The sequence below is a fragment of the Charadrius vociferus genome, unplaced genomic scaffold (assembly GCF_000708025.1).
Source record: "Charadrius vociferus isolate BGI_N301 unplaced genomic scaffold, ASM70802v2 scaffold436, whole genome shotgun sequence".
In the NCBI taxonomy this organism is placed as follows: domain Eukaryota; kingdom Metazoa; phylum Chordata; class Aves; order Charadriiformes; family Charadriidae; genus Charadrius; species Charadrius vociferus.
Window position 1 is genome coordinate 5,878,360 of NW_009649187.1, and position 65,447 is coordinate 5,943,806.

The 65,447-nt window shown below is 45.9% G+C and overlaps 2 protein-coding genes across 3 annotated transcripts in view; one reads left to right on the top strand and one right to left on the bottom strand.

Moving 5' to 3' along the window:
• HELLS (helicase, lymphoid-specific) overlaps window positions 1-15,380 on the top strand; it is a 21,206-nt gene extending 5,826 nt beyond the window's left edge. Inside the window, exons 9-19 of the mRNA XM_009888835.1 lie at window positions 4-114; window positions 2,625-2,786; window positions 3,278-3,420; window positions 5,056-5,194; window positions 6,648-6,731; window positions 6,817-6,936; window positions 8,718-8,834; window positions 9,713-9,872; window positions 13,014-13,110; window positions 13,327-13,403; window positions 15,013-15,380. Coding sequence (XP_009887137.1) covers window positions 4-114; window positions 2,625-2,786; window positions 3,278-3,420; window positions 5,056-5,194; window positions 6,648-6,731; window positions 6,817-6,936; window positions 8,718-8,834; window positions 9,713-9,872; window positions 13,014-13,110; window positions 13,327-13,403; window positions 15,013-15,083 — 1,281 coding nt within the window. The 3' untranslated portion in view covers window positions 15,084-15,380. The remainder of the gene's footprint in view (window positions 1-3; window positions 115-2,624; window positions 2,787-3,277; window positions 3,421-5,055; window positions 5,195-6,647; window positions 6,732-6,816; window positions 6,937-8,717; window positions 8,835-9,712; window positions 9,873-13,013; window positions 13,111-13,326; window positions 13,404-15,012) is intronic.
• A 5,491-nt stretch (window positions 15,381-20,871) lies between these two features.
• PDLIM1 (PDZ and LIM domain 1) lies at window positions 20,872-54,223 on the bottom strand. 2 transcript variants are annotated; one of them, XM_009888754.1, is made up of 6 exons: window positions 54,065-54,223; window positions 43,975-44,059; window positions 32,997-33,187; window positions 26,297-26,451; window positions 23,132-23,249; window positions 20,872-21,419 (listed from the first exon to the last, which is right to left on the bottom strand). In XM_009888754.1, the coding sequence occupies exons 1-6, from the start codon at window positions 54,130-54,132 to the stop codon at window positions 21,233-21,235; spliced, it is 804 nt and encodes a 267-aa protein (XP_009887056.1). In that variant the 5' UTR covers window positions 54,133-54,223; the 3' UTR covers window positions 20,872-21,232. The 2 variants fall into 2 exon arrangements, with proteins under 2 accessions (XP_009887056.1, XP_009887055.1); XM_009888753.1 differs by lacking the exons at window positions 32,997-33,187; window positions 43,975-44,059; window positions 54,065-54,223 and adding an exon at window positions 30,311-30,703.
• Window positions 54,224-65,447: the final 11,224 nt, after the last annotated feature.

Genomic DNA, 65,447 nt, shown 5'->3' on the forward strand with positions numbered 1-65,447 from the left:
CAGGAACGTCGTAAACTGGTTCGTAAAATTCATGGGCGACAAGGATCTCTGCAAATCCATCCTGTGGTCATTACTTCCTTTGAAATAGCAATGCGAGACAGAAACGCCCTGCAGGTATATAAGTTCTTAAAGCCCTAGGACAGATTGAATGCTTCATCACTAATAGCAATGCATTTCAATATAGTAAAAAGATCCCACATGCTGCCTGTGCAAGTGCCGTACTGTAGCATTTATATTTGCATTCACTTTTTCCTGGGTAACAGTGGCTCTGGAATTTTATGGTTAAGTTCTTCAAACAGAATGCTATCCAAAAAGTGAAGTAAGCAGGTAGTTAGAGTATAGTTGCTCTTTGCATTACCTCTCTAGGTGATGATGAGGGAGGCTTGTAGTAAAAGCTGTACTTAGTCTATCAATATCATGGTTAACATCAGAGTGGTGGTTTCAGCGAGGCGACTTTTCTTGTAGGAGTTTTATTGTAACCACCTAAGCTTTCTGAATGCAGTCATCATGAAGCACATGTGTGGCATTTAACAGTTTCTACTCCACTCTTCTAGTCTGGCAAAGTGAGAAACAACAGCAAATAAAATCTTTGTAATGGGCAGTATCAGACAGTCTTGTAAGTGCTGCTTATCTGATTTGGCATGTGTTTTGATGGAGTAAAGTTACAATTTACTGAAATATCCTTTCTTTTTGTAGCACTGTTTCTGGAAATACCTGATAGTGGATGAAGGTCATAGGATTAAAAATATGAACTGCCGCCTTATCAGAGAACTGAAACGATTTAATGCAGACAATAAACTCCTGTTGACTGGTACTCCCCTGCAAAACAACTTGGCAGAGCTTTGGTCATTGCTTAACTTCCTGTTGCCAGATGTGTTTGATGATTTAAAAAGGTAGATGTGATCTGATGGTGAAAACTATTCCTCTTTGTTCTGTTTAGACATTATTGTGACTCTTTAATAATTAAACTTGTATCAGCATGTGAAGAGCTATTTTATGGTATGGTTGTAATTTGGTATGATTATTTGTTGGTCAAGGCTTTGAAATGTATCTTGCCTTCATGCTTAGTTGTTTTAGAAAGTAATTGTCAGCTCTATGGATAGTGGAAGCTCAACTCTGAGCCAAGACACGAGTATTTTGGGGGAGAGATGTTTGTCTAATCATAAGTGCCTGGTGCTGCTTAAGATTCTCAGAGGTGCTGGAGAAAGCTGTGTGAGGCTGGCAGACATAGGACCCACGAGAGACGGATCAGTTTCTGAAGCAGTAGGGGGTGAGGTGGAAGAGCACTGCCAAAACAGTCTTTAGACTAATTGTGGAAAAAGTTGTAGACTAGATTGAATGTAATAGATCAGTGTCTATTCCAACTTATACAAGTATTTTTACCCATCACTTAAAACCTCAAGCATCTGAATTGACAGGGGTATTTCATAAATACTTCCTGTTCACCCTCTGTTCGTGATGGATTAGTGCTTCGTTTTTCTTAAATAGCAGGATAAGAGAAGAACAGTATACTTAAATAATGAAGAATAATAGCTATAAAGTAAACTTTTCTTTTTTATTTTTTTCCTTTGTTTTCATAGCTTTGAATCCTGGTTTGATATTACCAGTATTACAGAAACTGCTGAAGATATTATTGCTAAAGAAAGGGAACAAAACATCTTGCATATGCTGCATCAGGTTTTCACTTTGTGTTGCTTTTTTCATGGTTTATTTCTAACGCTGACCATTGTTCTGAAGTGTGTCAAAATCTTGTTTGTGGAGCTGAATTGTGGGCTCAAGGCTTTTATTGTGGCACTTCTTAGACTTACAGTGCTTTTTGGTTTTTTTTCAATGTTTACAGCACTTACAAATGCTGAAAGGAACAATATACTTCTCTGATAACAACTCGTTTTTACTCTTGAAACTGAATTGAGTTTAGTCAAACTTAATTGCAGTTGCTTACTTACCGCTTGCCAAAAGATTTAATTGGTATATTTATTTTGTTGAAAGGTAACTTTGAGGAAATTTATGCAACTTTTAGGTTTTGAACAGAATAGTTTTTGACAAACTACTTGTATAATGCACCTGTCTTCAAAACCAAGTTAACACTCAAAACTTTTTTAAGGGGAGGTGTAGAAGCAAATGCTTAAAGAACTGTTATTTTCCCATCATAAGCTGATGGTGAAAGATACAATTTATATCTTCTAGATATAATTCTCAATGGCAATTTATTATTTATTTCTGTTAAAGGTTTGGGGCTTTCCTAGAAAAACTTGATTTAAGAAATATAACAATAATAATGAGCTGTTTCATAATAAAATTACTTTCAGTTAATGAAAATTATTTAAAAGTTCTGAAAGTTGTTACTACTGCACCTTTATTAAACACTTCAAGTTTTTTTAATGTGTTGTAAACACATGTATTACCAACATGTGCGTAAAAGTTTTGGAGTAGGCATCAATATTAAAAAAATGAAATATGGAACTCTGCAAATTAACTCCTTTGCTTTAAATTGTCAAAATAGCATATCAATAGACCTGTTTGTGTGTTGGTTTTGTTGTTTGTTTTGTGTGTTTGTTTTTTTTTTTTAAACTGGCCTTATTAAGAGCTTTGAGTAATTGTAACACCTCTGCTCAACGTTTCAGATTCTGACACCTTTCTTACTGAGAAGGCTGAAATCTGATGTTGCTCTTGAGGTTCCTCCTAAACGAGAAGTTGTGGTATATGCACCACTGGCAAAGAAGCAAGAAACTTTCTATACTGCCATTGTAAATCGCACCATTAGGAAACTGTTTGGAAATAATGAGGTATATACTAATATGGATGTCAGAAATGTGCTTGCTGTTAATAGTTTGTAGGCAAAAACACATTAGTATTGCTTCATTGCCATTGTAACTAAACACACTTTTTGCTTAAATTTTTAGTCTGATCCTTTTGTTATCTATTTCAATGGCAGTTACTGTGACTAGCCTCAGTGGACACAAAACTAATACGAGTGTAAATATATTCTTGATAACTTGAAGCTTGTGAGAAAAAGCTTGTGTTTCTGCTGTAAAATCAGTAAGGTACTAATGCAGCCTTTAAAAATCAAGCAGAAGCTTTCAAAATCCGCAATTATAGACCTTTAAAATTTGGGCTGCATTTTCTACTTAGCAAAATTTACAGCTGCTGGGTCTAAGTTAGTATTTATGAAGCATATCACTGAGGTCTCTTTTCAGTATTGAGAATTCTTGGGTCAGCACAGGGCTTAGAATCTGAAGCTATTTGCTGTTGATTGTAACATTATAATTTCCCACAGGAAGAAGTAGTTGAGTTGAGTCCTACAGGCCGACCAAAACGCCGTAGCCGAAAACTGGTTGATTATTGCGAAGAACATGATGGTTCACCTGATGACTTGGAAAAATTGATCAGCAAAATGCAAGAGGAAGTAGAAAAAGAGAGGTACCTGCCCTAAAAGATTTATTTTTTTTTTTAGTAGACTGAATATCTCCCTTTTAGTTTGCTTCCAGAGCTTTGCTTATTCAAATAGATCAAGAATAATGGCATTTTGTAAATCACTACCCATGTAGCTCTATAACTTGTTTCTTTGCTGTTACCTAATATTTGCTGTGCCATGATAGTGATGGTTAGGTTGTGTCATCACTCACTGACTCATTAGAGTTATAGTTAACTATAAGACATTTATTCCTAGACCTGTGGTCTTTGCAGGATCTAGCAATAAAATCGCTGCTTCAGTCCATGTTTTCATTAGTGTCACGGTCTTGGGTAAGTCCTGTGACAGTGCTGTTGATAATTCATAAAGACCTAAAATGTCATAGTGTGAAATGTAATTCCTTTGCGCAGCTAAAACATTTTGGTAGTGAAGAACCTCAAGGTCTAAGAAAGTGCTGGGCACCAGCCAAGGAAGAACTGTTTCATCTTAGTTGTTTGGTAGTTGAAATGTCATCGTAATGGCTTAGGTCCTTGCTACAGCTAGCAGGGAGGACAAAGAGCAGAAGACCTTGGCTTATTGCTAGGTTTTGCAGGCTTTGCAAGGTTCAGGTAAACCTTTTGTAAATGTAATCGGACATTGGAGACAAGTTTATCTTCCGGTGGCTCAAAGACAGGACAAGGGATAATGCTGGTGTGCTAACTACATTTAACTCCTAGGTTTTTGCAGAATTACTCAGGAATACTGGAAGCAAAGTTTGAGCTCAAGCCTGGAGAAAAGGGAGTAGTTTCCTTGCTAAATTTTGTAAAATATGTAGGCTTAAGCTGTTGCCTGGAACCCAGGTTCAGCAATAACAGCACGGTTATTGCTGTTTTGGTGACAAATGGCCAGCACGGTTATTGCTGTTTTGGTGACAGGTATTGGTTGCTTTCTGGTGATGAAAATCAGAGTTGAAGTTCAGGACTGAGGGAGCTGTGGAATTATGTTTGTTCCTGTTTTTGGCAAGGTCTGTTGGTGGCTCTAAATTGGTTGAAAATCCCTTGGGCATAATGAAAACTAGATTAATCTTCAGGGTTGAAATGTATTTATTTTGCTAGATTTTTATTGTGGTCCAGTGTACTTTGCAAGAACAGACACTTAAATATATGTTTATATTAGTTTTATGGCATGTATGGATCCCTTACATTGGAGACAGTACTTAGATGTGGAAGAGCTAAATAGCCGTATTTATTGTGAATCCTGCAATGTGTATGTGTGGCTGAAATGGAATAGGCAGAGAGCTGATTTTGGACTAGTTTATGTGTTGTTATGCAGGAGATCTGACCATTTGTTCTAGAGAGGGCTTGTGTCTGTTCCCTTTTCTGCTGGGTGACTTGCACAAGTTGTTTTCTCTGCTTCTGACTACTACTGACTGCCCTTTTGTATTTTAAACCAATAATGGCAAACCCTTGTGCCTTTGGTTCCAAGTGTGGCCCTAAAAGAAGTTTTGTGTCGTAATAGCTTTGTTAACTCTGAGGGATTTTGAGGACATTTGACATAGCGTGTGAATCCATTGCTTGATTTTGGTTTTATTTTTTTTCTCTTCAGTATCTGTAGCATAATAAGGTGGCACTTTCTGTACTAATAAGATGACATATCTTTTCAAGGCCAGTGGTAGAAGTGAGCATTCCCATGGATTCAGAGGTGAACCTTAAACTGCAGAATATCATGATGTTACTGAGGAAGTGTTGTAATCACCCCTATCTTATTGAATATCCATTGGACCCTGCTACACAACAATTCAAGGTATTATGAGAAAAGTTATTCCAGGCATTTAAAAAGCAATAGACTGAGCTGACGGCAGTAAAGAATGACCGTTTCAATGTATTTGGCATATCCCTCCCCATTGAATTCCAGCAGTGTGACTGAATCATTATTTAAAGCTTCCTGCAGCAGCAATTGCAGAGACCAGTTCAGCCTCTGTGCCCATTTAGCCTTTGCATAGCAATGCCATAGTGTTCTTCTTTATGGCAGTGCTCATCTGCTGGGGGAAAAGTTTGAATCCATTAGGATTCAAACAGTAGCTGGGTTCCATTGACTCAAGGTGTTTTAGGATCTGCCTCAAGTTCTCCTCACAAAAGTTAATTTTCAAAACAAAAAATTCTAACCTTTGTGAACAGTTCATGACATAAATTATACATGCCGCAGGAGGTGCGGTGGTAACTTCTAAGCTTGAGGTATTGAAGGGCTGAACCAAGTACAACAAAGTTGTCTGCTCAGAAGATACAGCATCCTTTCTCCTGTCCAAAAGGGGAAAAATCCAAATTATATCACAAAGGCCAGCTGGTAGTTTAATCTACACAAAGCAGTTGGCAACACAGGAAAGTATGAAGTAATTTGAGTTGAAAGAATCTTGAACAACTGGAAGTTACTTGCACATTCTAAATGTACTTTTGTGAGCATGTATAGTCATGTTTCCTGTTCAGTGAATGATAACAGATTCAGCTGTGCTCAGGAGCAAGGTGTCAAGGTTTATCAATGTAAAGTCTGTGCATAAAAAGCAGATAGCCCAGTCTGGGTGATGAGGGGAAAATAGTTAATGTGTAGAAAATGCAGAGTGTCTTACAGTTGACCACTGGCAAGAGCTAGTGCCTGCTCAGGAAAGTGGATTAAGGCTTATCGAGGTGGCTGCTGATATGGCTCAGGCCTGAGAAGTTGCTAAATCCTTGCTCTTAGCCCATAGCAAGAATTCAATCTAACAAACCTCTGAGCAAAAGAGGAGCGTAAGGTAGCGGTGTGAAAACTTGTCCTATGAACTTTTGGCACTTGGCTGATGTATAGTAACTTGTTCAGCAGTGCCTCTTTATATCCAGTAGGTGGAAGCCTTATGCATTAATTGCAAGCTGGGAAAGAAACAACAGTGCTTTTCCATGTGGAAAATCATTAGGGTTTCTCCTTCCAGAAATGGGATGAAAACTAATTGGGTTGGTTTGGTTTTTGGGTTTTTTGTTTGTTTTTCAAAAACTATTTGGGCATATGAAATGGTGGGGTTTGCTTTAGTTTCATCATGATTTAACTGATTCATTGCGGTTTGCTAAAATTAGTGCTGCTTCCAATCTTAAGGCTTTTAGTTAAAAAGATAGTACAAGCTCGTTTTCTGTGAGAGGCTTTCAGACAGCTTTTGTTGGTGATTCTGAGTCAGGGAAACCTTTGGTATCCTTCCATTGTAATATATGATTCCCCTCTCCCCTGTTCCAAGGTTGATGAGGATCTAGTAAAGAATTCAGGCAAGTTTCTACTCTTGGACCGAATGCTTCCAGAACTGAAAAAGAGAGGACATAAGGTAAAGCTAATGATTGAGGGTGGGGTGGGCGTAGTTGTCCTTCAAGACCCAAAAATGGTACTAAGGAATCTTCCTGGTTTCGTAGGTCTTGTTATTCTCACAAATGACTATGATGCTTGACATTTTGATGGATTACTGCTATCTGAGAGACTTCAAATTTAGTCGATTGGATGGCTCTATGTCCTACTCAGAGAGAGAAGAAAATGTAAGTAGACATACATGCCCTTTGAACCTGTTAGTGACTTCTGCTTCTTCCTGTGACACTGGAACATGACTTTGCACAGCATTTAGCCTGTTATAGGCAAAAGACATCTGTGTTGAAAACTGACATCCTTGCTGTTGCTTTAATGTCTGCAGCTCAGAAATACTGAAACAGTGAAATGCATTACGAACCAATATCTTGGGGTATGCCTAGAATGATGGGTGCTCAAATACTCTGTTGCCCAGATGTGAAGTATGTAATATATCTAGATTGTGGCAGGTGCTAACCCCAGTGTTACCCCTGCACATAATTGTTTCCTAGCATCCAGGATGTGATGTTAGCATCTATGAGAGCATACTGCAAATCTAATGCCAAATAAAGTAGACTTCCAGGAAATGAGGTTTTGTACCTAGTGGGACACCTGTAAACTCAGCCTGAAATTGCACATGGGTTTGTTCCAGCACAATCCTTTGTTTTTGCATACTTGTAATCGTTTCAGGTAACCACAGAATGCTGTACTACTGAGACATGTATTTATCATGAAGAGCAGCCATGCAGGGTGATTCTGGAAAACCACCTCTCTGAGGGCTTGCAGGGATGTAAAAGAGCAATGCCTATATGGAGGAAGTATGCAGGATGTATCTAGGGGATGTGCTGGAATTGCCATCTGGCCTCCAAAGTATGCACTAGTGTTTATGAAGATAAAGAACAGTGGCAGATGACAGACCGTCTACCTCAAGTTATGCTTCCCTTTGCCCCGTTTTTTTTTTTCTGTGCCACAATGTGGCTGAGGAAAACCAAACCCCTAAACCCTCAGAGTGCTACTGTTAGAGCCGATTCTTAAAGGTGAAAGGTTAACTAGCAAGATGTCAGCAAGCTATAGTGACTTTTAATAAGCTGGTAAAATTCTGTGCTGCTGGCTTGTGGGGATTTTTAGGAGTTGATTGTGTGCCTACCATAGTGTGGTATGGGTGCAGGATGAGAGAAATCTTCCAGGTCACCAGTCTAAGTTCAGCAAGGCTCTTCCCAGCTCCGTGGTTTGCTGCTGGTGCTGCAGATGCTGATGTCTAGGAGAACCGAGGGGATACGGGGCTTTTAGAGAGCTCTTAGAGAGTAGCTGCTTCCACCAGGTAGTGGGGTGACGGTTTCTTTTTCTCTGCTGTGATCAAAGTCTTGACAGTTATTAAACACTTATATTTTTCTACCACCATGTGGGTGGTCAGACTAAAACTAGGTTTTGACTGGTATTGCAGACCTGGTAAGAGCTGTGCTGACACTTGGAAACATCTTGCAGTGAAAGTAGGCTGGATGCTCAGTAGGAGGGCAGAAAGTTACTCTTAGTTTTGAAGTAAGAGGAGGAGGTATACAGGGTGGCTGGAAGTTACAGTCAAGTTGGCATCAGTATTTTTAGATTGTTGCTTGTCACAGAAGTGTGTGTGTTTTTACACTCTGCCAACTTGGACTGTGTTCACCGTGCTCATCGCTGGATGGTAGGTTACGTGGAGGTGGATGCGATTTGGACCACACCTCACTATAGTCATCTTCACTCTGTGTGTTAGACAATTCATTGACTGGAATAATCAGACAAGAAAGTGGAATTGCTTCACTTCTTGGTCTTGTCCTGTACCAAATGCATGCAATTCTTCATGAAGTCTTAGTTTGGCCTCTGACAGTGTATGCTGTATTTTGTCGGTGTTCATTGTTTTAAACACAGGTCTCTTAAAATGTTAGCTATGTTGTGTTTGATCCATCTGCTGGTTTTTAATAGACAAATTCTCTTCCAGATGCATCAATTCAATACTGACCCTGAAGTCTTCGTGTTCTTAGTGAGTACAAGAGCTGGAGGCTTGGGCATTAACTTAACTGCGGCGGACACAGTTATCATATACGATAGTGACTGGGTATGTTGACAGACTGTTAACCTAGTGATGTGGCATAAAATGCTTTCTCTATTGCTGCTTTTGATAATCGTTTGCTAACCCATTATGGTATAGACCATTTCTGTAACTTTAAGGAGGTGTTACATGAAGACAATAGTAAGTAGTGTATGCAAACATGTTATATATGAAATATGCAGCCTTGTTTGAAAAGTCCTAGCTTATCAAATATAATGCTAGAGTTGGTTTCCAAAACTAGCCTGTTTGCCCCTGAGTTATACCAAAAGCAGGGAGGGGGTTTTGTTACTGTTGAAGATACATTTCCTTCTATTTATTAAAGCTTGAATGTTGCTGGACCTTCTACAAGTTCCCTGTTTCCAACAGTTGCCATGTTAGTATCAGCCCTTTGAATTTCCTCCTGTGACTTGCCACGTGTGTTTTAGCTAGCTAGGATTCTGCTGCTCCTGTGAGTCTGGAGGCTGGGAAGAAGAGAGGTATGGAAGGAAATGACTGAAGACCTCTGCATCTTTATTTTAATAGACAGCTCTGCTGTTTGCATGACTGTTTAGCTTCAGGAAAGCTAAAGCAACTTCAGAAACAGCTGAAAACTTTTTAAAATCCCTTTTCTTATCCTCCAACAAAAAAACCCTTGCACTAACACCCTCAGCTAAATTTGTGATACAAAACATGTCTGTCTGTTGAAAACTGTAGCACATAATGCAGAAGCAGTCTGAGTTGCTTGGGTTACTCTGGCTGTGCAGCTACAGCAGCAGAGCTTGTCATGGATGAGTTTAAGAGTAAAGAGATGTGGAGTTCTATCATACCATAGCTGCCCTGCTTATTGCTTCTTCTCTGACTCTCATAGCTCACTGTGTAGCTAACTTGTTTCTTTATCTGCTCAGAACCCCCAGTCGGACTTGCAGGCCCAAGACAGGTGTCACAGAATTGGCCAGACAAAGCCTGTGGTTGTTTATCGTCTTGTGACAGCAAATACTATTGATCAGAAGATTGTGGAGAGAGCTGCTGCCAAGAGGAAGCTGGAGAAGCTGATTATCCACAAAAGTTAGTATCTTTCTCTTATGATTTCCTCCAAGAATGTGTTGCTGCTTTAAATCTCAAGAGAGCTCTTACTGCTCTGTTCTGTGAATGCTTAGTATGTTTTCTGTAATGCAAAAAGCTTCATCCTCCCAACAAGTGGCTATATAGTATTACTTTTCAAAATGCATTCTTAGATAACGCTGTAGATAACTTTTGCAGTAAATTAAAGGAGAGCTCTTCTAGTATTTCTGGAATCGCCATGTTATGACCCCTTGACTAGTAGGTAAGGGGGAAAAAAAGAGGGGACCTACCTGGAAGAAATATAGGTAAAACCAGGCAATAAAAGAATAGAGCTTGTTGGCAGCTTGTCAGCAAAATGATAGTTTCTTTGACCCAAATGTTTTTGGACTTTTAGCATCAAAAACACTGGGGGTAGATGACAAGTCTAAGTTGATTATCTTTTTAAAATCAAATTAAATTAACCAGACTATAAACAGAAAAACAGATAAAAAAATTCTTACTGCTTGCAGTTTAATTTATAACAATTCTTCATTTGGAGCAATATGCAGTGTCTCATGATGAGAAGTTTAGCGATAGATTTTTTTTTTTTTTCTCTCCCCCAGTTGCACTGGCAAACTTGCTTGAGTAGGGAGTGTTCCTATTAAAATTGGTAAAATGAGTAGAGGCTATAGAAAGCTGGTTTCTGGGGGTTTCATACTAAACTTGATTGAGATTGCAAATCCTGGAGCTGTAAAATCACTGTAAAAAAAATTTCAGCATCCTGTTTGCACCTGTCCTTCTGAATTTAAGAACACTATGTTATAACCACAGTAGAATAGTCCTGTTCGAACAATTAACCAGTGCTGAATAGAACAATAGTCCTTGGGTTTGTGTGCAGAACAATGATGATTCTTGTTGTGTTCTTGATTGTATAGCTGGTCATACGCAAAATTCTTTAGAAATTGATTGAGTTGAAGTGTCTCTCTTGGGGGAAAGTTTCTCTTGTTTGGGTCCTATAGGAATCCTGCTTTGCTTCCATAGCTTGTTCTGTTTGTGATATTTGGACAGTAACTCCCTATAGCATTTTCCAGACACTAAGCTCACTCGAAAAATACAATTCTTGTAACTTAGTATGGGCTTCTGACGATAATTATCTGGATATTAAACTTTAAAGGAGGTTAAGAACTTAGTATATTAAGGGGGGGGGAAATTCATGAGGGCATAAAGGGGCAGAAAGGCCTTTACCTGTAACTGTAACCTGTAAATTGTCAAGCCTAAGATGTGGTTTGCCTTTGGTTTTGGATGATGTTAAGTAATCTTTGTTAGATGCTTCCTTTATCCTAGCTTTAGCCTTTATCTTTGTAATCTGTTTGCCATTGCTGTCTCAGTGTGACTGCCAGAAGTGCTGTCTGACTCTTTGTAGGCATGTTAATGACCAATTTATGTAAGAAAAACTTGTTTGTCAATGACTTGATTATGGTCCATCCTGAAGCTAAAAAACCAAAGTGGCAATATGAGCGCACAAAACAGAATGGGCTCTAATAACAGATGACTGCCATATACTAAACTAGCAATGGGAACTGGGACTAATTGTACTGGAAGGAAGCTAAGTGTCAAGTTGGGTCATGCCTTCAGTTTTGCAATAAGCTGAAGATTTATCTTGGTAACTATTGGTGAATCATATCTAAATCTTGCAGCTTAGGTAGGGGTGTCCCTTCCAGGAACCTTTAAATCCACTGTGTAAACATAAAGGTGATGTAATGGATCCTGTAATTTTGAATAGCTGAAAAAAATGTTGTAACTTGGGATAAGCGAATGCAGAAGGGCTACCACAAAGCTTGGGTCAGGCCTCTCAGTGATGTCTAACCATGTAGGATGTGTACAGTAGAAGTACTAGACCTTATGAACTGGAATTAGTTGCAAAACAGAATGCTTATTTGGCCTCAGCACTAGGTTACTCTTTCTGTCTTGTGCTTCTGTTTTATTGAAGAAGGTTGCCTAGGAAACTGTATGAGAACCAGTGTGATGTTAGTTAAATTAGTAGTTGTCAGACTGAGAGGAAGTGATGGACATAAATTTCTATTTAAAGGGTTAAGTGCTTGATATGGTTGCCTTTATTTTTCTGTGTTGCTATTATTGCAACACAAGGCCTGTACAGCTGTAATTCAATGCCATATAGTTTGTGAAACTCTGAAAACTAAAAGGGAGAGACTGCATCACTAATAATGCATGACAGGACCTGGATCCAGTGTGTCACAGCAGGAGATGTTAGTGGGAGAGAGAATCCTATAGCTCAAACCCCTCTAGAACTTGCACCTGACTTGCACGTTACAGACAAACAGCCAGTCCTTGGAGGGAGATGAGAAAAGGTGTGAGGAGGACTCCTGAAACCAAGGTATAGGGAAGAACAGCAGTGTGATGAAAAGGATTGATGAAAACTCATTAATAAAATGGGTATATGTGTTGATAAAAACTGAGGAAACCTGGCACAGAACAGTAAGCCTTGCCTGTCTCCTTGAAATGTGCAAGACTGAGCTTGACTTCATCCGTGCTCAGCTTCAGTTAAGTAATAGTCTTGTATAACTTTTAGGATATTTGTGCCAACATCCATTTGTTTGTAGATAGGCGTTAGCATAGTCAACTCAAGAAACCAACCTCTGTCAGGTGTATTATTTTTGTCGTGTCTGTCTAGTCCATTAAACTGAGGGGTGTTCTCTCTGCAAACCACATATCTTTCACACATTTCCTATCTTGTGGTTAATACTGCTTACTTTGTTTCAACCAGCTTACAATACAAAGGGAACAAACTTCAGCATCCACCATCTAACTTTATTTACAATGTTTTTACTGTAAGTAGCACTAATGGCTTTTCTGCTTTGTGTGTGCGTGTGTGCATGTTGAATTGGTGTTTCAATCAGTTCTTCTGCATACTACAGCTAGAAGGTGAAAGGCCTGCATGTAAACTCTTCATGTACCTCTGACTTTATTCACCAGTTAGGCTATTAGCATAAGGTGTGTTTACCTGAGGGCTAAAACAATGAAACATAGCATTAATTTTGATGTGCAAGAGTAATTTGTTCTATATGTGCATCCAACATTGATTTAACAATTTACAGACTTTATTCCTGTCTCTGTGTACTTTCTTACAATTTCTCCTTTCTACAGATCAGTTTAAAGGTGGCAAATCTGGTCTAGCACAGTCAAAGAGCTGCCTGGACCCTCAGGAATTAATAGAATTATTAAAATCCAGAGACTATGAGAGGTATGCAGATTTCATATTTTTCTTGGACCATAAGCTTGTAACTTGCAGCTTGCAAGCAGCTGTCAATAGTGCTCGTCTCTTATGAAGTGGTATGTGAATCTTCATAGTGGAAAGAATGTCCTGGGGATTCTGCTATGTGGGAAAGCTGACTTCTATGTAATACTAACTGTAACATGCTTTTAGCTGTATTAAGAGAGGTTATTTCTTCCTCAACAGGGAGGTTAAAGGATCTAAAGAAAAAGTAATCAGTGATAAAGATCTAGAGTTACTCTTGGATAGAAGTGATCTTATTGGTAAGTCAGAGTTTTCATCTGTGGTTGGTTTATTTTTTCTGTTCAACAGTAAATTCATATTTTGTGACAGTCTTCATATGTAGAAAGCTGCCATAGCTTCACGTCCCTACAGTTGTGTTAGACACCTGAAGAAGGACCCTTTGGCCCCTCTGCTGACATTTCCAATAGGTTTTGCTGAAGAATAAATAACAGAACTTAAACAGAAGTATTCCAGACAACCACATTCACGCATAGTGTGCCCTGAGCATACTGTGAATGAAAAGCATAGATTAGGTGATGTTCTGCAAAGCAATTTTCCCTGTAAGTTGCCGTAATTGATAAAAATAGAAATTATTCTCAGAAAAGATTGATTTCCACAAACTTGTTTAAAAACCTGCTTTGATACCATCATAATTCAAAATACAGTCTAACATTTTTTTTTTGGGAAAAAAAAAATAGAGCTCTTCAGAGTTACTATAGCTTGTCAGTGGATCAAATATTAAAAAACAAACAAACACACACACACACCACACCCCCCCCCAAACCCCAAATTTTTGAGGTTGTCTGCAAACTCTAGAGCTTGATCAGGCCAACATATTTAAAAAAAACAAACAGCTTTTCTCAGAAAGGAAAAAATTCTTGTCCAATTCGTCTAAACAGTGGATTTAGTATACTTTGTTTCCTTCAGCATTTTTAGGAGAGATGAGCCTCAAAGCGTAGATACAGAAAAAAATCAGTCATGACAGAATTTAGAAGTAAAAATAATAGCTAGCCTTAAATAAGTGTGATATGTATACGTTGAGTAAAATAACTTTAGCAACAGTTCTCCTACAGCATACTTAAAACTTTTTCTTTAGATAATCTAGGAAATTGTTTTCTAAAATTGCTCGTTTCAGCTGACTGCTAATATAGAAAATTATTCTTGATGTACTGATAATATGGTCTGTCTTTATCTTTACAAGTTCAGGCTATGAAACAATCTGATTTCTCCTTCCAAGTTGGAGAAGGTGCCATTTATTTTGTGTTATTAGTGTGCATCATATTTATAATGGTTGCTTATTCTTTTTTTTTTCTTGGCTACACTAAGCAAAATTAATACATAAAGCTGTCAAAAAATATTTATACAAGGATATTGGTCTAGCATTATGTACTGAATATTTACTACAGCTAATTGCAGTTAAAGCTTTAAAAACTGAAATGCCAGCTCCCACCTCTCTAAGCCATCATTATTAAATTTGATGTGAAGACAATATTTTTTTCATTAGCTTTATATTCACTGTAAGTGCAATTTAGTGATTGCAAGTGCTAGGAGAACAAGATGTAGGTCTTTGAACTTTAGAAAAGAATATTGCTTTGAAGAAACACAGAAAGTTAGGGCTCTTCTAGTAACTTCACTAAATAGGTTTACTGCATTCTGTTCTCTTCTCAGGAAAATGAGACTAGTTCAGGCAGATTTTAAAACTGCTTATCTCCAGTCAGGTTTAGCCAGAGGTGTCGGAATTTTTTTTCTTGATGCACAGAACTGAAAAATATCTTCAAGCACAAACTGTTAGTAGCAAACTGTCTGCCATAGGAAGGTTGCAGGCACTTCATCTATTATTCTTGATCTTTTTTTTTCTTTTAATCCTAGATCAAATGAAGACCTCTGAAAAAATGAAAAAGGAAAAAATGGGTGTCTTCAAGGTCCTAGAAGAATCATGAGATTCCAATGCAGAATGTGTGTTTTAATGTGCAAATGTGGCCTGTAGTTTTGCAGGACAAACATATGACTGACATCAGATCTTTTAGAGATGTCACTTACACATACTGATCCTTTATGCTGACTTTCTGTAAGGCCTTGTACAAACCCCTTGTATTCTTTCAGTGACTTTTAACATGTTCTACAGTATAATGCAGGTGATAGTTTCATGTTACTGCTTTGGTAGGGTCTCATACAGAATTAAGAAAATGAGCATGTTTCACATTTGCAGGTAGATCTTGTGATCCATGGTAAAAAATGGAAAATTTGTGGGGCAAAAAAATCTTCCTGTGGAAGTCCTAAAACATTTATTTTTTTTATATGGTGGCAATTATGGTTTTATTTGGAAGGGAGAGAACATGAGCCTTTGTAACAGCCAATTGTGTAGCTTCTGTTTTTAACTTCTGCGAATTATTTTGATTAAATAAATTTCTGGTTTGTCCTAAAGGTGTAGGGTTTTTAGCATAGCTTCTTAAATAAGCAGAGCTTATGTGTGTCCATTAATTCACTCCCTACTGATTTAGCAGCTTAGCCAATCTCACGTATTTAAAAAATAAAACAAAAAACAACCCAAAATCAAAACAAAACCCCTCAAAGCAAGCAAACAAATCCCACAACAACAAAAAAAAAAAGCAGCTTGAATGAGCCTAAAAAACCTAAATTAATCTGTCTTTCAGTTTACCCAGCTAAAGCGCCTGTTTGAAGCACACAGAGGGAGGTAAGGATGCTGGAAGGTGAAAGTGTGGAATGTCTGGGAGTGTGTGGATGACCAAGGAGTATCTGCGAAGGGAGGGTTTGAGACTGCAGTGGGGCAGAAAAGACAGGTGAAGGATGTTGTATATGTAGCCTCTAGGAGCCAGCTGTAAGCAATGATTTTCAACTTGGGCATCAGGTAGCTTTTAAATTTTCAACTCTGGTTTGTGAAAATGTCATCTGGGTGTAATTGGAAGTTGCAGTCATGGAATTGCAGCTGGAGCTGTCACAGTTGCAGTTGAGCTAGTTACGCCAAGGCATAGGTAACATGGAATAAAATAAAATCTGACCTAATCCATCAGACTTCAGAAGCTAGTTTCCGGGTCAGTTTATGATCATTATTACTCTCCATAGAAAGTAATCTGTTCTTCTGATTTAGAGAAAGTTATTTGGTATGGGTGAGATATGTTTATCCTTACCTCTACAAGGGAACAAAGCTGTTAAGTTAATGAGTAGGCTTGCTTTGACCTTTGCCTGTCGGAAGCCCTGTCTTGTTTCTAATTGCTGAAGACAAAAGTTTCTAAGTTTTCTGCTCAGTTAATTATTAGCCTGAATAATGCAAAGTCCAACATGCACTGTCTCCACGTGTTACTTACATTTGCTGAGTACTATGTTAGTCTCCTTTATGCATTGTTTTATGCTAGCAAAGATCTACTACAAAATTTAAGAGTAATGATGTATCTAAGTGGAATAATTGCAAAAGTTTTAATAATAATTGAGTAACTGCTTCCACACAGGCTTACCACACTTTTGAAGACTAATATACCCTGCCTGACCTGTGCAGCTATGTTAATGTCACTGGAGGCCAATATGGTGAAAAGTAAAAATGAACAAGAGTTTGGTGAAAAGTAAAAATGAACAAGAGTTTCTATCCCATGGCCAGCACAGCTAGGATTTAAAAATAATTGCTACCTTCCTAAAAATGTATAAACTAGCATTAATGCTAATGGTAGCATTAGTGAAATAGAGTCACTGTTTAGCAATGTGTGGAGCTTGATGTTATTTAGAGAGGCTTTGCAGAGCTGTGGCTGCTTTTCTAGCCAGCCTTCAAAAAGTAAAAGCAATGCACTTTTTTTTTTTTTTTGTTGCTGCCATGGAGGAACCTGTGTCTCTATCCCTTTTTTTTTTTGGCTCCCGAAGTACTGTGGATGTCATTGATTAAAGCAAGCACAGTACCTTCTTGGCACGGGCTTGTATTTCATATTCCTGCGGTCAAGAGTGATGTTCCCACTTGTTGCTAGCCACTGAAGCTATGAAGGGGCAGTCAGCATTTGTGCACTTAGTGCCTACGGACAAAGTCTGGGGCGTGCTGTAAGGGGTGCTGGTGTTTTGGGAAGCAGCCTGCGCAAGCAAATGCGGTAATCACAAGCTGAGAATGCTTGGAGGTGGGGGTGGCTGGTGCTAACAGTTTTAAATTGTTCTGGGTGAAATAATGTCCTCTTGATTGTCTGTTAGAGGGGAATAAAAATTCAGTGGATAGAGGACAAATTCTTAAAGCACAGATTTGTCCTGGTGACTTGATAGCAGTGGTCCTGTCCCATGCTGCACGCAGATGTACTCAGCTGCTCTTCCTCCTGTTGGGGATGTCTGCAGATGTTCCAGTTGTTGAGACCAAAACCATGGACAGAATGATGGGGTCTCAGTTTGCTTGTGTGTTGCTACTGTGTGTCTGTTGGCATGTTTGATTTTTCTTTCTTTTTTTTTCTTCTAAATCTGGCAAGCAGCTCATATTCTTAGCCAGGGAGGGCTGGGGAGAGGCTGCTGATGGTTTTTACAGGTGATGACAAGAAAATGTGTGGTAAACTTATCTCACACATTAGACTTTGTTTAATGGCATTTCACCAGCACTCGAATGCACTCAGCACATACCCTCATTCAGGTATTTTTACTTGCCTCCTTTGCAAAGATGATGTTTGAGCTGTCAAGACCCCACCTTGACAACAATCTGAGCTCACAGGGTTGCCATTAGCAAATGAGATCTAAATGTGCAAGCTGGAGCAACTGGCCATGCTGCTCTGTGCTGTTCTGTGAGGGGAGAGGCTGCTGCTGGTGGTTTGTGGTGTGAAGACAATGAGAGGTCTGTCTTGATGCTGCTAGGTTTTGGGGTTTGGTTGTTTTTTGGGTTTGTTTTTTTTTTTTTCTTTAACCCTTTTCTATCTGCTTTATCTCCTGGGGGCCAGCTATGTTGAGTCACTGCCAGCAGTGGAGTCATTAACTATGTAAGCTGTTTGAAAAAATAGTGATTCGTGTGCTACTCTGGCCCACGCAAGCCCTGTTCTCCAGCCAGCCGTGGCTGATGCTGCGCTTGTGGCTTTCCATGCTGTGGCTGAGCTTGCCACCCTGGGCCGCGTGGAGGAGGCTGCTGCAAGCCAACTGGGACCCGCAGTGCAAAACTGCTGTCTGCTGCACAAGGAGGAGTGGGAGATGAGGCGGTGGCAGGGAGAGGCCACAACCAGAAACCCAAGTAATTGTGCTAAAAGTGACAGATTGTGCTCTGTGCTGCACACCTGTGAGACGCCCTAGCTCACCCACAAACTGCCTGACACTTCAAATAGGAACATTTTATGTATTAGCTTATGTGATTGTTAACGTGGGGAGGAGGCGGCTCAGTGTGGTTGTAGGTGTGACCCAATTTAACCAATTTTGTTACTATTGACAAACTCCAGATCCCAACTGCTAAATGCTGTAGTCTGACTTCCCAAATTCCTCTGGAGAACACTGCACTTGCCAAATATTTTGTCCTGCATCATAAAAAATGAATACATTCCTCTTTTTCAGAGCGCTACAGCAGAGAGGGATTGAAGTCCTCCCCAAGTAATGAATGTGAATTGCCTTGGCTAGCCTGTTCCCATGGTAATAAATTGGATCAACACTGGTATCTGCATTAAAACCCCACGCCTCCAGAGCTGCCCCACAAACCTTTTGTAGTTCCCGACTCCTGCACAATCAGTGTTTTCCCAGCAGTGCCGCCAGCCCTCGATGCAGGAGCTCAGCTGGGTGATAAAACTCGATAAGGCATGGGGCCCCCGCACAAAGCAAGGCTGGGGCAGGGGAAATGCCAGGCACGGTTCAGGCTCTTCCGTCCTGACCCCCTGATGCAAGAGCAACCTCATGAGGTTATCTGGAATGAGCCACGTTTTGCTGACGGATGTTTGTATGGCATGGAAACATTTGGTGACTTAGCCCATGCTGGAGGGGTCAGTGTTGGGGGTTACCACATCAGATGGCACTGGCACCCAGTGTTTTCCTCCTATGGGGCAAGCAGCCAGCCAGGAGCAAGTGGGCATCGTCCCATGCCACGGTGGGGCCTGAGCACCAATCTGAGATGCAGCCAGAGCTACCTCTTCCTACAGGTTTACTCCCTCAGCCCTCATGTCTGAGCTCTCTTCCCGTGCACTAGCTTTTTGTCCAGCCCAGCCTGCCTGCACACGCAGCACAAACACCCTTTCCCTGGGGAAATGCCCCATGGATGGGAGAGAATTAACCCCCATTAGCAGCAGTGAGTGGAGATTTTGCCCCAGCAGGCCAAAAAACCCCCCTTTCACCTATAATAAAGCTGCCTGTGTTAGTATGTGGAGTTGTGCAGGTGTGTGTCCAGGCATGTGCCAGCAGCATGGGAAAGCCAGGCTTTTCCCAGGGATGAGCTGGACGAGGAGTTTGTTGGTTGAGCTATGCCATCCTCGCTTGCTTGCCACTGCCCTTAGAAGGAGCCTGAGGGCATGAGCTAAATTTAGCTGGGTGTGTGAATTAGTCCCCTCCCCAGCTGTACACAAAGCTGGACAGTGGGAGGCTTATAATCTTGGTGACAGGTCAGCTTCACTGCAGATGAGGATTGATTTTTTTGGGTTGTGTTTTGGTTTGGTGGGTTTTTTGGGGGTTTGTTTGTGGTTTTTTTTCTTTGCAAGGCAGCTGTGCTGTGATACCCCATGAAGGAGAGGAAACACGGGGTGCAGCAGTAAAGCATTGCTGAAGATGCCCAGGACTTTCCAGGACAGGCACATCACTCTGGCCGTAGCTGTTGCAGGTGCACCCAGAGAGATCCTCTATGCAGCTGCAAACCCTTCCATTTCAATTTGTTTCAAAGCAAAGGTGACGCTACATCTTAGAAACCATTTATTTTTATACCAAAAGAACAGCCAGCATCTTATTCAGAGGTGTAAGCAGAGTAATAACTTCACCACAGACCACTTCTTTGCTCTATGTGGGTGGAGGTGCTGCTGCTGGGGCACCACCAGCCCTTCATCCAGTGCACATGGGGCACGTGTCCCCCTCCCCACATCAACCCCAAAGGAGTCTTCCAGCAGCCACGTGTCTGGTGGCACTGGGAGCCGTGCCGTGCCTCTGGAAGCCACACGGGGCCTTGCACAGGGAACTGTCCCAAACATCTGCAGCCAGAAACAACTGTGGCCCGGTCTGCCCTGTGTTGGATGAGGGGGGGGGTGTGGTGGTGAGACCCATCCTCCCCAGCCTGCACCCAGCCCCAATCCTGCAGTGCTAGGGGGAGAGGACCTGGCATGGAATGGACAGGGACAGATGGGACAGGGACAAATGGAACAGAGACACAGACTGCAGCCACTCAAACCTTCCTCTCTTTGCTCCAGGAGTGTCTGGTTTCCAGCAAGCATCAAGTGGACATTTTTTCATAGCGCTCAGTTTGTGACGATGGGGACTGGAGTGGCACCGGGGCGATGTGGTAACAGGAAGCACTGAAGTGCCTGGTCCCATCATCACGAAGCAGTGCTGGACACAGAGGCAGCTCTTGGCCACCTTGCGCTGGGGACAGGCCACCAGTACCAGCTATGGTCTGTGGCTTGGCTGTGCCCCCCAGCCCTTGCTAAGAGCAGCTGGGCAGCACGTGAGACCAGTGTGACTCAACTTTGTAATTCCTTCCCGCTGTTCTCCAGGGTAAACACAGCCACGCACTGGGCACCTCTTCTGCTGCCCTGGGAACCCCGGTCCAGTGCAGAGGGATACCAGGAGAAAGCAGACACATCTGCCTTGTGGATTCACCCCGTTTATTGAATGCAAACAGAAGGCAAATAACTGGGACACAGAAGAGTTGTAATCTGACTCTGGCCTCTGATTTTCCTGTGCGATTGACAGCACAAAGGAGGGGGAAAAAAATAAAATTCTGTGTATTAAAAAAACCCAAAACAGTGAAAGAGGATACGAAAAGAATGTTGAACAATTAGTGACACCTCATGTGAACATTTGGAGGATTAATAACGGCAAGGAAAACCAAAGCCATGCCTAGCATTCCTTATTGCAAACAAGATTCGGCAGGGGGGCAGGGACGATGCTTTCCAAGGAAAAGCAGCAGAGCAGAAACCATCCACACTGGCTTTGTGAGCAGCATGGTTTACTTCGGGAAGACAGTGACCACCTCGTAGCCTTCCGGGGGGATCACCCGCTCCCGCGCATGCTTCTCGCAGTAGATTTGGTCTTCCACGAAGAAGTGTCCTTTCTGCTTGAGGTTGGTGCCACAGTCGCTGCACACGTAGCACTCGGGATGACGCTGCTTGTCCCGGATCTTCACAAACACCCCTCTGGGGAAGGAACCAGCACGCCTCAGCGCCAGGCACCCACCTCTGCCTCCCTCCTCCCTGGCCACCTCTCACCCAGCCCAGACCCACACCGGTGCTGAAGGAGGACAATTTGCTCCTGCTCCTGACAAGTCAAAGTGTACGCTCTGCCTCTGGTCAGGCAGATGTTAACAGCACTTTTCGAGCCCAACGTGTGCTGGCATGGGAGCCTTCTGAAAAGTGTTTCCTAGCACTGGCCTGTCTGACTTTCACAGGGACAGTCCTGTCACCTGTGGTGGCAAGATGACTGTGATGGCATCTTTAGCTGATGGCTGGAGACAGCCCAACAGCTTTCAAATGCCCAGGGTCAAATAGCAGGCATCAGCTTGACTGTCTGGGGAGCAAAATCCAGATCCAAACCGACCGGATCGCAGAACACATCCAGAAAAGACTGCCTGCCACCAGCCAAGGGGGTGCAGGCTGCACAGCCAGCCCCTGCCCTTTCGCTAGCGACTGACATGCCAGGTACGTGTGGCAGAAGCACAGAGACCAGATCCTGCTTCTGATCTCAGCCGCTGCTGCTCGGGCGCTGCAGTGAACAGACCCAGCCAAACGTGGGCCAGCTCTTACTGGAAAGTTTCACAGCTTAACCCAGCAGGTGATGAGGAAAACTACACAGCAACTCGTTAACTACCACCAGCAGCAACACAACAATTTGCCAGGAGTATCATTTTGTTCCAGCAGCCATCTACATTTTCCGTAATTTATTAGTTTTTAGTGCTATTCATAGCCTTATGCTTTCTCTCCAGATATACCCAGCTGGTAGAGTAATTGTAGGGTTTGTCTCTGATTCATATTTTACAGGGTATGGCTTGCCTCTGTAATGACTCTGCCAGTCCTTGGCGCTCCAGGCATGCCAGGACCATACAATCAGAGCATAGTGGGTCTCAGCAACAACCTGGTAGCTTGTGGTGGGCAGCATCAGTGAAATTTGAATTATTCTATTGTGATGCAGGTGAGCTTCCAGCACTCGACTGCTGGAGTCAGGTGTTAAGCTAAGGGGGTTGTAAGGAAATTAACACTAAGGAGAAAATGAGGGTAAAAGAATTTGTGGTCGAGAAACTGAATGGTGAATGAAAGATACAGGTTGGGTCCCTGTGCTGTCACATTTATGGTCAATAGCTCTGTACGGAACCCATGCCCCCGCTGTGCTGGAAGTCAGACATACACACAGACAACAAAAAATTATGTCTGAATAGACACAGCAGAGGTGTGTGGTCCTACAGCAGATCGGGGAGCAGAATGCCGCCCTCCCTGTCGACATTGCCTCTGACCACCAGGGCAAGTCCCCACTCCATGGCTGGGAGTGCCAAGATGTGAAAAGCATTAAATACACGGGCCCTGAATGGACAGGTCGTTTGGTTTCTGGGTTTTGTAAACAGATTTCAGGTAGGAAACAAAACCCTCCAGCAACAACTGTCTCGAGATTTGTCTCACAGCAACTTGCTTTCGTTTCCATTAATATAGACCTGTAGAGGGAACCCCAACTCCTGCCTCACTGTGGGGAACTGCAAAGTTAGCACTATCAAAGCTGGTGAGAATAAACGTGCCTCGAGCTGGCGCCTGGGTGCACTGGATGTGGGTAGGTGAAGTGTTGCGGGTGCAGTTCCTCGGCACCTCAAACAGGCACGGGATGCTCAGCCGTGGCCTGCAGCCCCAGGGACAGGCATACTTACACAATGCCAGATCCACACTTCTCGCACATGGGCAGCTTCTGGGCATTCCCAATCGATGCAGCCACCTTTGTGGTGGGGGCTTTGACGCTCCTAAATCCAGATGGCTTGGTAGGGTCTCCTGGGGGTGGAAGGAGAGTGCTTCAGAGCATGTGAGATGCGTGGCTCTAGGCTCTTCCTCCCAAGCAGACGGTCTGCTAGGGAGGGGTGATGTTCTTCAACCCCAGCTCTGAGGCAGGGGGTTCATGCATGGAACGTGGGCAGGGATTTAGTGGTGTGTGGGGAGGAGGGAGAGAAGGGACACAGCTGAACCTGGCCCTGGAAATTCGAGGGCCTGAGATTGTGGGCAATCAGATGAGAGTTTCTTCTCATCTTAAAAGCCCATCAGACTTCAGCTGATGTGTCTCGCATGCACAGATGCACAAAGCAAAGCGAAGCCTCAGCCCCAGCCCCAGCCTTGGCAGCACTGGAGTCTGCCTGCCGTGTCCTGATCACACACGCCAGGTCAAGCTGATTGCCAGATCTGAGCTCTGAAAGAGGAGGTGGGTCTCCTGGCAGACTAGGGATGACTGTCAAAGTACTTTTCCAGTCTGCTGTCTGGCATATGGTGGGGCTGTCTCCCCCAAGACTCCTGGAAGTTAACACTCTTTGTTCTTGCAGGGCTCTGGGACACTGGGGATAACCTTGTGCTCTGCTGCTGCGTAGCATGCCTCAGGTATCTCCCTAGTGCAACCTCTCTGGGGCAGGGATGTCCTGCAGGTCCTTTGCAGGAGACATCTGCTGGCCTGGATGCCTACAACAGCAGTGGATCCTAGATGCAGGACATGAGGCAAGCCTTTAAATATCTGCAGTGAAAAAGGAGCCTTTTACAAAATGACACCATTGATGTGACTAGTCTTATCTACATGTCTTTTGCAAGAGGTCCAACACCAGGCAACAAGGGAAGGAGGGCTGCAGAGACTCCCATAGTGTTTCACCAGACACAGAGGGGGTCAATAGGCACGTCAGACTGGGAGGGATGCTGATAAAACTCTTTTGACTAGTGTCAAGCCAAGAGCAGACTGCAATGGTTTTTCCTGATATAAGGGGATGAAAAACCCTCCAAAGGCACACCCTGGTGACCAGCAAGGTCGGGGACATGTCACAGCCCAGGGCAGCATCACTGGGAAGAGCTGAAGGAAAAAGGGGGGAACTGCTCTTTGCACCTCCCTGTCACCACTGCTCACCCCTGGGGCAGGTGACGCTGCGCTGCTTTGCCTCTGGGGCAGCCTTCAGCTCAGAGGCTTGCACCCCAGCTGCATGCAGGGATGCTGGTCCAGAGGTGCAAGTTCCCTACTGGGGGCTGCAGCCCATGCACCCTCCAAACACAGCAGGAAGCACCTGGCCTGCACCACTTACTGCAAGTGACCCTTGTCGGGACGGAAGCAGCAGCAACCGCATTTTCAGGCGCTCCCCTATCACCTCTGCTCACTCCCTCTGCCTCCAACAGCACTTTGCTCGTATCAACCACACTGACAGCATGTTTTTACATCTCTAAAGGGATCAGCTTAATCAAGTACCCACAGGAAACATAAACTTATTCTGCCCTGTGAAACACTCTCCACCTACGAGTGCAGGGTCAGGTCTAAACACAGACCACGCTTCCACGCACCGGTGCCCACACACAGCCCCCGTGTCCGGGGCCAGGCTCTCAGCTGGTGTAAGGCAGCAGAGCCGATAGTCAGTGATGCCACGAGGGACTCGTCCCAGCTGGGGAGATGGCTCGCTGCTGCAACCCACAAGCCATCGCCTGAAGACAGGCTGGGAGAAGCAGCCAACAAACGTGCTCTTTATCGCCTCGGACATGATCTGACTCAGCAGCGGGGGTGTTTGAGCCTGGCCGAGCAGCGTGGCAGGCAGGGGGACTGTCTCCTCGGGGACAGACATTCCTTTGGGGCTGCGTAACCCTGCTCCGCATGGGTGATTATCAGCTCACGGTGGAGCAATGCCAAAGCCTATCCTGGCCTGTGATCGGGCAGGCAAACCTCGTGCCAGAGAATCCCAATAATGCTGCAAATCTTCAAAGAAAGATAAAATAGAGAGGCTTTTGCTTCTTATCTTCTTCAGCACTACTAAGCACAGGGGAGGACCTTGGATGCGTGAGAAGTCCCAGCTACTCCGGTCCCTTCCATGCAGGAGCTGAACCCTGAAGGGCAAGTTGCAAACACTCAATATTTAAAAGATGCATTCAGGTAGGTATTTTAACAGCATACTAAAGTCTCCAAGATCTTAGTTTCTTTCTTCCTATTATTTCCTTGTTTCCTTCATTTTGCTCTTTCCTGACAGATCCCTCAGACCTACCAGCACTTGGCTGATCTGTTTCCCTTTGTGGCAAATACCTCAGCACCAGGCTTTTGTTGGATGAAATTGAACGTACCACTGCCAAGCTAATAACTCAATAGACAAAATCTCAGCTGGCCTAAGGAAAAGTCATTCTTGGAATTCTTTTCCTATTTATTTGTTTATTTTATTTTATTCCAGAGAAGAGAGTATGATTTGGCCCCCACCTAAGTGAATTAGCTTTTTTATCTTAAAGTCTATATCCCTGAATTGCACAAGTCCAGATGTCAGATCAAGAATGCCAAGCAGAGCGGAGTTTCAAAGATTAAAAGCTATGAACTGCTTGCTCTAACCCAGCTTCCAGATTTTTACATTCAGCTGCAGAAGTGGATCCTTTTTCTTGTGTAGAGGGATGGAGATCAGAAGCTTTAGGACTCACTGAAGAGCCCTGTCCTGTGGTATCATTCAAAGTCTTGAATCTAAGATAGTCTTTAATGAGTCAATATTATCTTAAAGGGAGAAAACTTTCAAAAGTAAAGAAGAGTTTTTGCAACTTTTAAAATTCCTTCTTGATAACTAAATGTTGTAGGGATTTATTTCTTGAGCACTCAATGAGTAAGCAATGATATGGGCCCATAGACACTGAAACTAATCAAGGAGAGGAAATTTAGGAGTTAAGTCAGTGAAAGGGTCTGTGTCTGTGGAAACCATCTACACACTCCACCTTGAAGAATCACCAGCTAAGGATGGAAAATAAAGTTTTAGATGTTACTCTTAAACATCACATACAGCCCAAGGAATAGAAAAAGGGAAGAGCACACTCAGATTACGTGTGCAGTGAGTGCTCACCTTTCTCTTCTGACTCCAAAATCTCTTGCAACACGAGAAAGGAAGCAGATTGTCTGGGTGGCTCATTTGACTCTTGATTCTCCTGGAGCATCTTGTAAACCTCAGATTCTCTGTCTATGACGATGCCACCTGGGGGCTGGTTATGCTGATCTAGACTGAGGAAGGAACAGAGAACACACTTGTTAAATGGCTGAAAACTAAAGCCAGTCCCTCTAGCAAAATTTTCACAATGTATCACATGACTGAAGAATGAACGTGCAAAACAAACGTACAACAGGACGCCATAAAACATGGAGGTGCTGGATGTGCTCGCACAAGACAGCTGCAGCCCGGGTGGGATCGGCACACTGGGCTATCTGCGTATGCCACTGTCAACGGGTTCTCACCGATTGCCTCTGGCCAGTCCCCAAGTGTTATCCCTGCTTCAAAATTACTATATACTCCAGAAACTAAAACTTTCTTCCCAGGAAATCACTGCTCTGTTAATAGGAAAATAAAGAACTCGTGTGCTGGGATGGGAATCCCACATGATAGCTGTGCCATCTATGCATGTTCCTTGCATGCATAAACTACCCTAGATTGCTACCTTACACCTCTGTGAATCTCAAATCAAGTAAATCTATTCCATTAAAAATAAATCTTTGCCAGTACACTATGAATTGGTCCTAAAGGCCACCTTCACAAAGTAACAGCTGTAGGATCTAACTAAAAGATCCTCTGATTGGCAATAATTTAATTTGGTTTTCAAGTGAGTGCTATCATTTCCATTTTATAGGTGGAGAGTCTGAGCCACAGCCCATTTACAGCATTTAACTAAGGTTAACGAGCAGGTCAAGGGCAGAAGAGACTTCTGCCTAAGACTAAGCCCTCCTTTCAGCTGCCCCTTGAGGCGCTGCCACCACCACTCATGTCGTGAGCAACTTGCACCCTCAGCCTAGAGCCCAAGGTGCTGCAGGGGCAGCCTTTCACAGTGCAGGGTGGCTGAAAAGGTGGTCTTTGTGCCACTGGAAGGATCTTTAGGGGAAAAAAAAAAAAAAAAGGAGACTGGAGGCAGTACCTAGGATGCTCTCCACATCCAGTTTATCCAGGATAAACTACAGGCTTAAAACTGCAGGAGGATATTCAGAATATCCCCCGGGAAAAGCTTTCCAACCAACAGACAATGAAATACGAGAGGAGATTGCCATGGACAGGTGAACAACCTCCATACTAATGGATTTTAAAAGAGTCTGCTCAAATACCCACTGGGAGTGATTTAAATCAATGGTTTAAACTGACCAAATACTGGGCTAGGGGATGGACTAAATGACACAGGAGGCTCCTGCCTGCCTTATATTCTGTGGCTGGAATAAAACATCTCTGGAAAAATAAGACAAGTGACAAGTCTCCTCTGACAGATCAATTACATAATGCAGTCTTATAAATGTAAATGGTCTACTAGGTTTCACCATTCCTACACCCTGTGATTGCCTGAAAAGTACATAAACATCCTGAGGTTCAGACTAAATTGCAGAGGGAAATCTTCTTCTTGAGGAGGAAACTGCATACTTTCCATGCCAATGGGCAACTGAGTCATCTGGGAGTTACTCTACATAATAAACTCTTCAAGCATCAGAGGTAAAGTCATTGAACATGTTATTAAAATGCTACTTCCATAAAAAGAATTTCATCAAATGTTTCCATCTTTAGTAATTTTCAATGGAGCAGGAAGCACATTAGGCTTGCAAGCAGTTGAACCCTCGAAGTCTGAATCTCATTTACTGAAGCCTCTCACCCAAAATAAAATAATGATGTGCCTTCTATTGCACAGAAAATGTCCCATGTTATCCCAAATGAATCCATGCTCCACGTTACATTCATCTTATGCAAACTCATATACTGCCACCACTCTATCCACCCATAAAAACATTAGGCAAGAAGCCTGTCATTGCAGTTTGCATACTAAGAATGCTTCACTAACATGCATTCAAAAAGCAAAGGCTAAATCATCTTAAAGAGCCCTAGAGTCAAACAAAGCCACCACATTTCAACCATGCATCGTGACAGTGTGCAAAACATACAGATCAGCTCTCCCAGGTATGCACCCTATAGATATATTTGCATATACAAGACTTCCGAAAGACTATTAAAAAACCCCAAATCCTAGAAATTGTACCACCACAGTGAAATACCTCAACTTGTCAGGGCAGAAAGGTATGCTGATCAAAGAAAAAAAAAAAACAACAAAAAAACACCAAAAAGTGCATGCATCTTTTGAATGGGCAAAGCCACAGGCCCAGGAATTGTGCCTGCGGGATAATGAGCTTCTGTATGTTGGCTGATTTATGGCACCTCCTGTTACACAGGTACTTTATCTGCAGCAATCACCAGCAACTGGTGTCCTTTTCCACGCACGGAGTTCCCTGACGCAGAAACTTTGTAGGGGACAACTCCAACAACCTTTACTGGATTTTGGACTCTCACAACCGTTACTAGATTTCACTGCTTCTACCATGGGCAACTTGCAACACTGACTGAGTAACACTGGATCACTGAGCTTTGAAAATTGGCAAGAAGATGGTAATAAAAACCATAAAGACACAGCCTTGCACAGTGCCTACTGAAAAGCACAGCTTGTTCTTTACCAGTGTAATTGTTGCTCTTTTATGCTAGCGCGTTTTGTAAAGTTTACAAGGATCTCCATGCTGGGTTAGAGGAAGGCCCAGTACTTGGAGCGGTCGCTTTTGCATGGAACAACTGCTGATGCCTGCGGCTCCTTTGTGAGCATTATCAGCTGTCCAGCCCAGCACAGCCAGACAGCAGAGTGTGACCTTCTGGCGTGCACAGTATGGACTACAAGCCAGGGCAGGGACTTACACCGAGTAACAAGGCAGGAGTAAATCCACAGCCTCCCATTATCTCTTGGCTGCAGGCACACGGCAAAGCTTGGCTGTGTGGATCCATGGGTGAGGATGCCAGCTTTTCTGCTTCGAAGCATGTGGTGCTCAGCCCAGGAGGGGGCCCCGTGAGCAGCCAAGGAGCTATGAGATCTGCCTGTGCCCTTTCACTCTGTCCCATGGAGGCCACGGTCCTGACCACCTCCCTGAACCACACATCACTCAACTGCTTGGTCACATAGTGGGGTAACTGCTGAAGGTTCGCATCTTCTGAACAAATTCAGCCTTGATTGGAGCCCTCCTGTGAGATGGCTAAACGTGCTTTCTGCTTCACCCATCTCGATACTGAAGTTGTCCCTGTAAAACCCTGTGGGCTGTCATTTAGAGGCATGGGCCAGCTGGTTCCCAACTGCCACAAAGCAAACATCAAAGGCACCCGGGCCTTGTGAAGTCCTGGAGACCTCAGAGCATGTCAAGCATCCTCTGCTCCTACAGGCAAAGAGGCAGCCCCAAGAGCAGCAACCTGTGCAGAGAAGTGGGCAGTGGTGGGAACACAGACTGGGTCCTCCATGTGCCTTGTGCCTGCCCAGGCTGCTCCAAACTCATGAGTGTTATCAGCCAAAGTGGAGACCCATGGGGACCTGCTTCAGCCTGAAATGAAACACGCCCAGTGCACACCCATGGCCCAGCCTGCAACCAGCAAAAGAAAAGCACAAGGACGCGTGCGGCAGCACCTTCCAGTCGCAAACCACAACAGTTGTTTCTGGTGCAGGAGAAACAGCAGGTTTCAGGACAAAGCACCCTCCTGCCCCCAGCAAATCCATCTGCTGCAGGTGGCTCCTCCAGGAAAGCCACCATCTGCTGCCAAGGCCCTGCTGCGCAGGTGCGCAGGGGACAATGGACACACTGACAAGCTGAAATCATGACGTGGTGCTTCCCACAGCGTTGGACACAGACACAATGCAGAGAAAGCTCCTGTGAAGAGTCATGCACTGATGTCAGAAAGGTGAAATGTAAATGCTGTTTCATTGTGACCGGCCAACGCCGTGAGCCACAGACCGGGACGAGGCACTCGTGGACACCGAGATGCAGATGAACAGATGCACCGAGCCATCTGCACAGGCAGCTGGCAGGTTACCTGGGGAAATCGGGGCTAACGGAAGAGATCTGTCCCTGCAGGGAATCCATGATGTTGCTCTGCGAATAGAGCTGCAGGGGAGAATTGAACTGCACGTGCAGCACTTTGAGTCCCGGCACCTCCACTTCCACGGGGCTGTTGGGGCAGACCTGGGCTGCGTGCTTCAGCTGCTCAGGCCCCACTCGGACCTGGCTGGGGACGGAGGAGGTGCTGTGCCTCCGCTGTGGCAGGTTGGAGGTCTGTGCCTGAAGAGGGTTATAAACGGAGGCGATGGGAGCCTGCATCGGACTTGTCGGCGATGGGCGGCTATGGGCCCACGTGTTCACACGGGCAGTTTGAGTTGTGTTTGTTTGGGGGTTCATTTGGGTTTTACATTGTGGAATTGAGGGAAAAATGCAGAGGAAGAAGAAAGGAAAGAAGGAAGAAATTAATGAAGGACTAAACCAGATATACTCCAAGTGATACATGCAGTTGCAGAATACTGTCTGTTCCTTGTGCCGGAGGGACACACCACTGAATACATGACTTAACATTAAAGGCTTCTGGCTAATGCTGTGGCTTTGGTCTCACGCTCCAGGTATGTCCACACAAAAACTAAAATGCAGTCACTCTACTGATGAGCAAATGCAGGGGTTGTAAAAGCAATGAAGACATGGCAGCAGGGGTTTCCCTATGAACTAGCTACCTGAGCACACAGTCATGGTCCCACTATCCAGCCAAGGAATGCCACCTTCACTGCTGCCCTTCCCAAAGCTAGGCTGGGTGACCTACCGAGAGGGAATCACACCTCCGATCCTAAAACAGATGTGCTCAGCAGTAGGACTTCTCCCTGCCCTCCCTGCCTGCTTTGGGACACCAAGCCCAGTAGAGAGGCTTGATGCTCTTTCTGTCTGTACCACAGCCCTGCATTTACACCACACACCCTCTAAGGATGGACCCGGCACCAGGTCCCCTTGTCATGTCACCATGTGCAGTGACAGGATCAGGCTGCCGGGATCAGACAGGCTGTGTGTCTGCTGGGTGCAGGACAGGGATGCAGAAAAATGTCAGGTAAACCCATAGCAAGGTTTACCATGTACAAATAACTCATCAAACCAGATGGGCTGGAAATTAAAGGCAACTAGAAGGTTGTGAAGGAAGAACCTACACATCCTGTGCTGTATACTGGGAGACCACAGTGGGTTTTTAATGGCAGGGTGAAGCCCTTGGCTCTCACTGAAATCCAGCAGATATTTATTTGCTTTTGATGACTCTGTAAACAAAAGTGTATTAGCACTGAAGGTCTCATTGACAGTCCATCCCAGCATTCCTTTGCAACTTGCTGTGGTTCAGCAAGGGAAAGATGAAAGAGATGTCATGTACGCCACATGCGGCAGGGCTGGCAATGGACCCTCCTGCTAGGAGGAGCACAGTGAGCCACAGCACTAGAAGCAGCTCATCTCTTCGCTGATCCCTGCAAGAAAAAGGGATCACCCACAAATTTCCAGGCAAATACACCTGGCTTCCAGGTAGTACTCTCACCTGGAGGGGACTCCAGACTAGACCAGAGATGGTATTAGACTGCCAAATGGTCCCATCAGGTTAACACAGAGTCAGATTTCCCTTGTCCTTGCTCTGCCTTTGCTCAGCCCCTGAATGAGGCTGCTGAGGTCTACCAGAAGCAAATGAGAAACAAGTATCTGTCACTCTCTGCCAGCTGCAGCACCGCAACTCTGCCTAGAAGGGCTGGTGCTGCAGACCAGGCTGCCAGTGCAAGAAGCTGGTTTCAGTGAGGGGCAAGTTTTCAGGCTTGTGGTACCCCACAATCTCAGGTCTTGGAGCCCTGCAAAAGCAGAGGCTGAAGTTACATTTGTCTCCCCATTCACAAGTCATCAATTTAGTCAAGTACCACCTAAAGCATCAGTCTTGCAGCTTTTGCTGTAAAAGTGGCCAAAGTTTTCCAGGCAGTTTGCTACTGCGACACAGACACTTAGGGCAGTTAAGCAACTTGACCAACACATCCAGAGAGATTTCAGAAAGCTCCTGGTTTATTTCTTCCAATGAAAAAAAGAGGAACCTTGGACTTCTGGGATAAGATGCAACCACAAAAATCTATAGGTCAGTTTAAGGTTGGGACCCTTTCCGTCCCATATGTAAGATCGCTCACATAGGTATGAATGTTTCAGCTACTTTTTAAAACTCCCACGAAAAACAAGGTTCAATAATAAAAAATAGAATGATCCAACTTAGGCAGAGCCTGTCTATGAATCCCAGGCCAGCCAGGAACCAGGATGCGTGTGTTTCCTGCGCTAGCTGGTCCCCTTCCTGCCCAGCATTGCCCACAAAGCCAGCCCAAAACGCTAACTAACAAAGTGCTTGTAAGAAGCTATCAGGCACCTGTTCAGACCAGCGGGCTGGTATGTCATGCTGAACGCACGTGGAAACTGCGTCGGTCTCTGCTAAACAAAGAAACACAACAGCATTAATTTCATTTCTTAATTTCATTTCTGCATCTCAGGGAACAGTCCCCGCTCCTCTGAGCCCTGCCCCTGGGAACCACAGCCATGCTCACGCCTCTGCTCCTTCCCTTGTCCTGAAAGAGAGCTTCTCCAGGTTATCAAACAGGTACCCTCACAGCGAGCTCACGTCTCCTGGAGCCTTCCCCTGCGGGACCAGGCAGGGAGGGAGAGGCAAGGAAGATACTTACGTCTTAGTAGGCTCCAGGGCCCCAGTTGATGTCTTTGACTCCACCGCACTGTTGAAGGTCTGGATGTTCTCTGAGGAGTAGAGGCCTGCTGGGCTGTTGTACTGAGCAGTGATCACTCTGGGGGCAGAAGCGGTGGCAGCAGTGAAGGGCACCGCGCTCCGGTTGTGTGCACTTCCTATGTGCCTTATTTCCTGCATGCAAAGGAGCAAAGGCAAAACATCAGAGGTGCTCAGGCATGCAGGTGGGATGTGACAAGGCAGCCCGGCACGAGCAGCCACTGCAATGGTGGCCTTTGCGTGTGGTGTCAACTGAGGAGCACGTGACCACAACCACCAAAGAAGGCGAGCATCCTCCACACGTCATAAGGGCCCCCGGCCCTGTCCCGGATGGCTTCAGGCTGACCTCCAGGACATTTCAGAGTTTATATGCTGGGAAGATAAGAGCTCAGAAACACTGCCAGAGCTATTAGCTCAAGCTGCCACACACCTGGGAGCTCCTGATTTTAAGCATTCCTTGCAATTCCTGAAAGCAGGGCTGATTTCTGTGGAAAAGTGAAGATGAGGGGCAGAAAGAGGAGCACTCTTCAATGACAACTGAAAGCTTGGTTTTCGTTAGGTAAGGGTAACCCAAAAAGAAGGGATTTGTCATTACCACAAATGCTCTTGAGCATGTCTGCTCCTTCAGCTAAGACTGGGGTTCACAGCTGTCTTTGCTGAACAACTTTGGACTTTCTGGACAAGAAATTCCCACAATAAAGATGGGAAGATGACCCTTGTTAATACTAAAGACTGTCCACAGACAGCGACAGCTAAATGCCAGAGACCTTTTCAGTGCCGAAAGTATGAGATATCATCCAGACGTTATGGGTTTGCTGCAAACTGAAGGCTTCCAGAGGTATTAGTGGATACTTAGAAACACTGGTTACAATTTAATAAGAAAGGGGCCAAATCCAAGTTAAATAAGACATGAAGTAAGACTCCTCTGAATCACAGGCAGCGCTAACAAAAATGGGGAAATTTCTGAGCCCCATCACTAGTTCAGCATCTTGACCCACTTTCTTATCAGGTGATCATCACCAGTCAAAATGATCTTCCACAAATATCCCCCCCAAAAAGGCTGGGAATTAGCAGCTTTGGGGCAGAGGTAATGACATCCAGGGCTTATTTCTCCCCAGAGAAGATGCTTGACCAAAGCAAGAAGTGGGAACAACAGGGCCTCATTAGAGCAGGCAGCAGAAAGGACTAATATTCACAGAGGTGGCTGAAATATCCAGTGCGAAAAGATGGCACCAAAATGTGTGTTTTGAAATGTTTCAGCCAGCTGTAGGGATTGGGAATGGCTTCACTACAGGGCTAACGCCCAATGGCACAGGATGAAACAGGGCCCTTCTTAATATGCTGGGCCAATGGTTCCCAGCTCTAATTAACACAACCAGTTCCCCCTCCCACTCCATACAGGCGCTGACTTCTACAGTAACAAAGTGAGCCCTCACTGCCCTTTGAACATCTCATGGCATTTGTTTGATAGAGCTATAGTTACAGGATAAACACTCACTAGAAACAAGGATGACTAAATCCCCCTACAGATTTTTCTTTAAATCACTTCTACGTCCCTAGATTTCCTTAGGCACTTGGCTAGCATTCCCAGACTGACAGATGGGAGTCATCTCGCGTCATGGCACTCCAACGCTATTTATGGCATCAAGCACAGCATAGGATCCCTCAGCGAAGAGCGGCATGGATCCAAACGCACTCATGAGTTACAAGTCATTTGAAATCAGTGGGGTAGCTCAAGACGTTCAGGTGTGGGGTGGCGGGGCTGCTCTCCCACGGCTTTCTGGCCAATGCATATGGAAGTCAGCCACGAAGCTTTCCCACACACCAAAGGAAGAAAGACCCTGGAGTAATTAGCTAATCTCCCTTTGTTACAATCTCATTCAAAGCATGCAACAGTGCTCATAAAAATAGTCTTTCCCATGGTAGAAACTGTGGAGTTTAGCAAAAAAAATAAATCATTACTTCAGCCTGTATATCACACCATGGGGAAAAGTATCAGTGATCTTATATCAGCGTTAAATACACTCTAGCCCACTATTTGGAGGCCACAAGTAGGAGAGTTTCAGATGTATATAAATAGTTGGTTTAATGAAAGACAGAGGCAGAAGTTTCAGGCTAAAGGGGTTACGTCAAGTAGGTTCAAAGTTTAAATCGTATCATAACCTGTATTGAGGAAACATTTAAGTATTAACCAAGAATTAGAAAAAGGGAAGTAATTCAGGGCATTTAAAAAAAAAATCTGGTTTCCTAAGTAAGGCGTCTCAATTACATACTCCACATGCCCATGGACACATTCCCACCCCCACCAAAGACGTGAATCTGTCAGCCAAGCCTGAATCAGTTTGACAGTGATGGAGCCCTCAAGGATGTTTAAGCTCCTACAAGTATGGAGAAAAAAAGACAGACAGATGGAAGAAAGGGCACATTAGTGCCTTGACACAGAGAAGAACTGCAACACACTCTCAGGCACAGAATCCACATAGGACATTCTGGCCCACTTTTGGCCATCAGGTAGGTTTTCTGCTGTATAATAACATCCAAGACCATAAATTAAGCTTTCAAAAGTGTCAGGACATCTGTAGTAGCTTTCATGTGGATAAAGTCCACTGACTATAAGGGAGTTTATAACAGGTTAAATAGAGATATCGGTGCAGAAGGTGGTGTCTGAAGATTAGATTAGAAAAAACCCATCTGGAGAAGAGCATAGAAGATGTATACCCTGAAAGTCTATAGACAAGTATTGTAAAAGCAGTAACACTATAAAGGGCATTTGGATAATTCAAGTTCTCCAGCACTTCTGGCCATGCCATGCTGCTCTTTCTGCTCGAGCTGTAGAAGGAATTTGCAAAGAACAAGTGCTTTCATGTAGCAAACTCAAGATAAAATGACAGCATGTTCTCACTGTCAAATGTATTTACCCAGCGATTTCCCAGAACTGCCAATCTAGACCTTGTGCTGGGCAGCAGTTTTATTAAAGCCCCAGCTCCTGGCCTCTTGTGTTTATGTGAGAGTCTCTGACTTAAGATTGGGCAAAAAAAAAATCATAAATGTGACACTACCAAAAACCCGTCCACCAGCAGTCAAGTGAAAAATGTTAGCACAAAACCACTGCTATACTGTCTACGTGCACAGGGGCAGTGCCTGGTTTATGCAGTTGAGATGCTTTGGGTTTGCAACATCTCCAAGGCTGTGGCGGTCCCAGGACCAACACAAGGAAAAGGGGGCAAGCGGCATTAAACAGCAACCCTGGCTGGCAGATGGACTGCAAGAGCAGTGAGCAATGGGCTGTTTGCAAAGGAAGAGCCAGCAGTCAGACACAAGGACATGCTCCTACCCAGACAGAGCATGACCCATTCTTTCTTTGTCATTAGTACAGAGGAGTGTGACTAATATTAGATCTTTTTGGAGACATCTTCAGTTGGCATCTGCAGGCAGATCCAGAAGCGCTTGCCTCACCCTTCCTTCAAGCCATAGTGCTGCCTCAGTCCCCCGACGCCAGCCCTGTCTGCAGTGGGCGGCAGTCGGCAGCAAGCAGGGTTAACGGCAGCGGTTACTTCAGCCTGAAACTGGGGTAGGGAAGCTTCCAAGCCTCTGGGTAGGCTATTCAAGACCAATATTTTACCAATATAAACTGATACTGTGATAGTTAAAACACTTTGTCTGCACAGATAACCAGCTTCCTTTCTTTGCTGAGGTGTGTCTTCAGAGGGGCTGGCAGGGTGTCCAGCCCAAGCTAAAATGGATTAGCAACTGCACAAACTTCTCTGCCAGGGTGCTGCTTCTGAATTCAGAGAGGTCTCCTCTTGCCTCACTTTCAAAATGAAGTGGACTTTCAAGGAGGAAAATAAGCCACATAACATGAGAATGCTGTAAAGCAGATGACAGTGGCTGAGCACAAAGAGGATTGCTGCAGTCCCACTAATCCACTTCCAGTTTACAGAGTTCAATGGACTGATCTTCCAAAAGTCCCCTGTTGGGCAGAAGCTGACTTCCAACAGGGTCAAGGCCACTCAGGGAGCCACTGCCAGAGGAGCCATTCCTCTAACAGCCTCCTCCCTACCCGAAAATACCTCCTCTATATGAACAAGCTCCACGTGGCTTTGGAGCATGATCGTACATGCTCCCGATTCCTCCAGGCACTAGTGCTAATCTCCCCATCCCAAGGAAAAAGCTACTCCCCAATCCCAAGGACACACAAGGTTTGTAGGAGCCCAGCATCAGGTCGAATACATAGTTCTCCTGCCAGCTGGGTTTACTGGGCGCTGGCCATTGGTGGCAGTAGCCCTCTCTGGGGGCAGATGGGGATGCTGCCATGCGCTGCAGGCGCTGCACAGTGGCCCTTCCAGCTGGGTGCCAAGGGGCTTCTGCTGTCACCCTGGCCCTCCCAGCTGGGAGCCACCAGCCGCAGCCATGGTACCAGGCTGTGGGGACAGGGAAAAATGTCCCTGTGCTGGGGCAGGAAATGGATCAGCATTTCCTACCGCACCGGCTGCAGGCTACGTCATAGGGAATTATCTGGAAAAACAATGTCCCCTTCCTCCCTTTCGTCCCGCTCGCGCCAGGCCATGTTCGGCAATGCTGAAGCCCAGCTTGTAAAATCCCCACGGCTGCGTCAGCAATCAACCTCCATGCCTGGGGCCGGTCAGCGGCTCGCTGTGTAGGCTGCTTCCTCCTCACCATGCACCAGAGACGGACGTGGCAACCACCATGGGACTCTCTCGTCTCAGGAGGCACCAGTCTCGCAGGAAATTCCCATCTGTCAGCGAGGCAGACAGATGGACAGACAGCCCAGGATAAGCCACCTCCATCAGCTGAGCTTGGGCACAGCCCAGGCACCAGGGCCATAAAGCTACCCGGATGCCTCCATCGTCCCGGGTGTCCTCAGGCAGGTCGGGGGCAGTGTGGGGTGAGGGTGGGCTCTTCTGTCCCATCCGCCTCATGGTGACGTGGCCAAGGCCATCCCGGCTGCACTGACCTCACCGCCACCAGAAACAGGAAAAACCTGGAGGCTTTTTGCACTTGCTAAATAAACTAAATGAAGATGTGAGAGGTCGGGCACTCCTCTCCCTGAAGCGGGGTTTTCCTCACCCTGCCCTGAAGGCAGCCGGCAGGGCTGGGGCCTCACAGGTGCTGGCTACTGTCCCCCTCCCCTGCCTGCCCCTTCCCAGGCCACCTCCCCACAGGTCCTGGAGGAAAGGCAGGTCAAGTATAGGGTAGGCTGCATGAAGCTACCAAAAAAACTCATGTGCAGAGTGGTGATTTTGAGACTGGCCACTGTAGCGATTTCATGAGGCTCCAGCTCTCAGAATCAGGGGAGTCACTCCAACCTTACAGTACAAACCAAAAAAAAAAAAAAAAGCACCCAGGCTCTGCAGTTGGAGGGCGAAGCAAAAGCCCCCACAGCCTCCCCCAAGCAGCCGGGGGAGCCGGCAAAACCCGCCGCCCCGCTGGGCCCCAGAGACGTGGGAGGTTTTTGCGCCCCCAGTCAGAGCCCAGGGGCTCGGGGCGGGCGAACCTGGATTGCACACCTCGAGAGCCACGCCAAGAGGAAACAAGATTAAACGTTTCTCAGCATAAATGTTTACTCAGCTTTACGAAAACGGGCCCCTGACCAAACCTCGGTGAATGAGAGCACTCTGGTCCCACAGGCGGGGAAGGAGAGGGAAGCCCGCCAGCCAAAACCCCCCCCCGGCCCCATCCTCGCCCTTGTGAAGCCGCCCGGGGAGCTGAGGCCATGCTCGTGCCCAGCCGGCGTGCCGGGGGGGAGGCTGTGCACGCCAAACATGCGGCAATAGCTCAGAAGAGGACATCTTCATGGCAAACTCTACCCCATGCTATGCTTCATCAGCTGCGATCACAAGTATTAAAAAGTGCCTTCGCTTTCACCTCTCCCTCTGTTATTGTTTGGGGTTTTTCAGCTATGGAAAGATCTTTTGCAATGCTTTGAAATACGATTAGAAATTAGGAAGGGTTTGGGGTTTTGTTATTGTAGGGGGGTAAAACAACAAGGCTGGCTTCCCACATCCTCTCCCTCCGCGTCCCCGACACATTCCACATCCATGTGGTAACGCCTTTTAACCAAAAACAGCAGGTCGCTATACGCCAGCACGGTTCCTTCGTCTGAAACACAATGTTGTTACTTTATATACCTATTGCTTCATGCATTGCCCACACACGCATGGCCTTATCAAAGGCCAAGCCAGCCACACACCCAGTTTCTATAGCCCCTGCCTTCTCCGTAGCCAGGGAGATAAAATACACAAGATGGAAACAATGACATCACTCCACACAGACGAGGAGGACAGGGCAAGCACTCTCAAGAAACCTTGGGAAGACAGAAGTGGCTGTCTGTCATTGTCGTCCCACAAATAACGTGATTCACCTCCAGTGCTCCTCCGGCTGCATGTCTGGAGGTTATTTCTCACTTAAAAAAAAACCCCAAACAAAACATCCTCACATTTGAAAGCCCCTATCTTCTGTGGTTAAAAAGAGCTGATCTATCCATCTCAAACCATGACTTTTCACTGACATTCTTGAGGGGTGACGTTAATACTTGTGCCTTGCTGCAAATGGGGTATGTGGCCTTCAGGCAGCTGGACAAGCTTTTTTGGAGACAGTCCTGGTGTTGACCGCCCTCGAAGCTTGTTTCTTCCAGCTCACGTCCTACATGAGCTCACCCAGCTCAGAGACCTAGGCCCCGTTGACCTCAGTGTCCTACAAATACAGGGGAAAAACAACCCAGACAAACCTTCTCCCACAGAGCCCAGGTCTGACAAGACATGGCACATTCTGAGGGATGAAGAGTTTTATTGTTCCTTTTACCAAGGGGCAATACAGCCACGCACACAAGCGCATGGGTCTGGAGCTTAATGCCTGGTCCAGGGTCACCAGAGAGCCTGGCTGAGTCCGAAAGTTACGCTGCTCTCTGGTCCGTGTCATAAGCATTAAAATTACCTTAGCCACCAAGTAACTTGTTCTCTCTTGCTGCGATCACTTTTCCTCAAGAAACGTTAAGCAGAAGGGAAAGGCAGACGTGTTATTTTAATCTTTCCCACTGCGGTGAGGAAAAGCTCTTGATGGGAAAATGACACTGAGTGATCGCCCTCAGGATCTGGGTGAGAAGTGCAAGTGAAATAATTGAGTAAATATACTAAGAAGACTCTGTCATTTCCTTCCCCTGATGTTGCCATGGTCACACCCAAAACAAAGCTGGCTCAGCCGCTGAGCCATCACCACCGACAAGCTGCTGCACCTTTTGATGAAATGTGATTTTGTCATCACTCTTGCCTCAGTTCAAATTAATTTAGAAGGATAAAGATAATGGTAATGAAATAATAATAAGGCTATAGCTCTTTTATGGGCAAAGGTCAGCTTAGACAATGAAGTCAGTCTTGGGATTCAGGACTTCGGGGAATGCATGGGAGGTTGTGGAATGCCTTTTTATTTTCCAAAGGCACATAAAAGTATCTTGAACTTGCATTCCAAGTAAGGGAAAATACTTCCACAGGACAACGCAGCATCTCACCAAGTATCAGCCTCCAAAAGGACTACAGAAGTAAACAAATAGTCTATTTCAAATGGGGTAAAAAATGTGTAAGCAGTGATCTTAAAATAAGTAGCTAGTCATACAGTTCTTGAGACAAACCGAAAATTAACTTATTCACAAGATCTTTTACAAAGATCTAATTATTTAACTGCACCAATAAAACGGGAAGAGGAAAAGAAGGTGGACAAGTGCTGTGAGAACTTTCAGTTGAGATATTGACGGTAGGGGAGGCAACATCAAACTACCTAATTTTAAGAACCATGGAAACTTATTTGAATAATTGCAGTCCAATTTCTACAGCAAAAGCTTTAAAGCATTTTTTTTTTTTGAGCCTGAAATAAGTCTATTCACACGTATGATTATATTTCCGCATCGAAAGGGCTGTGAGCAAAACCAGTGAGAAACATCTTCAGAGGACCCTGGATCAGGTCTTAAATGAACCACTTGGACTCAGTATGTCCTGTTTTCTTTGGTAAGTGAATTAATAAACGTTCTGCACGAGACAGCTGCCAAGGAAAGCAAATATATTGTTTTCACTGGCGAGTGAGCTAAAAAAACCTGAACAGCTCAGACAGGGCTGCCTTCGAAGACTGGGCTCTACTCACAACTTCAACCAACCCTGTTATAAAAATGAGATCAGCATCGTTGTGGTATAATTCCTACCATTTTCCCATGCTAGTATATATACGCACAGCATCTTCTGCACTCTGCTGATGATGATTTGCAGCAGGCCTGGCTGAAAGCTCTGGTGATGCTGCAAAGACACAGCCCCAGAGTGACCCAGCTGACGGTGTGCCCTGGCTCTGGCAGGAGTCACCGTGCTCCGCTGACTTCATGCTCCAAGCAGACAGACCTCGCCACAAACCTTACTTGCTGCAGTCAGCTACTGAAAAAGGAAATGGGTGTGTGTTTAAAAAAAAAAAACCCAACAAAACAAAACAAAAAAACCCCCACCCCCAAAACTCAAAAAGCCACCACAACCAAAGCTTAAAACTTGATGGTGTTCATGACACTTTTCTTTGGCACAGCAGACTAGGATGTTCAGGCACCATTAAGCAGGAAGAGTAAATGGGAGCTTGTGGTTTGGAGACATGATACTCCTTCCCTCACGCTGCTGAATTCCTCTGTTGGAGTATGCAGCAGGCAGAGCCCTTTAAAGGAAAGCCCTGTGCTCTCAACAACAGCAAGCCCTACTCATGTAGGCAACTGCAAATGACTTAATTGACTTCATTTTAGGGAAGGGAAGAAGAAAGGCAAGACTTCTCTGAGAGCCTCAATGTTCCTTTTACACCAGGAAATAAAACTCTTCTCGTATCAGCCATCCCAAGGGGTCAAAGCCTAGTTTTCAGGCAATAGTTGGTTCCTAGTGCAAGATTAAGACAAGGGTCACTGCACAGAGATAAGTTTGTTACAGGAACCTCTCTGCAGTCAGTTTCTTCCCAAATTCTCCTGGTTGATATCCTGCTGATACAGGTTGGTATCAACAAATTCAGTTGTGCCACGCTTACGAACTGGCAGCATCGGGATATCTATATGATGGCCAGAGCTAGGACCAGGATTAGGACTAAGGTTACGGTTTAGAAGTGGATGTGCTCCACTGCCAGGATTATTGCCGAATCCTGCATAGTCTGACCTTCATGATGCCCTTTACTTGCATTTTAGAAAGCGGGGCATGACTTGTAAGTCAAAGACTAGAGTTAAGGTTAGTCCCTCTCACCCATGTTTCTTACAGAGTTGCAGTAGGCTCCCACAAACACTGCAGCGCTGGCTCACGTACAAACACTCTACCCGGAGGGCAGCGGACTAAAGGAGAGCCATTGATTAGGGTTAAAACTGCCATAGCAAATGAGTTTAAGTAAAAGGTGGCACCAGTTAATTAAAACAGCCTATATTTAGTACTTGACCAGCGGTGGATATCTATCCAGTGACCCAGGCTGGACCTGGGGGGAAAGCACGGTGGTGCAGCTAGTGAAGGGGGGGCTGCCGCAGCAGGTTTCTCGCTGCAGTTAACTACGCTTAGTGAGCTACGTTAAACTCCTGCCTGGCATGTGTAGTGCCCTATGTTTAATTCTGAGACATTTAGCTAAATTCTCATTAATGGCTGGGTTAGACTTTATTTCCAGGTTTGGGTCTCCTGCCGAATTAAACAATAGCCCTCTGCAGCCTTGCAGCAAAGCCTCAGTGCAGCCTCTGCCCACCGCCTTTGGCAAGAGAGAGCCCCCAAGTCTCAAGGTTTGCAGCAGAACATCTCCAGGAGCTTGGGCAGCAGAAGACAGCCCAGATCTCAGCTCAACAGTGTCACTGGCAGGTGTCACGGCATGGCCCAATGCCAACCTAAGTCCAAATGCCTCAGTCTCCCACTGTGCCTTGGCTGAGTTATGAAATACCTGGAGAATGCCGCACCACGCTCTCGAGCCAAGCAACACACAGCAGCTTGGCGTGAGAGGGAGCACGGACAGATCCCAGGCCAAGGTCTGGGCAGGGTGTTGCTGCACATGTGCTACTTTAGGTTCGGGTCCTTTCCAACCCAAACAGACATATTAGCACTTAATTAATTGCAGAGTCAAACTAGTTTTATTTCTACTTATTTTGCTAGAAAAGCTCATGCAGGATGTGTGCTCGGGCCAGAATCTATGTCACTACCCTGGTGAAAACCTGGAGAAATGCCACTGATTTTAGTGCAGTTATTGTAGATTGGTGCAGCACAATCCTCTAAACCTAGCCCAGGCAATGCCCTCACACAGGTCACTTATTATGATGTTTACTTGACAGAGGCAGCAGACTGATGAAGCAAGGCTGCTAAAGGGTTACAAAACCAACCTCCTAGACAGAGGCTGCAAGATCTGCCCCACAGATAAAAACATAAAAGCCTGGTGTGTTTCTCTTCCACGTTCTTCACAGCTAGACTGCTAGTAAGAACCTGCTAGTAAGAGGAAAATACAAACCAACAAAAAAAACCCCAACAGAATACACTAAGAATGAATCATTTTCTTCCCCTCTTATCTATAAAAATCAACACTCTTAGCAACGGCAGCGATAATTTATTGAGCCACACCTCTACAGTGCCTTCTGTGCCCTATGGTAGGTGGGAGCATGCAGATGGCAGGAGACACCACCTCTGAACCAAGCAGCTTACCCTTGGCAAGGTATCCGACTAGCTCTCCACAGCAGCAGGCTTCCGACCATGAGGGAGGGAGTCTGTCTCTGAAGGTTTCCGAGGGCCGCGTGATTTCTAGGAGGTTTGGGGCACGCGCTATCCCCAGTGTGACCAATGGAGTGACACACGCTTAGTTCCTTGGAGGCTCAGGCCAGAAACCGCTCTGAAGTAGGATAGGAGTAAGCGTGAAGAGGAGCATGCAGATGCTCCATTACTCACCTGCGGCTGAGAGGCCAGGTTCATCTTATAAGGATGCGTCTTTCCCTCCTCATTTACAAGTGGGGACCAGACTTTTGACTCCGTTCTGCAACACACAGATTTTAATAGTTAATCCACTTTCATCACTGAGCATCATTACTGTTATTAAAAGACTTGAAGTTCATCAGCTGAAAACATTTCCCCGGTCTTTTGTATACAGCACTATCCACATCAGGAGGAATCTAGACAGCCTCATTTTAGGCATGTAACTTGAATGACTTAGTTATGGTGTATGAGGTCCTCGGAGAAAGACAGGATCTCAGCAGTGACTGTCCTGGCTTATCCTTTGGAACTCCACTAGCAACACAGCAAGCATAGGCTCCAACCCAAGCAGCAGGTGACCCAAACAGCAGAAGCTGGAGATATCCCATAGATGTAGATCCTTTAATTAAGTGAGACAAGTCAGATTACTGTGCTTCGGCATTTATAGGTAGAGCCAGGAAGAGGAACGATTCTTGTCTGTATTGACTATACAGAGAACGTTTTGTTCTTGATGTTGTGCTGCCTTGGATAAGCTAGAAATATTTTTTGTTTTGGGTTTCCAGAACTTTCTTCTTATTTATACAGTGGTATCCATGCTGAACAGAGGATTTTGGGAATTATGAAAAAAAAAATGGGTCCAAGTCTGCAATGGAACTAAGAACTGAGATGACATAATGTGTCCAAGAGAAAGTCTGCATAACCTTTGCTGGCCTGTGGTCTGACCCAATTCCTCACAGCAGCCTGAAACACAAGTCAAGATCTGTGACCAAAACCAACCACTTTTACCACCATCATTCTGGAGTTTTGCTATGTCCTAAAGAATAACAGACAAACAAGTGGTGAGGAAGTAGAGTGCTTAGATTTGCTTGAGATACTTTGTGGGAAACATGCTACCTACATTTCTCAGAAGCATAGACAGTAGTTAGCATCTCAGGTGGACTAAACAATGTCACTTTTCCCAAACGTTTTAATAGTAGCGAATGAGTAGCTGCAGTACTGCTGAATGAAATTTGTTGTTCAATGCTAAACATTGCAAAATGCGGCAACCAGATGGTTGATAAACTCTTAGGATGAGTTTTGAAAACCATGTCCTGTTTTGACAGGAGCCCTTTGTAGAATCTGCAACTGTAGATAAATGTACTTCCCAGATATTTGTGGGTCGAGGACCAGCTACAAATTAAGTACTTAGTTAGCAAAACAAGAATGCTTCCACTGAGAATTAACTGGATAACTGGAAGGAGATTTTAAACAAAAAAAGCTTATAAAACTGGCAAGGATAGGGAAATGGGGTGTAGAGCTACCCACGGTAAATTCAGTCTGGTCTACACCATTCCTCTAAAAGCCCTCCAATCTCAGGACATTTATTAATCAGCCCAAATTTAACTGTGATGCACACGTATATCCCAGACGTTTGCTGCATAAATAGTATTTCAAGACCTACATCCAGAGGGCAGCTCAGTGGGAGGAGATGGGAGGCAGCATTCTCACTCAGGGAAGAGGAGAAATTTTATTGACCTGCTATTGCATCTACTGCACTCTGGACTTTACACGGAAGAAACCTGAATGAAGTCTGCTGTGCTGTACCTCCTTTCATAGGGAAGTACAAAGGCACCGGTCACACCAGCTATCATCCTTTACAAGCATTCAAGTATGGCAAACCTTTGACTCCAGGCTATTGCACCCTGCGGGCTCAGCTGCAGTGCTGACACCCGACAACCTACATCACTCAAACCCTGGCGTCTGGCGAGCTGGGGCACACACAGACTAACAAATAGGAATGTAACAGCTGCATGGGAGCAGATCTATGCCAGACTGATCATTATCTTGTCTCAACAGCCGCCACCACTGCATGCACAACATACCCCAGGTGAGTATAAAACAACCATTCCCTCCTTGCTTCTGGAAACCCGTGCTTTAAGGTGCCTGAGGAACTAGCAATTTTGCCCCGATTATGGCTATCAAGCCTGACAAAGTCACAGCCACCTCTAGGATGGCTGTATTTTGCACTTGAAGACTGTCTGCGGAGGGGAACAGCCTGTTGACCAATGCAAAGCTTTATTCCTTCAAGGTGTATGGAGATCCCATGCGATCAGGTTTCATCTCCTCTGGAAAAACTGGGGACACAGCAAAGTATATGGAAATCAAATACCATGCCAGCTGGGCTGTGAGCAAGTGGACATTGGCTGGAGATGAAAGAGCAGTTCAGAGCATTAAACACTTCAGCTGATTTCTAGCATGAGGCATCCCTGTGCCAGTTCTCACCAGCAGTCACTAAGTACTCTTGAGGTAGCATTTTCTTTTGCAGCATTTTAATATTACAAGGTTTCAGAAGCACCAAAAGGCCTTATTCAGATTGAAAACTTAAGCTTAGAGCAGGCCAGTATACAAATACAGAACAGAAACCTCCCCCCAGGGCCCGGGGCACTTGCTTTCATCCCACTGCCCCTCACATGCATTTGAGGTGACACAGCACCTTGGTCTCCCGTGTAGAGGAGGCAGCTGTGGCCAACTACTGCAGCCAACGGGGGGTTTGGCCAGATTTCTCCCTTAGTTATTAGCAAGGCAAAAAGCACAAGTTTGCTTCCCAGCCTGCTGCCATTCTGATCTCTCACTGGATATAAATGGAAGCAGCAAGGTCACTCCAGGCTTTACTTTCAATCCAGTTTAAAAGTTATCCAAACAGAAAGGTTAAATAGCCTGCGCGGTTGTCCCTCTAAGGCTGGGAGGATAAAGCTTCCCTTTGTCTTCACAACAGCTGCAGCAGAGCCCTTCAGCCACTCTCAACAGCCCATTTATGGCCCCAGCAAAGCCACAAAGAGGAGACAGCTTTGCTCTCCCTGGTTTTACCTAGCCCGGCTTTCAAGGCGCGTGGCCCATCCCACCGCACCGCCTGTGGAGTCCACAGTCTGCAGGTCATCGATGGGACTGCTATGGTCCCAACTCTCAGCAGGGGTTTCCTGGCTCTGCTCCTGGTGTCAATGCCTGCACTGTTACTGAAGTGTGGCAGGAGCAAGACAAATAGCACCTAGAAGTTCACCTTATGTCTCACTGCTGGATGAGGACTTATTTTCTGAGAGGCTGGGAAGTGTGGACACAGGCACAGACAGTAGGGCGGATTGGTTAGACTCATCATGGTTGTATCTTATCCATACGTTTTCATATCTTATATGAAGCAGGGAACAGGCGTCAGAGTAGATAGCTCAAACCCAGCCTTGGCAAAGGTGCCCTCAGTTCACAGCAGGCTGCTACGGGTAGGACTGCAGTGGCTTTCTGGAGGATTTTTTCTAAATTGGGAGGAGAGGACCCCCAGCCACAAAACCACTTCTACGCTCCCCTTGGTGAGGCCGTACCACTGCCATTGAGCATGGCCACGCCAGCAGGGCTGCCAAACCTGTATCTCCACCGGTGGCAAGATGGGATGTCCAACAGCTTACTGGGGAATCCCACCCTGTCTTTGGTGAAAGCCAGCAGGCTTCAGCGTCCCCATAGGATCTCACAGACTCCTACTTAAATTGATGAATATTTATTTTGTAATATGGTTTCTGATGCGTATTCTTTCAAATGAGACTCCAGCAGAGAGCAACACTCGAACAGTGCGGAAAGAGAAGACAAAACTGTGACACTTAAACAAGCCTGGGAACAAATGTCAAGCAAATTAGTTGCAGGCACATGGATACACAAACTTCGTCATGTTTGCAGTTTACATTTCCATGCTGTTTCCTTACTCCAGGAGAGAGAGCAACCAAGACAGGGCCAGGGAATGAGCCATGTATTTGCCGTTTCATCCAGGCAGAAACCAAGACCCAAGAGTAGCAAGAAATTTCTCTGATGCTAGTTTGGATGGGGAGGAACTGGTAGGAAGGGGAGGAAGGAAACTGCATGCAAGTCAAGGCAGGAATCTGGAGAGGTATTTACGAAATACATTTTTCAAGAAGCTTGGCTTGAACATGGTGTAATATAAACATTATAAGAGCCTAGATTTTGCTGTCAATGCTTTGCATGCAGAGCTGGGCCGTAGCATCAAGGGAAAATTCAGAACTGGAAAATGAAGGTCTAATTCTGTGTGCCAGGAACTGCGTGAGTATGTTCCATAAAGAAAAAGGCATGCTTACATTCCCATTTCAAACACTGGGATGGACATGAGATACCAAAGTAGCAAATAAACCCATAAAGACTGAAAAGTTCCTTGCGCAACACAAAGCTTGCTAGCTGAAAAATGAGGAAAGACCTAAAGAATTTGGCTTTCAACCCTCCCTAGAGTTTTAGACAGGCATTTTAATAATGTTTAGAAACTAACTACGAGAGCTCTCAGGCTACCAGGAAGGTACCTTTTAATCAGCCTTTTAGCTACAACAGCTGCGAAGTACATGCCCTCGGATTTAAACATGACCAGTCACTTTTAGCAACCATCCATCCATTAATGGACGTACTCGCTTTGGCAAGCAAAACTGTACTTGGGCTGCATGCAGCCTATTGCCAATTCAAACAGCGATGCTAGCTATAACTTCCTAGAGACAAGAGCCCCCAAATTAATTTCTTTACATTTACAGAGGATAAAACACACCTGACCGCTCAGACTCACACAGTTCTTCACCAGGCAGCTACAGAGTTAACTACTTTTGCCTCGCCAAAGAAGCTGTAAAAACACAACAAATGCCAAGCCTGACTTGCCAAGATGACTTTGAACGTGCCAATCATTAGTAAAAGCTGCCGGCACACAGGCAGGAGGGCTGGGAGCACCACACCAGCCACGGAGAGGTTGTGAGCTGCCGCGGAGGGCCAGGCATTCTGCATGCCCTTATATAGCTGCATGCAGAGCATCAGGCTTTTCCCAGGGCCAAAAGAATTATTAGTAAGATGACAGAGCTGGAAAACTCTTCTTGGCAGGGAAGCAAAAAGCAAACCTAAATGAGTCAACGGATTCCACCAGCTTCCTAGAATAAAAATTCGAGCCTATTGCGGCTTTGTGGAACTCAGCCTCAATAGCCGAGACCTGGGAACACATGGAACAAGTAAGAGTGCAACCCAACCTACCGAACAAAATGCAGATGACATTGCACACACGCTCTCTCCTTCCTCATAAGCATCTACACATGATCCTTTCTGATAATGCATTTAACATGTGCTGGTAGCAGATCTAACTTCCCTGATCTTTTCAAAGAACAAATACATAACTCCATTCCTTGGCATCACTTTTAGCAAAGCAACGGACTGTTTTGCAAACAAAAAAAGGTGCATTAATATATTATATGCTGGCAGCAGAGATGCAGAAAAGCAGCTTGAAATTTGAAGAAAAGGACAGTAGGAGCAGAACAAGAGATTACATGTTTGCAACCCCTTTTCACAAATATTCTTCTCTTACTACCACCCCCAACCTGCCTCCAGATACAAAGGGAAGGGCAGACTCACTGTAGGAACACTTCTTTTTTGTTGAAAAAAAACCCATATAAATACACACTTTACCTTTGAGTTGCTCAGGGCTGCCTATGAGCACAGTTCCACCACCCATTCGGTGACTAAAGCCACAGGCAAAGAGCCATTTGTCTGAGAAATAAATTTTCACCTGTGCTGCAAGGAATATTTATCTGCTTTTGTACATCCGCAGCTGCAGCTACACACAGCTCTGTGTCAAATTCATCATGAGCACTACCACTGACACTGGTGATGCCTGGATCTTTTGGCTATCAGACAAATTTTGTGGTAGGAGAATTTGTTACTCCTGAGCCTTCCCCTCTTTCAATGCTCTGTATCAGAGGAAGTGTCATTCCCAAAATACACTAAGTTTCCAAAGGAAGCTGATAGCTTTCTCCAGTCTGTTGAACATGTCTTAGTGCTCACCCCCATTAAAGGAAAATCAGAGGTGTGCTTAGAAGGGGTGCAGCCCAGCAAGAGGTTTTGCTCGGTCCTAAAGTGTCAGTGCAACGATGTCAGTGCACCCTAACTGGGGGAAAAAAATAAAAAAAAAAAGGAAGAAAAAAGGTGGGGGGTGGGGACACCAACACCAAAACCAAAGAGCAGCAGCTCTTCTCAAAGACTCGAAAGACTGAAGATCCAGAACTTCCTTTTTGCTAGGAATGAGAGAGACTCAAAACTCTGCCTGTGAAATGTCTCAGTTTAGCAACCAGGTGGTTTTGAGTTGACTGAAGCACATGGTCTGCTGTAGGTCAGTCTTTCTGCATGTACCATACAAAACCATGGTGCTGAGCATGATCTTACACCGCTGAAGACAATAATGGAACCTTAACTTTAGTTTCTTGGGAACTACATTTCTAAAAGCACTCTCTAGCTTGAAAAAAAAGCAAAATGAACGAACAAACACAGGCTTAGAAAAGAGCAGGGAGCTGCGAGACACGCCGAGTTCATCAGGAATTCGGTGTATGCGCCAACATTGTTGAACACCCACTTTTGAGGCAGAAAACAGACCTTTCCAACTCTGTTCACATGTCAAACAGCAAAGCACCTGGCAGTACCACTTAGAAAAGCATATTCAGAGAAAGCAATTTGTGGCTGGGTTTTAAATCCTAGGAAACTAACTGATTCGCACCTTTGGGTGAAAAAGTAGACCGGGCATGTTTTCTTCAGCTAGTAATTTGATCCATTTTTAATGGCGACATGTGTTAGACTAGATTTCCTGCCTACAATCTGATCTGAAATATTTTTGGACTGTTACCATCGTTAAGGAAAATACCGAAACAGGAAACATTGGAATGCTGTTGATATTCACAATCAAGTATACAGTGCAAACAGCATTTCCTTTACCAGAAGTGTTTAAGTCCTTTCAGTTCTCTACATTTACGCTTCTCTTAAATAATCATCAGCACAGCCAAACATGAAGACATTTTAACCACTTGACTACCATTAAGAGAAAAGAGGGTTGCATAGAAGCAGAACACACATGAATAAAGTTTGTTTTGATCCACAGAAGAGCACAATGAGAAGCATAGCGCAATACTTCCCCAAAACACTCTACCATCCTCCAGCTACTTGCAGCTTGAGGGCTTTCTGCAGCGGAGATACTGCCATGGTATATAACATCCCTTATAGATTTGTCTTCCATGAATTCACCTAGTCTCCTCTTGAACCCACATGCAGTTTTAGCATTCACAGCAGCGTCACAAATGAAGTACCCACTGTCACAACAGTGTTGACTCTCTGGTGGAACCAAAACACCACATGTGAGCTTAGACCTATGTCTAAAATCTCTCCTGGCATGATCCTGCTACCAACCCAAATGCAGGTCAGAGAGCATTTTGCACATGAAATCATTTAAATGAGTAATCATTTAAAATTTATCAGATATGAAATTAAAAATCACTAACAATTTATGCTTTCACAAGACATCTGTGTGATGGAGAGCAGACACAAGGACTGGAAGACTTCCCACTCCAAAAAACCTGCTATGGCCAGGCACATACTCAGCACCGGTTGTATGTGATGCTCTAGCCCACGGAGCTGCTGTCCTGGTCCTTGCCAGCACGGCTACTTTGTACAACATATCCAGTTAACAACTATGACTGCAGAGCATGGAAACCAGGTCCATGAGTTGAAGGTGTTGAAGTGCAAATTATATACTTTCCTTTTTATACTCAGACAACTATTTATGGAGCCTCTTCAACAGAGAAAAAACTTCCAGCTCCAACCTGATTGTATTGTCAGCCTTCCTAACTAACTGACTGACTATAAGGTCAAACCTTGCTGACAGAGTTTGGCCCACCAAGGTTCAGGAAGCCCAGGCAGCACTCATCTTCCCAAATGCCTTCCACCTTCTCCACCCTCAATAGCAACGCTCTTCCCTTCTTCACGGAGGAGGGCTGATCACCCTACCCCAGGTGGAACAGGAACATGAAGCATGGGGTCCAAGTGATACAAAATGTTTCTGTCACCCCTCAGGGCCTCCTCTCAAGATCTACCATTTTAAAGTCTTGGCCTTAGACTGCAAAGTAAAGAAGGGCTTCGGCCTCAGCAACAAAGACTACATTGCATTTCTGACCACTGACTCCAGCTGCATTTGGGACAAGAGTTACGAGGGCCCAGAAGGAGACAGCTAGGTGCTAGGGATAAAATATTCTCAGAGTACAACAAGTAAAGACCACATGATGCACATGACTGTGTTCTGGCATTAAGAGAGAGCTTTCTCCTCTGAGAATGCTCTCGGCAGTATCATATTCCCTGATACAAACACATCTCTAGCAGCTATAAAATCTCTGAACAAGTAAACAATTCTTCCCTAAGCAGAACTTTACTCCCAAAGAAGGAGGAGGACCAAAGACTAGACCAAAGTTCGCTAGAATCATCTGAAATGGATTTTACATGGGTAGTAATACCAAACCCTAAGGTGGATAAATAGTTAGACCACTGCTTTTCACTTGCGGTCTTGCCACTCTTGGCCATTTTGTCAGGAGCACTCACGGATCAATAGAGCAGCAGAAGCATCCACCGCATGCTCCTGCTACCACCTTGAAAGGGGGTCTTGAAAAAGAGTTGGGCTGTGCTAACTCAAAGCCCCTGCATGGTTTTACACAGCTGCACATCCAGCTAGAAATCTCTCCCTGGGCAGCTTCCGCACCCAAGGCCGAGGAAACATGCATGGAGTAACTATAAAATTAACGACTTTGTAATTAACATTAGCAAACACATTTTACAGAGTCAATGATCTGTAAAAGTGAGCTTGCCTACAGGCTGAAAGAGCCCTTGCCTCCCTCCCCTCCTCTCTCCCAGCCAGAACCACATGGCACTGGTTTGCTAGCTCAAGGAACTGTGTCTTTCAGAGAGGAGAAGGAGCACTCCTTTGCGGGAAGATTACAGGCTGCCAAGTTAGAGGCCAGTATGAGAAACTCTGGGGCTAACATGCTGCTTCAATGCTCACCACCCATTCACACTGCCTGCACTGTGCTCCATTCTTCCCCCCGTGAATTCCCTCAATGAATTGTCAGGCTTTTTTTGGCCAAGACCCATGGCTTCTTCCCGAACTGGGAAATGCCTGTTGAACACCCGGCATTATCCAAGCTACGGTAGAAGATTTCTGTTTATCGCAGAAAAGCCCTGAACAACTGAACTACTGTGTCATTTAAGGCATGCTTTGGCACTCCTTCTGAAAGCACCTCCCCTGCATCTGCTGTGAAGCTGATGTACGATTGTTCTGGGGGAAGGCAGCCGCAGGAAAAACTCACTCCAGAGCGACTAGAAATGCCATGATGCATCTGCCGTCTGACTTCAAGAAGTGCTGGTACCTATGGCTGCATTTTGAACCAAGAGGAAGGCTAAACCCCCAGTACCCCAAACAAACAGGCTCCAGTACTTTCAAGAAGCAATGCGTTAATGGAAAGCAGACCCAATGGAAAGCCTTCCCAGGCTCCATCTGTACAAAGATGGCCCGAGAACAAAGCACAGCTGGGGAAGGGAATGAAGCTGTCCACTGCTTTGCAGCTCGAGACAGTGAGAAGGCTGAAGCCAGCCCGTGCTCTACACCGATGACAGACACTATGGCTCAGCTGTCACCTTCCTTTATTTTTTTCAGGACTCACAAGAGATTGATGCCTGACAGGCACTTTGATGCAACCTGGGTCATCACTGTTTAGCACTGTCAGCGCTGTTTGATCAAGAGGCTCCAAAATGTACAACCTTTCTGTCTGTGTATGGCAAAAACTAGGCAATTAATAGCCTGAACAACACACAACCATGTATTTTAACTGCTAAATTAGTGGAACAGGAAGAAAGGTCATCTCTGGTCATACCTCCTCCACTATGAGTGAAGTTTTCATGAGATCTGTCTTTGATTTTTTGCTGTCAGAAGCCACAGAACAGGCTGACAGCCTCTGCCACAAATTATCAGCCAATTTCTCACTGGGAAAGTTGTTTTCATTAGGTCAAAGTGCAGCAAATGCAAGCAGCATCAGGATTAAAGGCTGAAATGCAGTTCCCTCTTGCTATCCAGTGCCTGGCCAGACAAAGCACTAAGAGGTCAAATTAAACAAACCAGCCAGAGAGGTCCACTGTCAACCCAAAACATAGCTACTGTCCACACCACAGCCCTCCCTCTCCCCATCCCCAGTCCCACTCAGCGACGTACCTGCTGACCGTCAGTGTTAGTTCATCTGTGCAACCCTTGATTTTGTTCTGGGCCTCAAGGTGCGTCATATTATCCGTGTTCACTCCATCAATGGCTATGATCTGGTCTCCTGTACACAAGTTGGCTACTGCAGCTTTGCTACCTGGAGTCACCTAAGAGAAAACAAAAAGAATAAATGGACTTTCCAGGGAGCAGCTTTCCATAGCAACATTTGGAAAACAGTTGGAGCACTCAGGACTTCTCTTGTCAGTACCCGGAAGCAAGGAGTTGAAAACTAATGAAAGCTTTCTGCTGAGAATTTACTACCTGGATCTGGGCCTTGTGGATACTCTCAGTGTTGAAGTTAGGGGCAGAATTCTGTTTTGGCACCCACAGATAGAAACTTGGGGTAAATAACAGAAATTGTATTTTCACTCAAGGCAGTTGGCTTCATGCTAGAGACCAAGAACATACAGAAGGCAACTCTGTTCTCTGCTGGACGGAGAAGTGCTCTCCAAAACACAAGGTGCTGAGGCAGCCACGAATCCTAAGCACCTCTAAAAACAGAGGTGACAAAGGAGTATCAGTCATTGTAATGCAGTTAACACCAATCACAAACACCTTCATCTGCATCACGATCTCATTTGCTTCCTTCCTCAGAAGAAAGGTTTGGGCTCAAGATACTTGGTTGCTTCTTTAGTTTTAATCTGTTTTATCCCAGGAACAGCTGTGTCAGACTTGCACTGATTTCAGCAAGATCAATCCCAAAGCAGTGCTTGATCTAACAAGCAGACTGGGAGGGAGAAACGCATCAGAAACTTCATCTTTAAGTCACAACTTGACCGTATTTCCAGAAAAAGTGGAAGCATCATCCTTAGCCTGCCAGCCTGACCACAGCTCACCTGCAATATACATCTCCCATTTCCTCTCCACACGTGGTGGTTTGCTTCCCAGATACACCACTGCACTGCTAAATAGGTTTTGCACTCTGCCTGAGAAATGACCGATGAGAAAGAGCTTGGGGTAATCTCAATGAGATCCCAGACAGAAGACACTACACGGCAATGCCACCAGTATGATACCCCTTGTGAAAAAAGAAGATCACAGCTAAAACTTAGCCTTTTCAAGATAATCAACTGAACGGCTCATTGATTTTTTCCCCTACTTCTGCTGAAAAGGTGTCCTCTTAACAACAGAGACCTCTTTGGGCCAGAATTATTGCCTGGGCGGAGGGTGAAGAATGTCACATTTGCTTGTGGCTTTGCAAACACTACATAAGATTTTGTGCACTTTTAACGACTTTGTGGAAGGAGTGCAATGATTACTGTGGGCTTTCATCAATTATTTAACAGGCAGAGGAAATAAGAACGGTGGACTGCTCCCAGACATGAGTACAAATTAAAACATGCCTTGCAGCTGGGACACACCTCGTCGATGAGTCCGTTGCAACTGGTATTTATTCTACACATTCATGCTAGGTTTCAGCATGCTGGAAAGCAGCTGAGCAAATGCAGAAAAGCTGTCAGACATAAATAAATATTGTTCAGAAGATTTAGAGATTCCCCCTAACGTGGGATTGGAGGACACATCATTACCCCTAGGGAAATGTTCACCTCCTAGAGGTGTCACACATTAGCTGCAATCACTGCTTTTCCTGGGAAAAAAAACAAACAGGCTGTTCAGCATATCCCCTCACAGCTGTAGTGCGATACTTTCCCTAACCAGAAGGAAAATTGCAAGATGCTTTTCTCTTTTCACCTCTCTACTAGGACAGTATTTCATGGAAAAGTAAAGGACACAGATGTATAACACAGATGTCCAGGTTGGCCAAGGTACTCAACATTAACCCAAAAACCTTCAGATGAGTCAACCGAATACTGCCTGTCTACCTGCTCACCACTTTAGTGCTGGCAGCAGACTACAAACCAACAGCTGAAGTTCTAATGAAAAGACCAGACAGGCTACCACACGGATATAGAAAACCTGCATTAAATGTGATGATCATTGCTTCCCGAGCTGCAGCCTGCAGCTGACTGGTGGCCTACTAGACCACCAGCTGCAGCCTGCTGCTGCTCCACTGGATCCACTGCCTTGAGACTACCTTCATGTAAACCTCGTGACAGGGACAGCTAGCAGCCACGAGGAAATCTTGAGCACTGGAAGTGGCCCACAGGCCCACCAGATTTGGGAGCTGCTGCTTCAGAAACCATGAGATAGATCCCTAAAGACATTATCACACTGGAGGGAGCCCACAGGAGACGGACTGGGGGGGGTCCTCTCCTGGTCCCTGGGCATTAACCAAGTCACCTGGTTTCTCAGTGTTTTTATTTCCTCTGCTACCAAAGGAGGGAGAGGGGCACATTACTCACCCTTGTGAGGAGCACTGAGCTCAGCACACTATTACTGTGATTCATTTTCACTCAGACAAGATGGCCCAGGGGTCAAGAATAACGGTGGATTAACGCCGTCGCTGGAACGCTGCCGGAGGCTCGGCTGTAGAGCCTGCATTTAAAGACTGATAATCTACACAACATGTGGCGGGCTGCTAGAAATGATCCCGTACCACAAGGAGCAGCTGAGCCAGAGCAGCCAGCGACACTGAAATACTGAAGCCTCCCGAAGGAACCCCAAGAGACAAGAAAGTGGTGTTCACAGGAACATCTCAGCGCTTTGCCAGTGCTTGCAGTGTCGAGTTCCCCTTCTGTGTCCACTTCAGAGGAATTTGAAATTTGAGTGCTCTTCTCCATCAGATAAGAGCCACTGGTAGCACAAGGGTGGTTACATCCACTCAGGTCCTGTAAAAACCTCTCCCCTAAGGGCAAGCCGTGAGGATGCACAGGAATGAAAATGATAAGGGAATTTGCCAAAAGGAAACATGTTTTAAAATCCAGTTTCTTCAGTTCTGGAAATACCTTGTCCTGAAATGCAACCTTCCACAAACAGCTCTCCTGCAACATCCAGCTCGTACTCCCTGCCAGAATTGCTCACAGCAAACATGTCTGCACAAGGGCACGGTACTGCAGGGAACCCCTCCCCCATCCTTTTAGGATGATTAATAGCTGCTAATAATGTTCCCTTCCCCCCTCGCGTTGAGGTCTGGGTTTATCTCAGTGCTGTCAACACTGCTTTTAGAGATTTGCTTACCTACCAGTTAAGTCAGGAAAGGAAAAAGCGTTTGTGTTATTAAGTGAGGAGCAGAGAGCAGCCACTGGGAAGACCTTTTTCTGCTTTTATTTTTGTCACATCCCTCCCTGGTCCATGGGGAGCAGCAGGGGCAGTCGTGCGGCTGGAGCGGGCAGGCGGAGGCGCTCAGAGCACTGACAGATACCAGCCAGCTTACACAATCCAACCAAAAGGGATCCAAAAATGAACAAAAGCTTTCAGGCTCACAGGCATCCAGTAAATGTTGCACCGCCTGAAACTGCTTTGCTCCTGCTCTCCTCTCAGACCACTTAAGAGCTCTGCACCAGCCTCTCGCCTTTCCCTCCCCCCTTGCCCAAGCATGGAGCAGACACCTGCAGACATCGAGGGGACAGCAGGCAGCGGCTAGCAGCCACCTTGCGCAGATGGTGACCTGATAACAAAGCTCCACTTCTGCACGGGAGGGCGAGGAAGGCTGAAAGACACTGCGAGGAACAAAATCTGCAAGCACAACTTAGCACAAGTTATGTCATGTCCAAAGGCATAGCCTCCTGCCTCCTTCAAAAGAGCTTCCCAGCTGCCTTGGGCTTCCCACACTGGGATTGAGCGGCCTCTAGCAGAGGGGTCATGGGCAGCACCACAGGCCCCCAGGAGGACCCCAGCTCCAGGGACACTATCGTCGGGTGAATAGAGTCTGCACAGCCTGTAACATCATGCCCAAGGGCTTCCTTTGGAAAGGAGCCATGCCCTACCTTGTGGTGATCGCTCCCAGGCAACTGCGTAGCACTTTGCCATTAGGTCATTTCGCTGTCGAACAGACAGTGCCAAGCCAGGCTGAGCAGCACTGCTTCATACTGCATCCGAAACAGGTCCCAGAGCTCACCAGAGTGTGCCTAACCGTGATGCTCTGTTTGGCTGGTGTCTCTGTGGAAGAAATCTGGGCTGCTACAGAAATAATCTAGACACTTGTAACCAGACACATCAAACTAGGTCCCCGATACCACCTCAGACAGACACATTTGCCAGCATATGGAAGAAACAAATAATCCCCATAATCCATGGGCTTGATCATGTAATCTTTACCCATGCAAAGCTCAGCATAGTAGATAACCGTTCTGACCAGTTATAGGCTTGGACCGCTCTTTTTAAAGAGTTCCCACAGATTAAGGGTTGGCACGGAGATACGAAAAACCTACATTATTTTCTTATATTACAAAGTGAAGCTTTGTGTACATATGTGTGGGCACACACACACACACATATATATGAAGATTTGCAATCATGAAAAGGGCAGAAAAAAATATCCGCCTCCCTTCCTCACCCTCCCCGGCACTTTGGGCTCCGCCTTGCCAACGCCACTGGGATTTTCCAAAGTTTGGATTTCCGTCTCCCAGGTAGTTTGCCTGCTATCGTCCCCTTGCAGCCAGTCAGCAAAGAAAGAACTTGGCTGTGACAGACAAAGTCTTTGGCTAGCCTTTGGGCAAGTGCGTTTACACTAGAAAATGCTTCGATTTAGCGGAGCCGGATTTGGCTGCTTACCCAGCGCCCAGGCAGCTTTCACGAAACCGCTGTCTGTCCCAGAGCTAGCCAAACACAACCGCATCTTACATTTGATGCAATTGCCTCCGTACATGCTACCTGACAAGCTCTGCACTCCCTGGACAGGGATGTATGATGCCTTTTTCCATTCCGCGGGGGAGGATCCCAGAGGCAGCAGTGGGTATATTAAGGGAAGCAGGAGGAAGGGTGAGAAGCATTTCTACGAAGAGCGGCATAACACAGCTCCGTGAAGAGTCAAGACGGATGGGGGGTGCTAAAATTCATTCAATTATTCCCGGCCTTCTCCCCCCACCCATTCAGGCATGCTACTTGCTCGCTCCATCAGCCCTTCACAGTTTCTCACAGACCCAACAGCCTCCGGCAGCACCCATCACTCCACACCTAGACACACAGCACAGGGAGCGATGAAGAGATAAGAAACGAGAAAATTAACATCAGCCAAGAAAAAGATGTGGATAAACAGCACCTATCTGAGCCTGAGAGGCAAACCCAGCTGCGCCTTTGCTGGACAGAACAGACATGCAGCAACATACTTCTAAGGCCACCAGTGACAACTAGACATCTCTGACATTCAGTATAATCCTCCCCACCCACACACGCTGCTGTTTTACCATGAGTAATGTCCTCAGCGCTGGAGTATTATGCTAAGCAGCCACAGTTTCTCCCAGCAAAAGCATGCAGCTGGGTCAGCAGAGATCAGAGGCTATGAGAAAACTCAGGCAAGCACGTTCCCCACCCTTTCTCTTCAGGGGAAGGGGAACAACATGCCGGTTCTGGAAGATTTTCCTCACAAGCTGCTCCCAACTCTGCACTATTATGGTCCGACACTGCCACAGCCCAAAGCTCGCTGGCTGCTCTGTGCTGGCCCAGGCCACACCATCACCAGAAGAGAGGAAGGGGGACATGCATCTGGCTGGAGAAACCCCTGAGCATCAGCCCACCCCAGCAGGGTCAGGGCTCCCACTCTGGCAGCCCAGCTCGCCCTCACCCTCCTGCCTGCCTTTGGCTCCTGCCTATTTCTGACCACCAGATGAGGATTATTAACACAGCAAAGGCATCAGACACAGCGCAGAGAGGGCTGACCTCAGGAAGGCAACGTAAAAAGACATAGGCGAGATGATTTACTCAGACAGATGCACAATCGATGGTCAAGGAGTCACCCCAGCATATTTTTTTTTTTTAACATGGAGCATGCTGCAAAACAAGCATAAAGACTTTTTACGAGACCTCAAAAACATTACATAAAGCAAGCTGCTCATCAGCTGAGCCTTTCCTGATGGTTTATTTCATCCTCTAAATAAAACAACATGTCCAGTAATCAGCAACCATCTAAGATACTGTGTCACTGTCCAGAAAAACACCAATTGTTTATGCAATTCAGGCCTCCTGCAATTTCCCTGTTTGTACTGAAAAAAAAAAAAATCAATTTGCTGCAGTTATTTTGATGTTGCACCCTTCAAACCCAAAGCATCTTACAAATAAAATATACCTCTTGATGGACAAAGTGATTTTTGAGGGTAAAAGCTAGCAGGAAGCTTGCAACCACAGATAACTACACCTGGTAACAAGCAGATCAGGGACCAAAAAGGTCTGTTGTTCTCCCAAGATGGCAAGCATTTCCCTGTGTCAACTTAACTTCTGGGGCTGCTACCTCCCCTCCTGATGCTGAGTTCTCTCTTCAGGTTCTTTGGAGAACTCATCAAGAACAAGGTGGGTCAGATGTAGCCCATGAAATGATGCTGGACTCAAAGAAGAGGCGCAGAGAAAAGTGTGCTCCAAAGTCTGGTGACATCAAGGTGCTACATAAACTGTGGCAAATTGGTCTGAAAAGGTAAACTGCAGAAAGTACAACTCTGGCTCCTAGGAGAGGCAAGGGTACTGCCTCTCATGTAACTCTGGCAGAAGGTGTTTGACTCATATCCTAATTCTTTTAAATGTTTTTCAAAAGATAAAACTCTCCCCCAGACTCAGGAAAAAGGGCTGGAAAAATCAAGCCTGTCCTGTGCCCCAAAGCGCTCTGTCTTTACTGCGAGAAAGTTCTGCTGCTTTCCACCTGCTACAATTAAGGACCATTTTTTCCCGTGCAAACCCCAGCGCTCAGGAAGAAGAGCAAAGTCCCTTTCTCTCCTCAGCAGCTGTTCGTATGTTGAAGCACAGGCTTGTCCAGCCCCAGCAGCTGCGCGAGAAGCTGCCAGGGTTCACGGTGACTTCGAAGTTTGTAGGGCCATTACTAGGGATGTGAACCTCTGCTCTCCATACCGCCCGTGCTCAGACAGACCAGAGAGGACTCCTTCCAGCACAAAACGCACAAGGCATCATGTCGTCCTCTGAACACCAACCCTGCTTCTTCTGGAGGGCCAGGCAGGTGACCCTAACGATGGGTGTCCCACGGGTGCTGATCGGCTGTCTAGTTATGAAGCAGCTCTGCCAGGCGCCCCAAGCGGCACGGCATGGCACAGCTGGTGCTGCCGCAGCGCCCATCCCGCCCAGCAGCCAGGAGTGGCAGCGCAAGAGAAAATACCAGTGCCGGAAACACAAAGCTACGTTCACCTTCCTATAAACCCCAGCAGCCTTCCCCCGCCGGCTCCCTCTGCCAAGCCAGCCTCAGAACAAGAGCCAAGCGCAATGCCGGCGCATTTGCAGTTACGGGCACGAAACCTGGGCTGGGCGGCAGAGGAACCGCAGCCATAGGTGTGCGCAGTGGGGACGAGCCAAGGCTCCCCGGGCCGAGGAGGAAAGCCAACCCAACCCTAAATCCTATCACATCCACCGCGCCCCATGTTTCCTTTGGCAGAGAGGGAGGCATTCCATCTCCCCTCCGGGCACAGGGGCCTCCCTGTCCAGCCCTGGCTCTCCCCATGTCTCCAAGCAGGGCCGCAGGCTATTCTTCCTTTCCTCCTGGGGAAGATGCTGCAGCCCAGCCCCTGAGGCAGGCATTTGTGCCACACAGCTGAGCCCTGGCACACTCTACAGGGAGGACAGTTTCCATATGGCCACAGCCACGCTCATCCTGCTGAGCCCCTCAGCCCGCATAAGAGATGTCCATTAGGAAGGTGTCACATACCACTGGGGCTTTCTCTCACCGGTGGCTCCAAGATGTCTTCACTTGGCTGCTTCCTAATGGGGTGACTGGCTGAGAGCAGGGGTAAGGACATCAGCCGGTACCAAAGTCAAACTCTAAATCTTTTCACACCATGGGATTCAGTCCCATGCTTGATTTCAGACCATCAAGTCCAGTTTTATCACTAAATCAAGTTTCAAGTGGAAACAGAAATCCCCAATGTTTATCAAAATCAAATGCAACCAAGCAGGAAACAGCTCACGTTACCTGAGGGATGGAGGGGGATTGGGTCTATCAACTGTGCTGCTTTTCAGCCACCTCCACTTCATCAGTATTTCTCCTCATGCAACACGTTGCTTGCTTCCTCCACTAATCTCACTGGGATTTAACTGGGAACTACTCCATGCATAGGGCAGCTCTATGGACACTATTATCCTGCAGCGTGCCCATCCACAGCTCAGAAAGAGCTCTTCTCAAATTCTATCCCATTGTCTCACTGTCTGGTATCAGCCAAAGAGCGATAAAGACAAGGGTCTTCCCTACCCTGGTAAGGCAGTCCAGCAGGCTTTGGTCTAAGCTTCATCCCACAGAGCAACACAAGTTTTTTTCTGAACAAAGACTGTAATGAAGTGTCCACCATAACCCTACAGTTTTAAAAAGAAATGCAAACCAGAAACACCTGTGAAGCATCCCTCCGAAACACACAGGAAACTCCACAAGAAAGTCTGATGTGCAGCACTTGTGAAATCCCCATGCTCAGCTCTCACTGGGAAGACTGGTCCAACACAACCAAGAAACCAGAAGTGTTCACACGAGAAGACGCTCGTGATGTATTTGAGCCCAAAGCAGTTTTGAACACACAGTTCAAGTGGAAAGGAGGGTAGGGCAGCGACAACAGACAAGGTAAGAGCAGCCATGGAAATACCATAATCTTTCATCCGCTGCTCTCCAAAGGCACAGCTGGCCGTTGGTGCCACGCAGCTGCTGCCAGCCAGAAGCTCTCGGCCAGGCTGCTCTGCTGGCTCCCATGCTTACGGCTCCAGTGCTCCTCATCCTTCTTGGACTCAGGACTGCAGCGCCAAACTCCAGTGACTACCCCTGGGGAACAAGCTGCTTTAGCAACTCGCATGGTGCTGCCTCCTACCAACACAAGCAGGATAAACCCACCCTACAGCAGAGGGGAGCTTGAGAAGCCAAAAGCCACTCGTAAGGAGCTGAGGTACAATGGTGATCAGAGCCATAAATACCAAGACAAGCTCATGAGCTCACCATGAGCACAACGCTGCCAGAAACCAAATCTGAGCTCCTGACAGGCAACACAGGCTCAATTTAGGGACCTAGGTTCAAAGAGAGCTGCAAGACACGCAGTTCAGGCCCATGACTGGATGGATGTCTCTCTCGTGGCATCCCACCATACCACCACGCTCCTGGAGCAGCAGGGTGACTCCAGCAGCACATCAATGGGATGGGCAGCCCTGGATGAGGCAGAGCCAGGCTCCGCTGGCCACACGGGAGGAGACTTGCCTGCCATGTAGCACACCTGAACTGCTGCGCTCCCAGCGGGCAGTGACAGGATGCTGCTGCTCCCCAGCGCAATCAAGGATGCACATCTGGCCCGGGATGGGCAGCCCAGCCCTGTGCGCCGCCGCTAACAGCACTCCCCATGAGCACATCTGTGCCACAGACCGACAACCTACATGCTGCAGCTGAGAGCAAACACGTAACAGTGCTGGGGAAGGACGGCTGCATCCTGCCCTGCTCCCAGGACGATGCTCTCATCAGAGGCTACAACCTCCCCACCCTCTCATTCCCCTCAGGGAGCCCCCCCATCTCGCACCTTGGTGGGACCAAGGTCCTCATAACCCTTGGCAGATGCCAGTCCTCCAGCCAGAGCTCGTCCCATGCTGTGAGGGAAGGAGGGCTCTGTGTTCAATAAGCTCTCTGGTCAGAACACAGGTACGAAATGCAATAAGCAAGAAAAACAAAGTTATAGCCCTGTAAAGTCATCACACGAGGAGGATCAGACTTTTTAAAACAGGCCAGAATAGGATGAGATCTTTTTTTACACGGTGTAGGGGGAACTCACCGAGACCTTTGTTGCTGAGCCAAGGGGACAAACCCAGGAGCCTTAGGAGTGAACCACAGGAAAGATTAATGGCTTAAAGTCTTGGAGGGGAAATTAAAAATGTCAGAGGGGCCACAAGAGAAAGCCGTGATAAGAGCTGCCAATTGTCAGCATTTACGTCACCACCACCAGAGAGGCTATTTTATTACATTTTAGTCTCCAGGGTCACAATTTCTCATGAGGTGGTTATTTTTGCTGCTTTGCTGATCTATGTCTCTTGGTATGCGCCCATAAGCACCGACAAAGGCAACCAAGGAGAAGAGGTAAGAGCAGTAAGGTGGGACTTCACACATACTTCTGCCTGAGAGCCTTTCGCTGGAAGGAAACAGCAACAATTACCGTAACAGTGAAGTAAATATCACTTCCCCTACGCTAAAGCTGCTTTCATGTCCAAAAAATGCTTTAGAAGAATGAGGCATTATTACTGTAATTGAAAGAGATTACACAGAAAATTATTAACTTTCCCCCCCTCTGTGTGTCTGACAGCACTTGCCAGCTCTGCTGTCCCCGAGCCGGCAGCCTCCCCCGTGGCACCCGGGGCACTTCAGGCAGCGGGACCCCGCAGCAGGAGACCACAGGGCAGGAGGTATTTAGAAACACCACAAGTTTCACCATCCTTTTCTTCAAGGGCAGTTCACACAAGTTCATCTTCTTGTATGTCCCACTTCCAGTGGCCCTTCCTCACCTGGTGCCCACGGGCACTTGACAGCCCCGCAAAGGTGGTGGCAAAGGCCAGAACCCGGCGCTGCCAGCAGCTCATCGGATGCCTCTGGTTTTTGGAGGGGCTGCTGGAAATCGGAGCGATTCCTTCTCCCCCAGGGGGAGGCCAGCAGCCAGCCCCGACACGATGCCGAGCAGCGCACCCCCTGCAGAGCCACGAAGGGACAAGGAGCTTGGGGTTCAGTGCCCCCACGCACGGCCCTGCCTTCTGCGGGACTGCAGCGAGCACGCCGGGGCAGAGGCGCAGCGGGCAGGCTGGGGGCTGCAGCGGGGCGCCAGCACCTGCGTGCGGGGACACCTGGGGACAGGTGGGTACGTGGACAGAGAAGTGAGGTAGTCTGAACCGAACCCTGAGGTTATACAAGCGAAGGCTGGAGCAGAGGAGGGCAAATTAAGTTACACCGCCAAAACTGTTTGGATGTGAAACTTTAAGTCATTTCTAACTAATGCTTCTTTAAGTGGGGGTAAGAAGGACTTGTAACAGAAACAGGCAGAGGCACTTAACATAGGTTAATACGGATTCTGTAAACAAAGGCTTTTCTTTTAACTATACATGGCAAGCGACAGCAGGGGAGCACCCAACACCACCTCAGCACGACTGCTTCCCGTGGGACGGGCTGCCAACCCCCAATGAGGGGCTGAGGGGAGCAGAGGGGATTCCCTCTGCCTGCGGAGAGGGGTCTGTCCGGACAAACTGCGGCGGGAGGGGAGGGAAGAAGCGAAGACCCCGGGCAGAGCCAGGTGAAGGGGCTGCGTGGGCCACCACGGATTTGTCCATAAACATTTAAAAAAAAAAA

What these genes read in the sequence shown, in the direction of transcription:
- PDLIM1 (XM_009888753.1), bottom strand. Translation starts at nt 30,672, where the DNA reads ATGAACCCCCAAACAAACACAACTCAAACTGCCCGTGTGAACACGTGG. An exon ending in TTTGGAGTCAGAAGAGAAAG is followed by an intron (nt 23,250 to 26,296) that starts GTGAGCACTCAC and finishes TTCCACCCCCAG; the next exon opens with GAGACCCTACCAAGCCATCT. An exon ending in AAGTGTGGATCTGGCATTGT is followed by an intron (nt 21,420 to 23,131) that starts GTAAGTATGCCT and finishes TTCCTTCCCCAG; the next exon opens with AGGGGTGTTTGTGAAGATCC.